The following is a 71,390-nucleotide window of genomic DNA, read 5'->3' on the forward strand; positions in this document are numbered from 1 at the left end:
ATTCCATTCCAGCCATTACAATGAGCCTGTCCGCAGTTGCTAACTACCAGCGCTGTTGTTAACTAGCATAGCAGGTCCCATTGTTGCAAAGAGTTCTGGGATATTAGAATCCTGTTGTCTTAACCTTTGTCATCTTCAACCTAGACCCCGATCAGCAATCCATCCACAAAGCAACCGGCAGACCTACAGAAAACCCTCTCAGTGTCCTTTCATTCCACATTCTTCATCAGGTCATCAGGTCCTATTTACATGGTTACAGTATTCATAGCCATACATAGATGCACTTAGGATAGTGGGTGGGACTCAAGAGGAGGGGGGAGATATCATTGGGAGGTCAGAATGAGGTTTTGACAGCCAAGAGAATGATGCAATGTAGAGCAACAGAAAGCGACGCCCATCTAAGTATATCCTCACTGAGTGACAAGAATGAGGACCATTCAACTAAAGCAGGAATAAAACCCACATGAAAATTGAAAAAAATATATGTTGTCATCGACAGATTTTTCACCTTTTCGGCTCGGGTATTCAAACCAACGAGCTTTGGGTTACTGGCCCAACGCTCTAACCTCTAGGCTCTCTACCACCCTTATTATTACAATCCCTCCAACTAACACCATCAAAATACCTGTGTGAATATAGATTTCACATGTGGTCCATTCATTTAGTCATCATTTTGAGGTGTATGATCAGAATTTCTATACAATTTATTCAATTACAACAGCTTTCTCTTTTTTAACGATGGTCTGTGCTACGGTACAGAAAGTAAATTCTCAAATGCCAGAGAGCTCAACTTAGTTTCCTCTGGGGCATTCCGAAGATCCCATGGTTGGGATTTTGGATTGGAGGAGCCAGGCATATTAATAGATCCTATTGGCCACTGCCGCGTACTGTAAAATAACACTGACTCCAGAACAGTGACCTGATCTGGGTCGGAAAGGCAGCATGCCGCACATCACAAGGTGACAGAGAGACTGGGTCCCCCCCAACGGTGCCACTGGCGCTTATTGCATCATTTTGGAGAAATCTAACCTAACTGTCCATGGCAACTGGCCAAAAAGAATAATTTAATCATATATATACACAACACTGAGTGTACAAAACATTAAGAACACCTGCTCTTTCCATGACATAGACTGACCAGGTGAATCCAGGTGAAAGCTATGATCCCTTATTGATGTCCCTTGTTAAAGCCACTTCAATCAGTGTAGATGAAGGGGAGGAGACAGGTTAAATAAGTATTTTAAAGCCTTGAGACAATTGAGACATGGATTGTGTATGTGTGCCATTCAGAGGGTGAATGGGCAAGACAAAAGTGCCTTTGCACAGGGTATGGTAGTAGGCGCCAGGCGCACCGGTTTGAGTGTGTCAAGAACTACAACGCTGCTGGGTTTTTCACGCTCAACAGTTTCCAGTGTGTATCAAGAATGGTCCACCACCCAAAGGACATCCAGCCAACTTGACATTGGAGTCAGCATGGGCCAGCACCCCTGTGGAACGCTGTTCTGAGGGCAACTCAATAGCAGAAAGGCATTCCTAATGTTGTGTACACTCAGTGTATATGCCATTTAGTAGACACTTTTATCCAAAGCAACTTACACTCATGTGTGCTTACATTTAACGTATGGATCATCCCGGGAACCGAACCAATTATCCTGGCATTGCAAGAGCCATGCTCTACCGACTGAGCTAAATGAAACGACTAAGTGGTGTCAGGATTCTTAGTGAATCCTAAAAGAATGTACAGACTGATGGAAGGAGTGATAGAGGAGAAGAAGAGAGAGAGGAAAGGAAAGGAATGGTATAAATGATTAAAATGTAAATGAAAGAGAGGATAGATACTGATGTTATAGATTAAGTGGAAGACATACAGATGTGGGATCTTAATTTGATCACCCTGTTGCAGGATAACTTTCCTGCGATGCAGGACATTTAAAACGTGTAGTGGATTTGAGGTTTGAAAAATGCTTCTGAAGTTTGTAATTTCCACTTTGAAATTTCATACTTGAGTTTCCCTTACGAAGAATGTATCAATCCCTACAAAAATGTACATGAATTATTACAATAATTCACATTTCCTGTTGCTGAAGGATTATTTTCCTGCTGTAGCAAACTGGCTCAAATTAACATCCTACATCTGTGCAGAACAAGTGTGCAAGTGACACATCCTTAAAAAGAGAGCGAGAGAGTAGAACATCAAGAAAATGAAAAAAGAAGTATGGGCAGCAGCAGACAGCTTTGCCATATGGAAGCAGATAAGAATAACCTCTAGGGGCCATACATCATAACACCAACACTCTCCCAACCCCAATAAATCTATCTGCCCCGCGTCAGGAGGAGAGAGAGAGGGAGAGGAAGAAGCCTCTGCCTCACAGTCACAGTATACATGTAGGTAGACCTTCCACTGGCACCAGGGGACAGTCAATCGTTGGCCGGCTGTTGACATGGGTGACAGGTTAGATCCGAAAACACACTTAGGAAGTCATGGTGCCTGCTTTGTAAAATGGCCGCGACCCACTCGAGCCTCATTCACTGTCTCTGACTGCCACAACAGCACACAAACCTACAGTTCTGTTATGCGCTGGGCACTAGCCCTTCGGGAAACAAATGTTTTAGCATGGGAACAACTATGGAAAACCATACAGTTGAAGTCGGAAGTTTACATACACTTAGGTTGGAGTCATTAAAACTCGTTTTTCAACCACTCCACACATTTCTTGTTAACAAACTATAGTTTTGGCAAGTCGGTTAGGACATGTACTTCGTGCATGACACAAGTAATTTTTCCAACAATTGTTTACAGACAGATTATTTCACTTGTAATTCACTGTATCACAATTCCAGTGGCTAATTGACATCATTTGAGTCAATTGGAGGTGTACCAGTGGATGTATTTCAAGGCATACCTTCAAACTCAGTGCCTCTTTGCTTGACATCATGGGAAAATCAAAAGAAATCAGCCAAGACCTCAGAAAAAAAATTGTAGACCTCCACATGTCTGGTTCATCCTTGGGAGCAATTTCCAAACGCCTGACAGTACCACGTTCATCTGTGCAAACAATAGTACACAAGTATAAACACCATGGGACCACGCAGCCGTCATACAGCTCAGGAAGGAGACACGTTCTGTCTCCTAGAGATGAACGTACTTTGGTGCAAAAAGTGCAAATCAATCCCAGAACAACAGCAAAGGACCTTGTGAAGATGCTGGAGAAAACAGGTACAAAAGTATCTATATCCACAGTAAAACTAGTCCTATATCGACATAACCTGAAAGGCCGCTCAGCAAGGAAGAAGCCACTGCTCCAAAACCGCCATAAAAAAGCTAGACTACGGTTCGCAACTGCACATGGGGACAAAGATTGTACTTTTTGGAGAAATGTCCTCTGGTCTGATGCAACAAAAATAGAACTGTTTGGCCATAATGACCATCGTTATGTTTGGAGGAAAAAGGGGGATGATTGCAAGCCGAAAAACACCATCCCAACCGTGAAGCACGGGGGTGGCAGCATCATGCTGTGGGGGTGCTTTGCTGCAGGAGGAACTGGTGCACTTCACAAAATAGATGGCATCATTGGATTGGCCATCACAAAGCCCTGACCTCAATCCTATAGAAAATGTGTGGGCAGAACTGAAAAAGTGTGTGCGAGCAAGGAGGCCTACAAACCTGACTCAGTTACACCAGCTCTGTCAGGAGGAATGGGCCAAAATGCACCCAACTTATTGTGGGAAGCTTGTGGAAGGCTACCCAAAACATTTGACCCAAGTTAAACAATTTAAAGGCAATGCTACCAAATACTAATTGAGTAAATGTAAACTTCTGACCCACTGGGAATGTGATGAAAGAAATAAAAACTGAAATAAATCATTCTCTCTACTATTATTCTGACATTTCACATTCTTAAAATAAAGTGGTGATCCTAACTGACCTAAGACAGGGTATTGTTACTAGGATTAAATGTCAGGATTTGTGAAAAACTGATTTTAAATGTATTTGGCTAAGGTGTATGTAAACTTCCGACTTCAACTATACATGCTCTCTCTCTGTCTCTCTTTCTCTCTAAAAAATACTATTCCCCTCCTATAAAAAAGTGCAATTCTACCTCTCTGGAACAGAACAGGGGGCTGCAGTGCAGTCAAACTTTCCTATCTGAGTATTGGCTTTGATTTCTGGGGTTTGTGAGTAGGGTCTGTGGGGGACTATGAAAGGGGATACTGCCGGTCCCGGAGCTCTCCCAGTCCCATACACCTGTCTACTAGGGTTCCCACTTCACTTCCAGGTCTGTCTGTGTGTGTGGCAGGAGACAGGAGTCTTGTAGGCAGGAAGCGCATTCCTTGGTCCCAGGAATGATCACATAACACTATGACCTCTGCCACTGGTCTACTATCATTCCCCATGCAACAGGAGCCTGGAGTGAAAGGTGAAGCTACCAGATTATAAAACCGAGAATGATTCAACTCTATTCAACAGAGGGAGGCTATTTTCAAAATACAACCAATTAGCATTACTTCTAGATACAGTTATCATTACTATTTTGTAAATGTACATTTTTATCATTGCTATTGCTATGAAAACTAAAACGGCGCGACCTCCTCTTGCATAACACATTAACCTTGGCAGAGTTTGCCTGGAAGCTAATATTCACTATCTACTTACCAGTCTATCATTTTGTTAGTGAGCGTTCTTTAAAAAATCTGATGTAGACTTCCCATATCTGTTTCCTCACTATCTATCTACCTGAATGAGTTTAAATTGTTATCGTATTGTTGTGCTGATTGGATTGGATTGTTGTGCTGATTGGATTGGATTGTTGTGCTGATTGGATTGTATTGTTGTGCTGATTGTATTGTATTGTTGTGCTGATTGTATTGTATTGTTGTGCTGATTGTATTGGATTGTTGTGCTGATTGGATTGGATTGTTGTGCTGATTGGATTGGATTGTTGTGCTGATTGGATTGGATTGTTGTGCTGATTGGGTTGGATTGTTGTGCTGATTGGATTGGATTGTTGTGACATTGCTGGATGACAGAAGAGGAGTAACCCCAACTGACACACTGAACTTCATTTTTGGGATAGAGCTCAGTGGCTAATAATAATAAGAGTTTATTTTGAAGAGACTATATGGAAATTGAAAAATACATCTAGCCTTTTATGATAGAATGACACTGCCTTTCATCCAAGCACCTTGTCATGAACCTATTATCACACAGGGATAGCCAACAACAACAAAATAAGTGTTGAGGAAACAGTCAAAGGCGGCCATTTTGAGCGAGGCAGAATTCCCTCCCTTCCAGGTCAGGGCTTTGCTGTGTCTTTCGGCAGGATTAGGTGACTGGACAGAGGGCTGATGCTAGATAAATAATCTGTTATCTGTGTAGTGAATGGAATAATACCCCGTCCTCCAAACCCTAAATGTTCTAACCCATAGTGAAGACTCCTCCTTGAGTCCTTTGCTCAACGGAGAGGAAATCTCTACATAGCCATAGGCCTGGAGATGAGGGAGTAGGTCTATACCTCAGCCCACCTCATCCATCAGAGTCCCTCATAATCTCCCCTCAGAACAGAACCAGTGGGCTGGTTGGGTCCTTATGGGCTTCAAGGGGTAAGGTGGTCCCTCATCAAATAATACATTAAGGCTTGAATGAAGGGAACCTGTCTGAGTTTGTCACTTATGATTCAGTCAGTCTGATTATTATTGTATAAAATTGACATAGTATCATTGATAATTGCATCCTAGTTTCTAAACTGCCATTTCCAAAATGCATTTGTAAACTAAACTGCCAATTGTTACTGACTGATGATTTACACCTGAGACATTCCTCCTGCCATCGGATCTCCCTGAAGGGTGGAAAGTTAAACAGGCACTCCACAGGACCTCCCTCTGGGGTCCTGACAGAAACGACAGTCCACTTCAAGACACAAGACTTCCCGCAGTGTGGCCACTGCTGACCCCTTTCTTGAACAATGGAGAGACACTGGGAAGTCATCACTAAACACACACACACACACACACACACACAGGCATGTTATGGCTAGAGCCGCCGCCGCCTCTGTGTCTCTTGACACCTGCTGGGACTGGGGAATGCTTCCTCCCCCCTTCCTCCCCCTTTCCTCCCCCCATCACCACCATCTCCACCATGGAGACTGTAAGTCTATAAAGGTAAGGAGATTGAGTGTGTACCCATCCATCGCATGCAAGACGGTGTACCTTGCATGTGTGTGTAGCTTGACAAGACACTTCTAATCTTTGACACATATACTGGTACAGAAAAGGCAGGTACAGTATGTATTGAAAAGGGAGGATGCATATCGGTCCGCTACACATTGGTATTGGGTGACTGTCTGGAGAGGCTGAGGGCCTTTGTTGCTAGGCAGGGGGACAGTTAAAGGGGCTGAGTTGTAGTTGAAGTGTTTATGATTTGGGAGATTATGTGTGTTTAACAAGTCTGTCCCACTTAGAAAGCTATGGGATGCGTCCCAAATGGCACCCAATTCTCTATATAGTGCACTACTTTTCAAAAGTGCTGTAATATATAGGGAATAGGGTGCCATTTGGGACGCAACCAGGGAGTCTGGTACACTACATGCATATGCCTGGCAGGTATTCTAATCCATTTAAAAGGGTGCTAATAACTGTAGCCCTTTCCTACAGTCAAATGACCTAGTGGCTTCATGGGTGGAATGTTATTCATATTTTTCAAACTTTCATAATTAATTAACTTTTTTTTAAACACTGAAAATCCGGTGTTTCTATGTCAAACAGTTTTGTTATAATTCAGTCTACTGTGATGTATATAAAGTGTAATATTGGGATGCAAACTCAATATGTAATACATTTCAACTCTATATCTGACATGGTACAGGTGTCTTCTTTTTTTAAAGCCCATAACCATGTCTGTAGCTCAGCTGGTAGAGCACGGCGCTTGTAACGCCAAGGTAGTGGGTTCGATCCCAGGGACCACCCATACACAAAAAAAAATGTATGCACGCATGACTGTAAGTCGCTTTGGATAAAAGCGTCTGCTAAATATTATATTATTATTATATTATATGCTTTTGTTTCAAAGTAGATTTGTTTCAGACTACCAAGAATCACTCTGTGTGACCCTGATTTATCCCATTGCAGTAAAAGGTTAAAGACAGCTGCAACTTTAGCCCACTGCAGTAAAAGGTTAAAGACAGCTGCAACTATCAATGTATCTGCAGGTCTATTTCCTCATTGGAAACATGTTAATCTGAATGATGAAAGGATTCAACTCAGTAATGACACTTCCGTATTCATTTTGGTGTGCAGCTAGAAAGTGTAAAAGGTGTGGTACCACATAGAGTAAAAGGCAAACAGTATCTGAACCCCCTCTCTCCCTCTCTCCAAAACAACCAGGACCAGAGCCACCGCCACCCTGCCTGGACCCAGTTCACCCTGCCTGGACCCAGTTCACCCTGCCTGGACCCAGTTCAGCCTGCCTGGACCCAGTTCAGCCTGCCTGGACCCAGTTCAGCCTGCCTGGACCCAGTTCACCCTGCCTGGACCCAAATCACCCTGCCTGGACCCAGTTCACCCTGCTTGGACCCAGTTCACCCTGCCTGGACCCAGTTCACCCTGCCTGGACCCAGTTCAGCCTGCCTGGCTCTCCTTGTCAGAGCCCCAATCAACAGATGGGCCCACTGGCTCCTGGAAGGCCTGGCCAACTGTAGTGTAGCCAGGGTGACACCGCGCCAGCACAGAGGTATGCTAACGCCACTTCACACATAAAGGTTATGCTAATGTTATGCTACGCTATGTATCACTACATTCCCCTCAAGGTGAGGGACGAGGGGAGAGCTTCATTCAAAGGAATTCAGTCGGGGTCTCAACTTATTATTGAGAGTAAGAATAGTAGAATACACAAGGTGCAATTTCGACATTTGGTTGTGCATCAGCAGTTTTTTCTCGTTATGTCAGTCACTGACAGTCACTCAATTAGCCCATGTCAGCTAACAATTTTTAGATTGGTAAGTTAGTCTAGTCAGCTATCTAAACTTGTAGTAATCATGGTCGAATAATGGCAAAATGTGTAGAATTGCAGGAAATTAACTTGAAAACTAAAATGTGTCTCTACACTCTGGCTTAGGGTCCCAAGAAGGCAAGGGCCGGCCAACACCCACTCCTACACTCTGGCTTAGGGCCCCCAAAAGGCAAGGGCCGGCCAACACCCACTCCTACACTCTGGCTTAGGGCCCCCAAAAGGCAATGGCCGGCCAACACCTACTCCTGACCAACACCCAGGGGAAATACCCTGACCTCTCTCTCTTTCAATTCAATTCAATTCAAGGGGCTTTCTTGGCATGGGAAACATATGTTTACATTGACAAAGCAAGTGAAATAGATAATAAACAAAAGTGAAATAAACAATAAATATTAACAGTAAACATTACACTCACAAAAGTTCCAAAATAATAAAGACATTTCAAATGTCATATTATGTCTATATACAGTGTTGTAATGATGTGCAAATACATTTAGTTAAAGTAAAAAACAGGAAAATAAATAAACATGAACATCTTTCTCTTCTTACCCATAATACATTATTTATGACATGTTGTTTCAATACAGCAATACAACTCTACAGGGAGACAATGCTGCCAATTTGACTCTATTTTCTAGGTGAATTACACACAATTGTAAAATCAATTTTACATGCTTAGGGTGTAAATAGTATTAGTTTTAAGGTATTGTTCATGGTCACTTCTGCTGCAGACATTTATTCTATAGAATCTAGAACGTCCAGCTGTGTTTCTCACGCGCATAAAAAACTCACAAAACTTTTATGTTCAGATTCGCTGACCAACAGAATGCTGTGTCAACTTGTTCCTACATGTCAGTGACAGACTTACGACTCAGGCAATTGTTGCCTTTTCATGCCTTTATTTGATCTTACTCGGGTGTGTGTGTGTGTGTGTGTGTGTGTGTGTGTGTCCTACCAGCCCTGACTCAGTGCTCTGCACATGTGAACCGTAGTCAGACAGAAACAAAGTCTCATTCGACAGATGGCAGAGAGGTATAGAGCCAACCCTGCACCTGGTTCAGATGTGCTGGCTGGAATCTCAAACAGAACAGTGGGACAGACTACACTACAAACACAGGGGATTGTGGAGCTAATTGAAGCCCTTGTGTCCCCTTCCTGTTGTAGCCAGACCCTCAATTACAGACAGCCCTGAGATAGAAAGCCCTATTCTCCATTAAGGCTATACTGTCTGAGAGCGACACTGTCTGGAATTCAGCATGTTCTGCTTTAGCAGAGTAAGATGAAGTGTCCTCCACCAAAACATAAGGAAACTTTGGGAATAAACCTGCATTCAAAAATATATATAATTAAGAAGATAAGTCTCAGTATTTCAGTATGTGTGGATCGAGACAGTATGGGAAAATAATTCCTTGAAGCTCAATACCTTCAGAAACTAGTTAACAACCTTTCTCCCACTCCATTCTCACAGCCAGTTCTCTGTCCTAACAGGAGAGGTAATTACTGGGAGTGAAGGCTAACATGAAGATGAAAGGGTTAACTTAGGAGGGGTTAAACTTGGTGAAAACCACAAGAGGAATTTACCAAAAGGCCATGACACCTAAACCCTCCCTGGCCAACAACCATGGTGATGATGATGATGATATTGCGCTAGCTAGCTAGTCCTCAATCTGGCATAATTATAGCCCAAACTTTTCTTACAGTGTGTCATGGAGGGATGCATTTCAAAACCTCAGAATGTGTTTAGAATTTACAGCTGATGTTAAAATAGCAAAGCATCCGCCCATCCCCACCTGCTATATTTTGTTACTTTGCTTTTGCATTCGCTATATATATCCGTGATGCAGTTAAAGTAGGTCCATCATGGTACGTTGGACGAAGCGAACCATAACAAAACGAAAATCCAACAATCGATCTGTTTCAAAACTCTACAGTCTGTGTGTGATACACAAATGTGTAGAATATGTAGAATATACACATACTGAATTATACCTTGAAACCAAAATCCTATTTTATGATATACATGCTTTACTCAAATAGTTTAAATCTACTGACAATACAATAGAAAAGCTACTATATATAAACACTAACATCATAATCACTAACATCATAGAAAAGCTACGTTATATAAACACTAACATCATAATCATGCATATTAATTACTGTATACTGAAAACACCAACAGGATTGTCACGATAGAAATGCAACCTGTGTGGATAATTATGAAATCCAATAAGGTATGGTTCATATGACATCGGACCAAAAGTGAATTTTCAGGGGAATATAAATACACACAGCTACTGAAATCCAAAGCCTCCCAAGCAAAGGATCCCTAGAGAAGGTAAGGAATGGATCTGGCAGCAAAACGCAGAAGTCCATATCGGATGGTGATGACAAGTCAAACAGAAAATAGAATCCAAAAAATAGAAGCAATTAAAACAATTCTCCCTCCATGAGTATTTTGGATTGTGAAGAGAAACTTGCTAACTTCACTATGAAATAGTTATGTGTGTCTCAGAAGCCACACATTTCTGTTCCACTAACCTAGAGAAGCAATGAAGCAGGTCAGGACCTTAACAGTCACCTTGATCCTTACAAAACTGGTATTACAAATTAGTAGTTTCCTCTACACACAGGGTCAAAGGTTAATGCTATTCTCACTTATCTAGGATCGATTTCCATAAAAACTGACATATGGCTTGATGAATACTTGGAATGCCTTGGAGGCATTGAAGGTGGCGAATTTGGTTTCATGCTATCACTTCAAACACTGAAGGAAACCCAGGACAAAAACCACAAAGGAAAACACCCCATTGTCCATGATACAATAAAGTTCGGAGCTTTTTTAATTGCCGGGCGTTCCATCTCTTTCGCTCCTAACACACCCAGGGACACTGTTTGGCCCGTGTCCCCACTGACCTCTTCCACCCCTTCTTTAAACCTCCTTTAAACCTGCCACCCTCAGCAGTGAGGCGAGGAGAGACAAGGGGCTCTGTGCTAGCTGTCAGTCATGGCGACTGCCTTTAAGTCTTTGTGATGCAAACACTTTGGAGATTGACAGAGAGCAGGAAGATTCAATCTCAGAGAGACATTCAATTAAAAGAAGGCTGAAGCCTAAAGGAATGCCTACAGGCCACGTAGTAATGAGACACTACAACGTCAATGAGCATGAGGTTCAAAGATGAATAAAGAGGGTCTTACCGTTATCTTCTACGGTGAAGTAGAAGATATCACTTGTGGCGTTGCTACCATCAAGCAGCACGTAGCAAATCTTCATTTCGTCGATATCAGCTGATGACATGAAAGGGTGAATAGGAGAATCTCTACATTCTTTTGAACATCTGAGATGATTTCTCCACTTTTTACTGAAGGTTACTTAGAGCCCTCAGGCATCACTTTAGATGATGTCAAAGACAAAGGCATTACAATACTGATTCTGACAGGAGTGTGAATCCTGGGCTTACTGATATTGTAAACATAATTTTCCCAAAGTACAGAACTTAAATCAATTTAGAATAAAATGAATAAAAGTATGTTTGTCAGATTTTAATTGTTTTGATTGTTCGTTCACTTTTTCCAAATTTTTATATATATGTAATAGTAAATGCTAGTCTTACCTTGTGTGAAGGCCTTGATGCTGTCATTGCCCAGCGCGTTGTTCATGATGAAGCCGTGCAGTGGGGCCTCGGCCACGGAGTACTTGAGGACTTTGTGAGGGCTGTCTCGATCCTCGGACTTCAGGGCCTTGCTGGTGATCAGGAAGCCAAGGTGGCCGGTATGCAGAACCCTTAGCGAGGGGGCAGCCTTGTTGACCACAATCTGGGGGACCCCGTTGTCAATAGTGCTGATGTGAATGGTCATCATCTGAGGCTTACGTGTCTCGTACACGGTATCAGGGAATACGTAGAAGTCGTTGTGTGTGCCGTCGGTGACGGTGAACGAGAAGCTGTCCTCATTGGACTCGGTGCCATCGTGCTTGTAGGTGATGAGGTTCTCATTCAGGTCCTGCTTGGTGAAGGTGTTGATTGGCTGGGTGCCATTGAACAGCAACTGGCCATGAACCGGAACCTGGGTGACCACAAAGCGCAGCAGGTTGTCTGGGGTGTCACGGTCCTCCACGGTCAACTCGAATGGGGTGATGAGCTTGTTCTCGCCCTCTCCCAACAGCAGCTTGTGGACGCTCAGGACAGGTTTCTTGTTGTCCACGTCCGTGATGGATACTCTGAAGGTGCGGAAGACGGGGTTGTAGCCGTCCGTCACCTCGAACTCAAAGCTGTCCATCTTCATCTCATCGTCAGATGTGTGGATGTAGTAGATCTTGTTGCCGGCCAGCTGCAGCTGGGTGAAGGTGGAGATGGGCACACCTGGGAGGTCAGTGCATTCAAGATGGCCTCTGCTAGGGGCACGTGTGATGCTAAAGCTGAGGAACTCATCTGGGCTGTTGATGTCAGTGGTGCTGAGCAGGTCAGTGGTGAGGGTCACTTTGCCCCCTTCTTTTAGAGTCACACCTTTGTTGATGACATCGGGGAAGACCATGTCGATGCTTCCGATGTTGATGTAGAAGTATCGGTCGATAAGGGGGTTAATGCCGTCGGTAACGTCAAACTTCAACAGGTCGCGTACACCCTCCTGGCCCGTATGCACATACTGGATCAGGTTTTTGTCGACTTCGTCTTGGGTGAAGTTCATGTCGAGGGTGATGTTGCCCACAACGTGTCCAAACTTGGTGATACGCTGGAGATAGCCTTGGCTTGGGCCATAGCGCACAACGTAGATGAGCTCTTTGTCTTCCGAGTCCAGATCAGTAGCCTTCATGACCCTGTTGTTGATTATTTTGGTTTCTCCGATCTCAACCTCCAGTCCGTCATTGATGGCCATTCTCGGTGTCTCGTCATTGACAGGAATCACCATGATGAGAATCTTTTTCTCCACTGTGTGTTTCCCGTCTGTGAGCCTAACGTCGAAGCTGTCTTCTTTGGTCTCTGAGTCGTCGTGTTCATAGACGATGTTGGAGGCCTCATTGATCTGTTCCAGGGAGAACTTGACAACAGGGACTGTGCCCGTTGAAAGCTGCTGAACTATCTTGCCATGCTTGGGGTTCTTTATGATCTCAAACTCCAGTTCGTCCCCTGGAATGTCTGCATCAGCCGCGTTCAGGATGGGTGTGTCAATGACCAGACTCATGCCCTCCATCACGACAAACTCACGGATGAAGATCTCTGGTTTCTCATCATTGGCAGGGATGATGACGATGGGGAAGAAGTGGCGATCAGAGAAGTTGATGCCGTCAGAGCAACGGAAGGTGAACCTGTCTTCCACAGGCTCCACACCTTTGTGGATGCTCTGGACGTAGTAGATATGACCGAGGAAGACATCTTTGAAGCTAAAGGCGGTGATGGCGGTGCCTGCTCTGGACTTCTCAGAACCTGGAGCTGGGGAGATATTCTCCACGTACCCGGATGTTGATTGGACGATGATGGTGCACAGGATGTCGTCATTTTCTGTGTCCATATCCTCAGCCATAATGTGATCCAGAGTAATGACGTTCTTCTCCCCTTCTATCACCACAAACTGCTCCCCAACGCTGACGATAGGTGGGATGCTGTCGACGGGCAGGATAGTGACGAGCACCCGGACTCCTTGGACCTTGTTGCCCCCGACAACCCATTCATCGGACATGTCGGAGATGGTGAGGTTGAAGGAGTCATGCTCTTTGAAGGATCCGATCTCACCACTAGTGTGGGCATATACCACCATACCGTTGATGATGTCCTGTTGGGTGAACCTCTCGGCGCGGGCACCGCTCACTAGGATCTCACCGAGCCTGGGGGGCTCCTCAACGATGAAGGTCAGCATGAGGTCGTCAGTGTCTTCATCGCGGCCCTGGATGACGTTGCTGGTGATTTCAGTTGCCCCGTTCTCCAGGACATCGATGGATGCCCCTAGGAGGCCGGCAGGGAGCATGATGGTGGGGGTCTCGTCATCAACTGGGTTAATGGAGATCTTGATGATGATAGGTACCTCATGGAAGCCGTCGCTGACGTCACACTTGATAACGTCGCTGAGGCTTTCCTCCCCGCCGTGGATGTAGGCAATACGGCCATTTTCGATGTCCTCCAGGACGAATGTCTCACTGTTCGACATATCGATCCCTAAATACTGCAGCTGCCCATAGCGGGGAATCTGGGTCACAGTGAATATGATATTTTCATCTTCTGTGTCCTGGTCGGTGGCATCGAGCTCGTTCTTAGTGATGATGTACGTGCTTCTCTCCTGACAAGTGAAACCAGTGTTGGTGATAAAGGGGGGCTTGTTGTCAACGGGCTGTAAGAAAATAGTGAATAGTCCATCTACTGAATTCCCAGCAGTGTCCTCCACAATGAATGTGAACTGAAGGACTTTTGGAGTGATGCCCAGTTCCTGGTCTGGGGGCTTGTAGGCCACTTTGTGGTGGTTGACCTGGGCCTGTGTGAACTCACTGATCACTGAGTCGGGACTGTCAGTCAGAACAATATCACCCAGGGGGGCCGGGTTGTTCTCATCTGTGTCAGTGGGGGGCTTGGTGACGGTGTATTTCAGATCCCTGTCATCCGAGTCCAGATCTGTGTAACGCAAAAACGTCTTCTTGAAGTGGGTCAGCTCATACTCTTGCACTGTCATGTGAAGCGTGGTCTCTGGGTAGAGCTCTGGTGGGAGGTCATCCACCGGGTGGATTTTAATGGTGAAGGTATGCTCACCGGACTGGTTTGGTGGGTTATTGTCGTCTTGGACGCGGAACACAAACTGATCCATCACAGTGGTGGTGCTGTGAGGCCCAATGTGGCGGTAGAAGAGCTTCCCATCTAGAATGTCCTGCTGGAAACATTCGGTCACCACCTGTTCAAACATCTCATCTGTCTCACTGAACTTCCAGAGAGAGGGGTCAGAGGGAGGCTCCACCTGTCTGAGGAGAAGCTCCCCCACAGTGGAGTATGGGGCCTCAAGGATGAATTTAATGGTAGAGTCCTCTGAGTCTATGTCTGTGGCGCTCAGAATGAAGGGGGAAATCTGCATGATTTCATTCTTGAAAAGCACCAGGCCGGTGTTTGCATTGATAATAGGGGGTTCGTCGTCGGTGGGGGCTATAGTGATAGGGAACAGAAACTCAACCTCATTGCTGCCATCAGTCATTCTAAAAATGATGTTGTCGCTGTAGGTGTCACTGCCGTCGTGCTGGTAAACCACGATGCCGGCATCTAAATCAGCAGGTGTGAAGAATTTCCTGCGCGAGCCGAGCACCGTCAGCTCGCCATGCTTCAAGCCGTCCACCACTGTGATTTTCACATCGTCCAGGTTATCTTCATCACTGATCTCTAAGTTGTGAGAGCTGGAAAGAGATCTGGACTGGCCCTCAAACAAAAGCTGCCCTGTGTTCTTGGTTGCTACGGGAGCCAGAGTATTCATAGGCTTCACCACAATCATAAAGGCAAATGTATCAGAGACGGCACCCTCTGTATCTACAATTTCAAACTCGAGCTGGAAAATCCTCTCTACTTCTGAATCCTCGGATGGAGGCTTATAGGCTATCTTCAAATCTTTCATGTCTCTCTGGTAGAACGAGGTGATGGGGAGGTTCTGATCATCTGTACTGATGATGTAGCCTTGCTGATGGCCCAGGGGGGACGTAATGTTAAAGATTAAGTCGTCTGGATCAGATTCAACGTCCTCGGCAGCCAACATATCACTGGTGATAGCTGTCATCACAAACTGATCAATCTCCATCATCATCATAGCAACAAAACTAGGCTTAGGAGAGGTGTTCTCTGTGCCCTCTCTGATTCTAACCATGATCTGGAAATGCTCCTGCATGATGGTGTTTCCCTCATTATCCTGCAGCTCTACCAACATGGGGATATAGTCTCTGTTAGGAGAGTTGGTGGTGGATGTGTGCTTGTAGCGAATGCCTTGCTTAAGAAACTCACCACAATCCATCATCTGGCCATTAGTGGAATTATTTAAAAGGGTGCCATACCTGGGGAGACCGCCGGCGCCGACCAGCGTGGCAACCTTGCACTGAGTGACGCCGTCCTCAAAGGAAAACTCCAGGCCCTTTTTGTCGATGGGGTTGCTGTTGCCGTTGAGCTTGTCCACAGCCAGGGGCATGTTCCTGGTGAGGACCTCCAGCTGCTGGAAGACCACCTCCACCTCCAGCATGAAGGGGATGACCACCGTGTCCGTCTGGGAGTCGTAGCGCAGCTGCAGCTTCACCCTGTCTTTACTGGGGCTCCGGGAACCAAAATGAGTGTATTTCACCTCATCATCGCCAAACGCACAGGGAAACTTCTTAGGGCTAAGCATTCCGGGTTTTTGGGCCAGTGGATCATTCTCCAGGACCGTGATGGAGCAGCGGTCTCCGGGCTGCACCTCGGTCACCAGGTCATTGACAGGGTCCAGGTACACAGACCTCCCGAAGGGAACACGGAGGCCATTGTTGGCCACGATGATGCTGTCAGCATTAGGTCCTTGTCGTTGTCGATAGAGGAAAGCCGGGTCGAATTGGTGGGGCTCCGCGTCCACAGAGGAAAAGCAGAAGCCCAGAGTGAAAAGCACAAAGAGGCATCTCAACAAACGTGCCTGCCCTTTACAAAGTCCTGTCCTTTGCAGACAACCAGCCATGTCAGCTGCCAGTTGCCCTGCAACTTTTTATAACTCAGGATAAATAAATGTCCTTCAGATCAAATCTCTCCAGAGAAGAAAAAATATTTGAAAAAGTAAACCCCAATCTGGTAGTTGAAAAGTTGAAGCTTGGGTCTCTTGTTCTCTCTCTCTCTGCTCCCTCTTTCTCTCTCTCTGTCCACACACACACTCACACAGGACAAGTGTAGTTGATCTTATGGTGCAGGTAATACTGAAGCAGTAGACAGTGACAGCGCCCCCAGACTCCTCCCTCTGACAACCCGGAGAGAATGCCTCCTGCCTCCAACAGCTAATTTAAGAAAGCACATTGGACAGCCCCTCCAGTACCCCTGCCCATCCCCTCCCCTCCCTCCCTCTTTCCTCCTGCCTATCCCCTCCCTCCCCTCTCTCGTCCTCCTGCCTATCCCCTCCCCTCTCTCTCCCCCCTGCCTACCCCCTCCCTCCCCTCTCTCTCCCCCTGCCTATCCCCTCTCTCACTCTCTCCCCCTCCCTCCCCTCTCTCTCCCCCCTGCCTATCCCCTCCCCTCCCTCTCTCTCTCCCCCCTGCCTATCCCCTCCCTCCCCTCTCTCTCCCCCCTGCCTATCCCCTCCCCTATCTCTCTCTCTCCCCCCTGCCTATCCCCTCCCTCCCCTCTCTCTCCCCCCTGCCTATCCCCTCCCTCCCCATTCTCTCCCCCCTGCCTATCCCCTCCCTCCCCTCTCTCTCCCCCTGCCTATCCCCTCCCTCCCCTCTCTCTCCCCCTGCCTATCCCCTCCCCTCCCTCTCTCTCTCCCCCCTGCCTATCCCCTCCCTCCCTCCCTCTCTCCCCCCTGCCTATCCCCTCCCTCTCTCTCTCCCCCCTGCCTATCCCCTCCCTCCCCTCTCTCTCCCCCCTGCCTATCCCCTCCCCTCCCTCTCTCTCTCCCCCCTGCCTACCCCCTCCCTCCCCTCTCTCTCCCCCTGCCTATCCCCTCCCTCCCCTCTCTCCCCCCTGCCTATCCCCTCCCCTCCCTCTCCCCCCCCTGCCTATCCCCCCCTCCCTCTCTCCCCCCTGCCTATCCCCCCCTCCCTCTCTCCCCCCTGCCTATCCCCTCCCTCCCCTCTCTATTCAAATAAAATAAAATAAAATTGCATTTGTCACATGCGCTGAATACAACAGGTGTAGACCTTACAGTGAAATGCTTACTTACAAGCCCTTACCAACAATGCAATTTTAAGAAAGAATACCCAAAAAATAAAAAAAATACATAAAAAATATAAAAATGCCTATCCCCTCCCAGCCTTCCCTCCTCCTCTATACCCCCCCAGCCTTCCCTGTCTCAGCCCCCATCCTCCTCTGCCCCACAACAAACTACCTTACCCAACTCCCCCTCTCCAAAAGAAACCTAAATCATCAGTTGAAGACCTCCCAAAATGCTGTGTCCAGGTTTTCAAGACAACACATGCAGAATTGGCTTTAATGTGCCTATTTGACAAAGCCTTAAACATAATACAGACTCATCATTGCATCTTTTAGGTTACGGCTCTAAGACTGTAGAAAATGTTGCAGCATGTTTCACAATAATTTCTTAGGGTTTGTTTCTCTTGCATGACTTTGTTTAATACTGCTGTTCATTATTGTCTACAGTCTAAACCAGTTATTTTTTTTATTAAACTATGGGTCGGGACCCAAAGTGGGCCCTGGGCATGTATGTGAGAGGTGGGTCGCGGGTTATGAAAATACATCTATAATCACACACTATTTCTTCTTAATTTGGGTCGTTGGAGGACGATTTGGGTCACGGGAGGAACGTCAATTTCTCATTTGGGTCTCGCGCTGAAAGAGTTTAAGAACCCCTGGTCTAAACATATTGTTATTAGACCTCTTTACATAAAGACAGTTTGATTAATGCATGTTTACTTTGAATGAGACTTAGATTAAGGAGGATATGATGTGATGATTGTGTGAGATTAAGGAGGATATGATGTGATGATTGTGTGAGATTAAGGAGGATATGATGTGATGATTGTGTGGAGTATTATGTTAAATATTTCAGATTCAAACACCAGTGCTGATTTAGAGGTTTGCTTTCATTGTGCATTAAGCATGATCAAACACTGAACAGGAGCTTTTAAAGTGCAAGGTCATGGCACTATGGAACACTGACGATAGTGCCCTCTATAGGGTAACCTGATGCAGGTTACAAGAACTACGGATATTGAACTAAATTCCAACCAAAAGATAACCAAAATAGAAAACAAAAATTCACGTTTAGTCAGTTAACATTATCAGTTAAATATGAAATGCAAAAAACAAAGTAATAAGAGTTTTAAAATATCACATACACAAAGTTTCCCTCAGGGTATTAGTATTATAAAACATAAACAATGTGTATTTCATGGTCAGATACTATGTGCTATAGGTACGCAGGTAACCTGTCCCATTAGTTTCAGAGACACTTTGAAGTCAACTCGGTGCTCTGATAGGCTATATCATCAGCGATCGCCATGGTAATTTCACATTGTGCTTCACGTGAACAGTGGGGTCTTTCAGAAGGGCCAGGCGAATGCTAATGAACCATGACATCTCTCTTATCATACTGCGGCCTGACAGACAGGGAATACCCAAAGCCAAGGTCAGTAACGTAACATCCTGTTCCTCCCCTCCACTCTGTTCTTGTGTTCAGGGGCCCTGGTGTATCTCCACACCACAACCCCTCATACCTTGGAGTTAACAAGCTTTTATTCTATTTTTCGCTGCATGGGATGATATTTGATAAGGTTTAGAATATCATCATACAAATAATTCATGTTTAACGCAGCAGAAAACACTCGACAACATATGCACAAGAAAAACCTTTGTGTTGTTCCCAAGACATCCTATACAGTGCATTCGGAAAGTATTCAGACCCCTTGACTTTTTCCACATTCAATTGTTTTTTCCCCTCATCAATCTACACACAATACCCCATAATGACAAAGCAAAAACAGTTGTACAGATTTTTTTGGAAATGTATTAAAAATAAAAAACGGAAATACAAGTATTCAGACCCTTCACTCAGTACTTTGTTGAAGCACCTTTGGCAGCGATTACAGCCTCGATTCTTCTTGGGTATGACGCTACAAGCATTTGGGGAGTTTCTCCCATTCTTCTCTGCAGATCCTCTCAAGCTCTGTCAGGTTGGATGGGGAGCGTCGCTGCACAGCTATTTTCAGGTCTCTCCAGAGATGTTCGATCGGGTTCAAGTCCGGGCTCTGGCTGGGCCACTCAAGGACATTCAGAGACTTGTCCAGAAGCCACTCCTGCGTTGTCTTGGCGGTGTGCTTAGGGTCGTTGTCCTGTTGGAAGGTGAACCTTCGCCCCAGTCTGAGGTCCTGAGTGCTCTGGAGCAGGTTTTCATCAAGGATCTCTCTGTACTTTGCTCAGTTCATCTTTCCTGACAAGTCTCCCAGTCCCTGCCGCTGATAAACATCCCTACAGCATGATGCTGCCACCACCATGCTTCACCATATGGAGGGTGCCAGGTTTCCTCCAGACGTGACACTTGGCATTCAGGCCAAAGAGTTCAATCTTGGTTTCATCAGACCAGAGAATCTTATTTCTCATGGTCTGAGAGTCTTTAGGTGCCTTTTGTCAAACTCTAAGTGGGCTGTCATGTGCATTTTACTGAGGAGTGGCTTCCGTCTGGCCACTCTACCATAAAGGCCTGATTGGTGGAGTGCTGCACAGATGGTTGTCCTTCTGGAAGGTTCTCCCATCTCCACAGAAGAACTCTGGAGCTCTGTCAGAGTGACCATCAGGTTCTTGGTCACCTTCCTGACCAAGGCCCTTCTCCCCCGATTGCTCAGTTTGGTCGGGCAGCCAGCTCTAGGAAGAGTCTTGGTGGTCCAAACTTCTTCTGTTTAAGAATGATGGAGGCCACTGTGTTCTTGGGGACCTTCAATGTTGCAGAAATGTTTTGGTACCCTTTCCCAGATCTGCGCCTTGACACAATCCTGTCTCGGAGCTCTACGGACAATTCCTTCGACCTCATGGCTTGGTTTTTGCTCTGACATGCACTGTCAACTGTGGGACCTTATATAGACAGGTGTGTGCCTTTCCAAATAATGTCCAATCAATTGAATTTACCACAGGTGGACTCCAATCAAGTTGTAGAAACATCTCAAGGATGTTCAATGGAAACAGAATGCACCTGAGCTCAATTTCGAGTTTCATAGCAAAGGGTCTGAATACTTATTATTAATTTTTTTATAAATTTGCTTTCGCTTTGTCATTATGGGGTATTGTGTGTAGATTGATGAGGAAAAACATTTATCTGATCCATTTTAGAATAAGGCTGTAATGTAACAAAATGTGGAAAAAGGGAAGGGGTCTGAATTCTTTCCGAATGCACTGTATGTAGTCCTCCATATGACCCCTGTGTAATAAATGAATTAAGGGAGAGGTTTTTATTCGTAACATGAGCCATTTCTTTACTATATCCTTCATCACTGGGAAATAGAAATGGACAACAGTAAAGATGGATCAGTTTAAAAAATGGATGTTCAGCCCCTCAGTCCACTCAAACAGTACACATTGGCCTAACTCAACATTAACACTCAGTTCAACAAAATACATTTTCAAACTGCAACTGTCAACAGCAAAACAAAATGGCACCAGGTATACAGGCCTGCAGGACAAATATTGAAAGCCTCAATAAATTAAACAATGTGACGTGTGTGACCTGGTCATGTGGCGGTTTATGGTCTGTTCACGGGGTTGGTGCCCTTTAGGGTCAGGTCTCTGGGACACCCCGGCACCAAACTCCCCTCGATCACACACTGAGAACCACCCAGCACCTGGCATCAGCTGGCCTAGCAGGACAGGGGGGTGACAGTGACACTGAGACACTGGTCTCATCCCCTAACAAACCCCTTCCCTTAATGACACTAGACTAGAGACAGCTTATGTTACAATCAGACACATACAGTAATCAAAAATACATTTCAATCAATCAATCAATCTATAAATGATATTATAAACTGGGTGGTTCGAGCCCTGAATGCTGATTGGCTGAAAGCCGTGGTATATCAGACCGTGTACAACGGGTATGACAAAACATTTATTTTACTGCTCTAATTACGTTGGTAACCAGTTTATAATAGCAATGAGGCACCTCGGGTGTTTGTGGTATATTGCCAATATACCACGGCTAAGGGCTGTATCCAGACACTCTGCGTTGCATCGTGCATAAGAACAGCCCTTAGCCATGGTATGTTGGCCATATACCACACCCCCTAGGGCCTTACTGCTTAATTACAATCACCAGTCCTAGACCCCAAAGTCCAAGAAGAAGCAGAAACAAAGTGTTCAGGAAAAACTCCCAAGTATGAAGAAACCTAGAGAGGAACCAGGCTTTCCATATGTTTATGAGTAAATATCATATTTATGATTCTTGTCATTATCGGTGATAGCTAGGCTATATTACTGATGATTGAAAGTGACCTGCAGAACTCGATAGACCACGTCCCTCCTGTAGTTATAAAAGCACCGGATGACCTTTCCTATGAATTATTCATAGAAAGTCCAAATATATCCTTTGCGGTGGGCTGTCACTGGCATCAGATTTAAAGCCATGCAATGATGGAAACCCCCTCCGAGCCCTCTCCTCCCTTGATATGGAGAGATGGTAATGACTTTATCTCATCTCATGACGCCACACATGATCTAGGCATCTACATTCTCACGTCATCGTCTTAAATATTTTGTATGATTATTATATTTATCATCTAAACTACGATTGGACGACAGTAAGCATGAGGGTTCGCTGGGTTCTCATGACGGCGGGTCACGATGACACAGCATGACACAGAGAGACATGTAGCGGTCAGATTGGGGATCCAGGGAGAATGTGAGAATGCAGCCTCGGTATGGCGCGGCGCAAGGTCACGGTAAGATAAAAATACTTAGTGACCTTTTATAGAGTAATGTGTATGATAGACATTAAGCTATAACGGTGATGACGTGGGTCCACAACTTCAATGTAAAAAAACGCAAGTCTTCTATATGTTTTTCTCTTTCATCAGGATTACCAAGTATTTTCAAGGAGAATAAGGAATTATTATTGGAGAAACACAAACTTACTGTTCTAGAAACTTTAGTGTAGCTATAATTTCTCATTCATTCAATCAATGGACTGTTCAGTCTTATACAATCTACCACAGCTGGTGCAAATGAAATACAGTATCACTTTGGCAGTTTCAAGTGATGAATATAGCTGTTCTGTCACTGAATCACTTTCTGATGAAATGGGCTCAATCTATAAATCTCTTTAATACGGATAGGAAGTGCCGGACATAAATATTTTGTATCATACGGGAGAAGATTTTTATAAGTGGGGGTGGGTGAGCTGCTGAACTTACTCTGTTTTATAACGCCGATAAATATAAAAGGCCGTACAGTTTTTGGAGATGCTGACGCGTTTTGGACAACACTGCATGGCACTTAGCAACCCCCTCCCGTGACAAACGCCCCTTAACGTGTGCCGAATACCCAGCATGGCATGCATTCTACATCTAGGTCCTTACATCTCCTAAATAAGTCCTACAGTACCCCCCACTCGTCCGGACAGTTATAGGAATGGAACGGTGGGTGTGTCCAAATTATGTAACTATAGAAACAAACAAACCAAGCTTTTTATATAACTGTACAACCCCAATGGTTATTTACTTTATTTCTACGGTTTAAGAAGCTATTTGTGTTTCGCTCCTAGCAGGATAGGATTTCCTCTATGGCTAAAGTTGTCATCCAACCCAGGCAGCACTGTAGTTCATTCTGGACCATTAGATTGTTCCAGGGGTTAAATGCTAAGTAGAAAATGCTAGCAGTGACTGCCAAAAGAGTGGCGCTGAGTGTATGTGCCGCCTGTGGATGCTGCTAATAAGGGTCATTAGCCTAGGATTAGCCTAACATTAGCACTAGCCTAGCATTAGCCTAGTGTTAGCATTAGCCATAGCTGTTGAGTCACAGTACAGTAACAGTATATAACACATGGCATTGTGCTGAATGACTCATTAGCTTGACTGTACTGTATCCATGGCCTAGTTGTGTGAGATTTACCTTCCCTGTTCCCTTGGGGCCATGCTCTTAATGATGGCCTTGGGTAAACAGAGAAAGGTTGGGCAGGGGCCAGGGCATTCAGCTCCTGCTGCTGCCCAGTCTCACCTCACCATCCTGGGGACCGGCACACGATGACAGACCCTTAATGACCCATGATGGATGGAGAACAAAGCCGAAGTGTATTCTTAAATCCCCCTCTTCCCTCCCGAGAAGAAATTGGGAATTCCTACTGTCTAGGTCATGCTTGACTTTTGCAGCAGTTGTTCGTCCCACCAAAGTTAAGTCACATTGAGGTCCAGGCAGAAGCTTACATTACTCATGCTTTCCGGTAATGTATTTTTTCCCCATCTTCCACATTTTCCCATTACAACCATAGAGAGTTTAGGACTATAAGGTTCTATCTGCATTTTTGTCAAAATTGAGTTATTGACATAGAGAATATTGAACAAAACAAGGCTATCTACAGTACCAGTCGAAAGTTTGGACACACCTACTCATTCAAGAGTTTTTCTTTATTTGTACTTTTTTCTACATTGTAGAATAATATTGAAGACATCAAAACTATGAAATAACACATATGAAATCATGTAGTAACCAAAAATGTGTTAAACAAATCAAAATATATTTTATATTTGAGATTCTTCAAATAGTCACCCTTTGCCTTGATGACAGCTTTGCACACTCTTGGCATTCTCTCAACCAGCTTCACCTGGAATACTTTTCCAACAGTCTTGAAGGAGTTCCCACATATGCTGAGCACTTGTTGGCTGCTTTTCCTTCACTCTGCCGTCCGACTCATCCCAAACCATCTCAATTGGGTTGAGGTCAGGGGATTGTGGAGGCCAGGTCATCTGATGCAGCACTCCATCACTCTCCTTCTTGGTCAAATAGCCCTTACACAGCCTGGAGGTGTGTTGGGTCATTGTCCTGTTGAAAAACAAACGATAGTCCCACTAAGCTCAAACCAGATGGGATGGCGTATCGCTGCAGAATGCTGTGGTAGCCTTGCTGGTTAAGTATGCCTTGAATGCTAAATAAATCACAGACAGTGTCACCAGCAAAGCACCCCCACACCATAACACCTCCTCCTCCTTGCTTTACGGTGGGAACTTCACATGCAGAGATAATCCGTTCACCCACACCGCGTCAGACAAAGACACGGCGGTTGGAACCAAAAATCTCCAGTTTGGACTCCAGATCAAAGGACACATTTCCACCTGTCTAATGTCCATTGCTCATGTTTCTTGGCCCAAGCAAGTCTCTTCTTCTTATTGGTGTCCTTTAGTAGTGGTTTCTTTGCAGCAATTCGACCATGAAGGCCTGATTCACAGTCCCCTCTGAACAGTTGATGTTGAGATGTGTCTGTGACTTGAACTCTGTGAAGCATTTATTTGGGCTGCAATCTCTGAGGCTGGTAACTGTAATGAACTTATCCTCTGCAGCAGAGGTAACTCTGGGTCTTCCATTCCTGTGGCGGTCCTCATGAGAGCCAGTTTCATCATAGCGCTTGATGGTTTTTGCGACTGCACTTGAAGAAACTTTAAAAGTTCTTGACATTTTCCGTATTGACTGACCTTCATGTCTTAAAGTAATGATGGACTGTTGTTTCTCTTTGCTTATTTGAGCTGTTCTTGCCATAATATGGACTTGGTCTTTTACCAAATGGGGCTACCTCATGAAGCTGGTTGAGAGAATGCCAAGAGTGTGCAAAGCTGTCATCAAGGAAAAGGGTGGCTATTTGATTACTACTTGATTCCATATGTGTTATTTCATAGTTTTGATGTCTTCACTATTATTCTACAGTGTAAAAAATAGCAAAAATAAAGAAAAACCCTTGAATGAGTAGGTGTCCAAACTTTTGACTGGTTGTGTATATAGTACTCTAAATACCCCAATTCATGTTGTTAACTTCCAAAGAATACAAGATAAAAATCACTGACACCATTCAAACCAATGAGGGTTCGGAACTTTAAAGCCAATTATCTCAGAATCATCTTTCTGCAGATAGAACCTTATAGTCCCAAGCTCTCACAATGTTTTATTTATCTTCCATGGATTTGATTTACAGAAGTCCCTAACAGATGATTAGTCATGCATATAAATTACATTGTCAAACATCTATCATGTACATTGAATATACCAAACATTAGGAACACCTTCCTAATATTGAGTTGGACTCCCCCTTTGGCCCTCATAACAGCCTCAATTCGTCGGGGCATGGACTCTACAAGGTGTCGAAAGCGTTCCACAGGGATGCTGGCCCATGTTGACTCCAAAGATTCCCACAGTTGGGACAAGTTGGCTGGATGTCTTTGGGTTGTGGACCATTCTTGATGCACATGGTATCTGTTGAGCGTGAAAAACACAGCAGTTTTGCAGTTCTTGACACAAAACGGTGCGCCTGGCACCTACTACCATACCCTGTTCAAAGGCACTTACGTTTTTTCTCTTCCCATTCACCCTCTGAATGGCACACACACAATCCATGTCTCAAGACTTAAAAATCCTTCTTTAACCCGTCTCCTCCTCTTCATCTGGATTTAAAAAGTGACATCAATAAGGGATCATAGCTTTCACCTGGTCAGTCTATGTCATGGAAAGAGCAGGTGTTCTTAATGTTTTGTATACTCAGTGTATGAATACTCACCTGTGTGTCCAGGGCAGCAATTAACCACAAATCTGAATGACCCAAATATAGGACTTTCTCCACTTTATAATCAAATTAATGCATTAACAAAGTTATTATTAGGTAACATTTATGTTAAGAGTAACCTTGTAAAAAATATAAAGCAAAATCATTAAATTATGGCATCTACACTTAGAAAAAAAGGTGCTATCTGGAACCTAAAGGGTTCTCCGGCTGTCCCCATAGGAGAACCCTTTGAAGAACCCTTTTTGGTTACAGGTAGAACCCTTTTGGGTTCCATGTAGAACCCTTTCCACAGAGGGTTCTACATGGAACCCAAAAAGGTTCTACCTGGAACCAAAAAGGGTTATCCTACGGTTACAGCCAAAGAACCCTTTTGGAACCCTTTTTTCTAAGAGTGTAGACTACCATATAAAGACATATTTTTTTTACTTTAGCGTTATATATATGTCTGTAAATTCCTAACCATGTCCATGACACCACTTCCTGCTGCGTACTGCTGTGTACTGTAACACCTCGTTGTGTAGGTTGTCTGGTGATATCTGTCACACTGTGTTCACGCCGTGTTTAAAAACATTCTTGGCATTCTCAACAAGTCCGTAAAGTTTATCGCTCTTGAACATCTCATAACCTCTACATCATGGTGTTGATGAATGGCTAGGTCCAGCTGCATGGGACAGTTGTGGACATGCATCCCTGTAGGCCAATGTCAGTAGTAAGGGGGAGTAACGTTAATGGTAGAGGACATACCGTTATCTTACTAGGCCACTCAGTGTTCACCTATGCACCATCAAAGCTACCGTGCTAACAGACGACAAATTATAGTGTCCATACACTCTGGCTAGTCATGACTGGGCTGCGTTTACACAGGCAGCCCAATTCTGATTTTTTTTTCACTAATAGGATTTTGACCAATCAGATCAGCTCTGAAAAACATCTGATGTGAAAAGATCTGATGTGATTGGTCAAAAGACCAATTAGTGGAAGATTATCAGAATTCGGCTGCCTGTGTAAACGCAGCCCTAATCACCCACAGTTTTGCGCTCAAGTGAGCAAGATTTGTCAGGACTGTTGATAAGTGTGAAGCAGAAGCTGAGGCGGAGGATCGGACAGTGAGGAGACAGACAGGATGTTCTGGTGCTCACCACTTTTATTTACAATATTAACAGGTGCATAACGAATTGGCCAATATACGTTGTACAGAAAATAACAAACAGGACGTTAACATAGAGACTTGAATAAATCCAAGATATTCTCAGTAAAAACTATTCAGGCAACAACTCTTTGCCGATAACAAAACTCAGATATGGCTCTACTCTAGCCAGCCTGCTCTCTCCCAGGCAAAGGCCAACTGAACACCTAAGAACTCTTTCCCGGAACTCCTTTCTGCTAGGAATGTTCCAAAATGATAGCCCATAATACATTTCTACCATAAATGCATAATTTCACATGTACATCCCAACACATCATAAACAACGGTTTTACATAATTTCACATGGACACACGAGGGGTGTTCTACTAAGCTAACATATGGAATTGTTTTAAGATGGTCATACCATGGATCATTTAGCTATTTGATTTGGAATTTTAGGTCCCTTGTAGCTATAAAAAACAACATTAAAACATGATTTGATAATAATACATTGCAGTGACACAATGAATAAAGAGTCTTTCTCAAACCAATAATTTGTTTCAGTGTCATTGTCTAGAAGTCACAGACATGTGCTCCGTGACAATAAGGCAATGGCAAATATTCAGCACCTGCCTATAAATTCAGTCACTTCATTCTTGGATCTTGTCATAGAAAATCCTACTTCAGTGAACCTATGGGCCCTAGCACTTTTAGTGGAAAACCTGGAACTGTAGGCTACATGAGGGTAAAACCCTGCAATGTAAACACACTCTAGGGATGAACAGACACTCCCGAACTGATGCCTGAGGTATCTTGGGGGAAGAGGGAAGGGGATAGTACAGTTGCAGTGGGGTGGAATGTTTTCTTAGTTGTGGATGGAGTGTCCTACATAGCAGAGCTGGGTCTGCAGCTGCTGACCAGGCAAAAGCCCTGCACCCTGCCGGGACGCTGTCTGCCACAGTTACAGTATATTACATAGGAATGTTACATTGCACTGTACTGTATCATTGAATGACCAGACTAGCCCACTTGTCCATGCTGTCCCCATTCTGTCAGGTATAACGTTACTTTAACCACTTACACTCGTGGAAATTGTTATATGGATAGGGCTAAATTGTACTGTTTCTTACAGAAGAAATATGGAAAGCGTATGCATAACCATGGTAGCAATCAAAAGGGAACAGTTTGGAGATTATGGGAAAATTATTAGACTAAAGGTGAGGACAAAACAGTCAATCTGACACAAGACTGAATCCAAACATGACATTGTTGATTTTATGTGTATATTACATTTACTGTACTTTTCGCCAGATTTGTTGATAACAACATCTGAAAATACTCTGGATACATTCAGTAACATAAGAATATTCATGGTAAATTTGGGGTAGGTACAACATAAGACAAAAAAAATGACAAGGGTTTGAGTGAGAGGACTAATTGGTTTCTCCAAGTGGCCACACACCTCTCCAAAGTGTGCACAGTTCCTAAGTAATTTCAATGCACTTTTATGACTCAAATAAGAGTCTTCAACTATAAGGTACTTTTTGAGCTCTCCTAGCTGTGCTGTTGAGGAACTAGAGCAAGCAGACTTGTAGTAGTTTTGAACACAGCCCTGTATCCCCGGCATCACACACTTACTGTTGTTTACCCATTCCAAAAAGGTTCATTATCAATCGCAATCTGGTGGGCATCACTTGAAAGCCTGTTATATTGCCAACAGGGCTAGCTAAGTTACAAAATACGATCTTAGTCATACTTTTTTTTGTAGTGCTCCAACTCCTTTTTTATCTGGAATTAGTCCTTTTGGAAGTGTTTCTTGGTAAGCCATTCTTACGATCTTACAGTGTTAGGCTTTCACAAGGCAATTCAGAGAAGCAGATCGTAATTTTGGTGTGCATAGAATAGTCACGAGTGCATGCTTGTTCCACGCCGAATTTCTTCACAATATGACAAACAGGCACATTCTGTTCAGAACAACCCGGGGTATGACGCCATGTCATCTTCTAACTGTACATCAAGCATAGTGATCATAAACATTGACATGACATTTTATGATGGAAATGTGAAGTGTACATTTGGACTAACGGGTGTTTGGCTTGTATGACATCATCGCGGTATATTTATTATAATCCTAATCATCTTGTCTTTCAAAATACATCTAGTCCTCTTTCTTTACAGCATTTCCCTCACTCAGACAACAAAAGATGTTGCACAACAATTTTTTGTTGCGTGCGGTGTTCAAGTTCAGAACCGCTGTCAGTCAAAACCAATACTGCACTGTGAAGTGGAGACCTTGAGCTCTGACGTCATGTATTCCATGTTACTGTACAGCCGCTGCGTTAAAATTTAGGTGCTTATCAATGTCCAAATCTGCTATTTTGTACCCGTAACTGGTATGAGCGTAAAGAGGTACCTTTGGAGAAATGTTGCATAATTTGTCGCTGGGTGACACTCCTTCAAATTAGTGGATTCAGCTATTTCAGCCACAACCGTTGCTGACAGGTGTATAAAATCGAGCACACAGCCATGCAATCTCCATAGACAAACATTGGCAGTAGAATGACCTTAATGAAGAGATCAGTGACTTTCAACGTGGCACCATCATAGGATGCCACCTTTCCAACAAGTCAGTTTGTGACATTTCTACCCTGCTAAAGCTGTCCCAGTCAACTGTAAGTGTTGTTATTGTGAAGTGGAAACGTCTAGGAACAACAGCGGTTCAGCCGCGAATGGTAGGCTACACAAGCTCACAGAATGGGACCGCCGAGTGCTGAAGCGTGTAGCGCGTAAAAATCGTCTGTCCTCGGTTGCAACACTCACTACCGAGTTCCAAACTGGCTCTGGATGCAACATCAGCACAAGAACTGTTCATCGGGAGCTTCATGAAAATGGGTTTCCATGGCCGAGCAGCCACACACAAGCCTAAGATCACCGATCACCATGCGCAATGCCAAGCGTCAGCTGGAGTGGTGTAAAGCTCACCGCCATTGGACACTGGAGCAGTGGAAACGCATTCTCTGGAGTGATGAATCACGCTTCACCATCAGGCAGTCCAACGGACAAATCTGGGCTTGGCGGATGCCAGGAGAACGGTACCTGCCTGAATGTATAGTGCCAACTGTAATGTTTGGTGGAGGCGGAATAATGGTCTGGGGCTGTTTTTCATGGTTCGGCCTAGGCCCCTTAGTTCCAGAGAAGGGGCATTTTAATGCTACAGCATACAATGACATTCTAGACGATTCTGTGCTTCCAACTTTGTGGCAACAGTTTGGGGAAGGCCCTTTCCTGTTTCAGCATGACAATGCCCCATGCACAAAGCAAGGTCCATACTGAAATATGTCGAGATTGGTGTGGAAGAACTTGACTGGCCTGCACAGAGCCCTGACATCAACCCCATCGAACACCTTTGGGATGAATTGGAATGCCGACTGCGAGCAAGGCCTAATCGCCCAACATCAGTGCCCGACCTCACTAATGCTCTTGTGGCTGAATGGAAGCAAGTCCCCGCAGCAATGTTCCAACATCTAGGGGAAAGCCTTCCCAGAAGAGTGGAGGCTGTTATAGCAGCAAAGGGGGGACCAACTCAATATTAATGCCCATGATTTTGGAATGAGATATTCGACGAGCAGGTGTCCACATACTGTTGGTCATGTAGTGTATGTTTAGAAGGTCCAATTTACCAGGTTCTGAACATGCAGAAGTTCTAGAGGCCACATTCTTGCCCTGATCACCTCTGATAACCCCCCTCCACATCCTCAGAATAGCACCCAGAAAGAGGGTTCACCATAACCACTTTCTCTTTGCTTTCACACTTTGACGCTAGCATCCTAATCATCCGGCCCGCCTGTAAAAATACACAGCGTATAAATAGGGGATACCAAGAAGGATCCTAATACATTTGGATCCGGTTCAGTTCAGGGAGAGGATGGGAGGAGGAGGGTAGTATTCTGCCTCCTTTAGCTGGTTGGCGCGAGGCCCCCATGACTGTGGTCAGGTTTGAAGGGTATGAGCCTCCATTCCAGTGCCTCTCCTGCCGTCACTACCTCACCACAAGGCCCCACGCAGCATTTCAGCTCTTAATGGTGGATTAAGATGTAAAAACCACCCGATTGGTCCGCTGGTGTTATCACCTGGCGTTATCACTAGGCAGAACAGGACAGAAGCCCTGGAGACAAGCTTCATATAGCACCTGGAACAGGCCCAAAAACTAGGCACTAGATGGGTGGTACTATAACTACATTATATAAGATTTAAAAAATTATTTATGATCACGATACAGTCATTTATGGTCATAAGGTAAGCATTAATGCACAACAGACTGCATTGTCAGGGAATAACCGTACACCTCCAGCGGTGTGAGAAGGCATACGGCCGAAGGAGTTCACACTGAAGGAGTTTAGATGGAGTGCTAGATAGTCTACAAACACAATGTCATCGTCAATCCATGTTCCAAGGCTATATTCAAGGTCTAATTAGCGGTGATAATGAGCTAGCTATTGAACGCCAGACCAGCTAAAAGAGCCCTGCTAGAGACTTGAAGGAGTGCTGCACTGCAGTCCCAGGAATGTGTGTGGCACAGTGTCAGGGAATTCCTGTCTTTTAACGCTGTCATTTTGAAGCGAATGCATTTTCACCTGTAGCCCGTGTTTACACTTACCATAATATGACCGGCTGGACCGGAGGCGGGCAGCTGGACAGTTGGCCAGTCAGCAAGAAGAAATTACATGTTTGAGACTAGGGGCACTTCGTTACAATGACGGCTATTTTGAAAGGTTTGCTGACAAAAAAAAAATCCCCCTGAAAAATCTGTGAGAAGGAAGTGCTGTCTCCACCTTTTAGAAATACAACAACTAAATGCTGCCAATGTTTTTGATATATTTATTTAAATGTACAAACATGAGAAACAGGTATTCTACACAGAGCATTAAAGGAATTATTTATGGAAACATCTTCTAGACTACTTTGCTTTTTACATGTTTTCTTTGGGTCAAGATTTGAGACTTGATGCATGAAAAAAAGGAGGTATAATATGAAACACTACATTGGGATGTTTGTGAATGAGTGTGTAGAAAGAGGATCAACTATCCTGTAAAGGAAACAGTTTGTATCCCACCTCTCCCAGCTGTTATCACGGTATCTAGCCCTGGCGGACCTTTCCTTTTATTTGTCCTGTTTTACTGGATGTAAATTATAGCATATCTGCTATTATTAGCATTAGCATTCTCCACAGCAATCCACCCATAAGCCTTTTAGGATTTCTTCTTGGATGGAGATGCAGTGGATTGGCCCGATAGCCTGGTTTCTCATTCATGAGGGTAATAACAGGTGGCCTCGCAGGGTCCAGTTTACTGTAGGTGGGGACCAGTGCTGCTTTCAGCAGGGCACAACATTGTGAAACGTTCAGATAGAAGTATATTGTGCAGAACAAGCATGCCTCTCTGACATGCGGAATCAGGAATAACGTCAGCTCTAATCATGACATTTCTATCTGCAACGTTGGCCCAGCTCACATGAGGGGTAGAATATTAATAAAACACTCGCTTCAAGCTGAGTAGGACTTTGATGGCCCAATAACAGAAATATTGTGACACATTCACTACATTTATGTAGCGACTGACATCAAAAGAGCCAAAAAGGATGCAATCAAGTCCATGCAAATAAAATGTACAGAACATGACGATGGAAGTATTGCCGGTTTTTCAAAATGACAAATGAATTGACAATATAGATTGAGGGTGAGAGGGAATGTGAAGAATCTGCATAAAGATTTGAAACTGATCTCCCCAAAAAAATTATCTTGGAAACAGAGATATTAACAATTGAAAGTTCATACATGACCTCATATCTCGTATGACTTCATATAAATATATAATGCACGCTCTAGAATGCCCTTCAAGCCAATCAGAAATGAGTATTCAACAATGCCATGGAATAAATCCTAAGTAAATCAGAATAACAACATGAATACATCCTGACAGCTACTCTTCCTTAAAGACATAATACCTATCTAAACTATATACACACAAGATGAATTAATCAAAATTAGGCCTATTCACTCCTAAGGCTATGATGACAAAAATACAGTATAATAAAATGTAAGTACCAGAATATAAAGATAGCATTTGTGAAAGTTAACTTAGCATATCCATAGGTTATCCTGAGATTTAAAAGACAACGATAGTTAACAAATGGTTTATTGACAGAGAAAACATCAACTTAATCAGCTAGCCTATATAATATGAATTGAATGAAATACTTTGTTTTCAGGCGTTTCCGATGAGTTTACCTTTTACTTCACGTTTTTTCTTCAGTCTAAAAAACACAAAGAAAACAACGTGGAAGTCAGCAACAGAAGTCAGTGAGACACTCATGATTCAAATGATTCATTTTGTTGTGCAGAACAGTTACTCATCTGAAACGCACTTAGCTTCAACCTTTGCTAATCTTGCTTTGTAATCGATGGGCCGTCACGATGGGGAGATCTAACTCCCTCTTTATCACTGGGCTACCTTTCTCCATCTATATTTCTACCTGGCTGGATTTTCCTGGAAAGTTGTGTCCTTAGTCATCCTGTGACACCATAATCCTGGCTCTCCTCACCTGTAACCCCCTGCCGTACCTTCTGCTTTGACCATGTTTATGTGGCCTCTGACATGACCCTTGACCCCTGTGCTGAAACAGCTGTTTGAGGGACAGGATACCTGACATGCCCCACCCCCCCTCCCTCCCTCCCCCTCATCAAAAAACTCTATTGAAGTGATTTATGATAACCCTTTTATGGATTCTCCGAACTGGTTTATGCCCCCTAGGTGTGAAGACTGTGGAGTTGAGGTGGTTCAACCCCTTAAAAATTCATAGATGACTTAGCCTAGATTAACTTTTAGATTGACAAAAAGCTGCGTGTACGGATTTCATACATAAAACACCTACATACCCAAATAAGAATTGAAGTAAGCTAACAGGTGTTTATTGGGTATGGATGGAGTGCACTCTATATAGTAAATGCACAAATAAATTAAACCGACCATGCTGTATGAGTATCTCATCCTTACAGTTCTTATATCCTGCCGTTGCACTTTCAAACGTGACCCCCGTTAATCTCAAATGCATGCAATAAAAAGGAGACCAGGTAACAGAGAACAGCTTATGTGATTACTAAGGGTCTGTTTGCATATTGCAGAGCTTATGTGATTACTAAGGGTCTGATTGCATATTGCAGGACAGGTGAGCTCTCGCACAGCTCTGTAGAGTGGCTGGGCTAAACTGAGCTAAAGTTGAGCCATATAGGAACAGATAGGGATCTGTGTGGAGAGGACCCCAGTTAGGCAGTTACTATAGTGAAGGAGAAACCTAGTCACTGAAAGACTTGACATTCCACTGGGGATTTAGTGACTCTGGGGAAAATGCTACTAAGGCTAACTTGAATCCAGCTAGAGACTACCACCTCCTCAATCTGGTCTCTGAACAAAAGAGCTCAAATGCTGGGTCACAAAAGTAGTGATTCCAATTGATTAGATTGCTCACATTGTAGTAAGGTCTATGGGTCAAGTGTTTGCACTGTAGTGGAGGAAGGTTTTCACCAATCATTTTGGTGATGGAAAGTAATACAGCAAAACCTCAACCGGTTTTCAGTCTCATTACCTACAACCTGCATAGACCTGTTTACTGCCTTCACCCCCTCTAAGAATGACAGGTGGAAACTAAGTGAAATCAGAAATACTTTCTGTCCTAAACTGACTATATACCTGTTTTATCATTGCTTTATGATATCACAGAGGGAATGTTTCAAACGTTACAATTTATCATCGCTCTTTCCCTCTCCTCTGGGCTTTTACAGCGTGCAGTAAAGCAGATCTGGCCTTCTGGAAACGACCACTCGTCATCACAACGGTCTGCTCTAAACTTCACACCTGTTCCATGCAGTCAATATTCCTACAAATAGAATATAAATGTAATTGTCCATTTTGTATGAAGACATTACCATAAAGACGTTTTTGGAAAGACTTATTTGATCTCCTGCTGATTTTGTACATTTGCCCACTGACAAAGAAATGATCAGTCTATAATTTTAATGGTAGGTTTATTTGAACAGTGAGAGACAGAATAACAACAAAAAAATCCAGAAAAACGCATGTCAAAAATGTTATTAATTGATTTGCATTTTAACGAGGGAAGTAAGTATTTGACCCCTCTGCAAAACATGACTTAGTACTTGGTGGCAAAACCCTTGTTGGCAATCACAGAGGTCAGACGTTTCTTGAAGTTGGCCACCAGGTTTGCACACATCTCAGGAGGGATTTTGTCCCACTGTGTTTTGGGTCATTGTCATGCTGGAATAACCATCCACGACCCATTTTCAATGCCCTGGCTGAGGGAAGGAGGTTCTCACCCAAGATTTGACGGTACATGGCCCCGTCCATCGTCCCTTTGATGCAGTGATGTTGTCCTGTCCCCTTAGCAGAAAAACACTCCCAAAGCATAATGTTTCTCTTTGGTCTTGGCCATGGTGGAGAGTTTGGAATCTGATAGATTGATTGCTTCTGTGGACAGGTGTCTTTTATACAGGTAACAAACTGAGATTAGGAGCACTCCCTTTAAGAGTGTGCTCCTAATCTCAGCTTTTTACCTGTATAAAAGACACCTGGGAGCCAGAAATCTTTCTGATTGAGAGGGGGTCAAATACTTATTTCCCTCATTAAAATGCAAAAATCAATTTATAACACTTTTGACATGTGTTTTTCTGGATTTTTTTGTTGTTATTCTGTCTCTCACTGTTCAAATAAACCTACCATTAAAATTATAGACTGATCGTTTCTTTGTCAGTGGGCAAACGTACAAAATCAGTAGGGGATCAAATACTTTTTTTCCCTCACTGTACCTATTAATATGGGCATGTAAAAACAGCAAAATAACACATAGGAGAAAATAACTGGGGAAGCAAAAACCTGTTTGATCTGATGGATTAACAACTGAAAGGTTAAGTGCTAAAAAGTTTAATAGCTATTCGTAATAGCTATTAGGTCAAAGCAACACAGCGATTTACTACAGATTTAGTATGCGGTTGTAAATATCAATGTGAAAGCTCACTGAGGACAAACACAACCACAAGTTCATTTTAAGGTAAGGTGTTTCTTCTAATGGGTTTATGTGCAATATAACCATAATACATTACATTTACAACAACAAAAGCCAAATTCATCATAGTCATGAATATGCACAGCCCTTCATCAACTTGTATTACTATTTCTCAACTAGTAATATTTCACTATCGAACATCTGGTAAAACATCTCAATTTTAAAATCACCATACACACACTTCAAAGTGTATCAATAGTAGCCGCAGTGTAACATTCTTAAAGCTTTCATTTAAAGTAAACTGTTCTTACACCTGGAGAGTGGGGAGAAAAGTTCCCCAACTGTGATGACTAACACACTGAAAGACACAGGCATATTAAGCAGTGGTGTGACTCGTCAGTTTGGGCCTGAGGAAGGAATGTTGGAGGTTGGAGCTGATGCCTGAGGCGATACCAGCAGGTGAATGTCCATCTTTCACCAAGTCTCTGATCACAGTAGCCCCGCCAGGCCCGGAGAGCAGGTCAGACCCAGGAGGAGTGGACAGGAATGCTAAAACAACCAAACATGTTGGATGGGGACACCGGCAGAAAATACACCAAGCAGAGGATGGTGACAGGTCTATCCCTTACATGCTACTGAAGTCACAGACTGTAACACATTGTGGGGTTGGACATAAAGCTGATATGGCTGCTGCTCCTCCCAAACAGTGAGCCACCAGCACAGAATCTGATCACATGGGGACTGTCAATGAGATCAGAATGACGACTGGTTTGGTACTATGACGTCAGTCCATCCAGAGATAGTAAGATAGTTGGAAATACCATGCTCTCTCTTGACTGACGTAGAGATTTGGTTATGGCTCATGAGAATAGAAATACCTTGTCAGGAACTAAGACTAAATCCATCCACAGTACCTATTGCTTTGTACATAGAAAGGTGACAGTATTTGTGAATGGGTGACATTCCTGACAGCTCACACACACGATGTGGAGAAGGCATCACCAGGGCCCAGTTTTTCAAAAGTTGTCTGAATTTCGCCTATCGGATAGGATTAAATGCATAGAAATAGAATGAATAAAACGGATGAATGATTGAGTTGAATGGGGACTCACATTCTATTCATTATATTTCTATGCATTTAATCGTATCCGATTGCCAAAATCCGGATAGATAACTTTTGAAAAACTGAGCCCAGGGGCTCTAGAGGAGCTGAAAGGATCGGCCACTTCCCTAATCCTGCGTTTGGCGGGCGGACTCCATTCCTCTGAGTTTATCTGGATAATCCTGCCCCAGGGGAATTCTGTTCCGTAAACAAAGCCTGACATTAGTTCTGCCGACTGCTAGAGACGTTCGACTAACTGCACCTCCCAACTCCCCACAAATGATTTTCTGAACTCTTAGTAGGTTCTCAAAGCACTGACTGTTTGCAAGACAACTGGAAGTGACAGAGGGTGTTTATCAGAGAAACTGTAAGGGTTTTGTTCAATGACTGGATCATTGTCCTTCATTGCTAGTCTAGGAGACTTGATTTAAACTTCAGAGTTTAGGTACAGATGTAGGATCTTAATTTGATCGCCCTGTTGCAGGAGGACATTTAAAACTCGTGGTCTATTTGAGGTTCAAAATGGCTTCTGAAGTTAGTCATTTTCCACGTTGAAATTTCAGACTTGATTTTCCCTTACGAAAAATGTATCTACCCCTACAAAAACGTTGATGAATTATAATCCACATAATAATTCACATTTCCTGTTGCAAACTGGCTCAAATTAAGATCTGCAATAGACTGCCTTTAGGCCTGGTCTCCTTTGTAAAGCTCAATGGAACATCCGGATGCAATAATAGAATAGAGTAGTAGCCTCTATCCCTAGGAATAGTGTCTGGGCAAAGTGGGCATCACATCATAGCACGCTACCAGATCACACACACAGTGTCCAGGGCTGCTGCTACCCGCAACGAAGATAGATGCTATCTGGAAAGCCCGTGTTGAACAACTGACCCCTATTTAGACAAGCTAAGCTACCAAGGTGTAAATACCATTTCCGTATAGCATATCAAACCTATAGCCATATTATTTTATTGCCATTGCCTTTCTATCATCTGCTTCCTTTGTTGACAGACAGGTATTATTATTATTATTATTCCATAGCGTGTAGCGGCTAAAGCGAAGTCGATAACGGTGTGTGTGTCACAGCACTTGGCAACCAGCTGTCTGCTGGCATAGCATGGCGGGAATACTAGAGAGAGAAGAAGGGCAAATGTGACCGCTACGGTGGAACTCTTGTGAAGAGTCTAAAACATAAACACTCAAAAGTTCAGAGGTCACCGTCCTCTGACGTCCATCAAATATGGGCTAGGTAGAGGGTATGGTGAACAGTGAAATTGTAAAAGGAAGCTCTTAAGAATTCTCTTCCTTTACCTGGTGTGTGTGTGTGTGTGGCATCTGTATGTTTATAGGTGCAGTATGCAGAAATCGCTCCGCCATTTCCTTGTTGCTAAAATTCTAATAGTTTGCCTAATTTCAGTTTATCTGACCAATCAAGCAAGAGAATCATTGTACCATTTAAACCGCTGTGAAATATCTTATAATTAACCAAAAATATGTTGCTGTTTGAAGCTGGTGTAATAAACTGAAACGTAAGAACGGGAAGCATAGAAATAACGCACCTAGAACAGATCTACCGCTTCTTAGACTTGAGAATGGCACATTTCTATGTGAATTTGGTCGGGTCGCCCAAAAAGTTACATATTGCAGCTTTAAGTGTGTGCAGGTCTAGATGTTCCTTGAGGACAATTCCCTCTACCTCAACCTCTGCATGGACCCGTCTCAGTGACCACTAAAGAATGTGGGTGTGTCTCCTAGGACACAGGGAGTACAGCACTCTCCTCCTTGTGGTCAGTGTATACCCTTTAATTAGGTTCCGCTGACCTCTGACCTTTTCACTTAGCTCCCATCGCGAAGGGTCACTGAAGGTCAAGGAACCCAAGCAGGAAGTTGGACCGACCCCACCTAGCGGTTTTGTGATGTGGAGACAAGTTCAGGAAGTGAACACGTGAGATGTGTGTGTGGTATTACACAAACGAGATCTGATCTCTGGACCAGATAGCAGTGGTAAACGCACTGCCGATATGACTAATGGGTTGTCGCATGGTTTCAGGTCACATAAAGGAGAGATACTTCCTTTCATAAAGAGGCACGGTATAGTGTGTAAAAATATCAGGGATCAGGGCTAGCAATACATACACAAATCAATGTCTCAATTATACTCCCTTGTATCCTACAGAAAGCTAATGAACAAGGCTAATCAGCTTACTACGCAACAAGAGTTTGATAGCAAGAAGAGGCTATATTTTAGGCGACTATATGACTATGGGAGAGAGAGAGAGAGAGAGAGAGAGAGAGAGAGAGAGAGGTTGGAGTTCCTTATTGGTTATAGATAGCTCTCAAGCATCTGTTGCCTTGACCCCATTTGTCAAGGTTTCGGCGTCTTCTATAAAGGCAAGCCATGACCGCATAATGGGGCTTGCTTTCAAAACAAGCTGCCTCTAAATTGTTTGGAAAGCAATCTAGGTTTCAACTAGCCTTGTCCTCTAGCACAGGCTACAAATGAAGGTTGTCGTGGGGTGAACAATGGTGGAGATCCAGAATAGTCAACGAGCCAAATGGTATCTAAACTAGCTAAGGGTTATCTCAATTTTGTCATTGATTAACTTGTATACTTAAGGTCGTTATAGCAAACAACTGCCACTAAATCAACTGGTTGAACTAGTAAATGTATTTCTCACTCAGTTATTGGATTTTTCACGAGTTGAATTTGACACCCAGGTTGCTCTGACCTCTGCCACAGGAAGTGATAAAGTGTTTCCATAGCGAGCAGCTAGCCAGCTACATTAGCTACATTCCACCCACACCAGTAGCTGTGTACTGTACTGTGAGATAGGGCTGCATACTAACGTTTAAATATAGTCATGGCTAAATATACTAATGTTTTAACTGAGTGTTTGTAAAAAAAAAAAAAAAAAAGAATAAAAGAAACAGGAAAAGGGAAAAAGGCTACGACAAGGTCACGACAGATGCAAAGCTAACAGGAAGCCTCGGGTGAATGTTTATAATGGATTAATTAACACATGTAAGTGACCCTCTTGTAAATTCACCTCTTGCGTTCTAAACACATTTAGATTGTCCGAAGTACACGACCTCGTCGCTTTATAAAAAGCCAAAAGGAAAAGACAGCTGGGTTGCGGTTGTAGGAAGTGCTTCTGTTTCTGCCTACCAACCAGAAGTGAATATACTCCCACGTGGAATATACATGTATATGTCAATAGCTCCACTGCTAGACCTATCCCGTTACAATCCAGCCTGGGTTAGCAGTACAAATAGAGGTAAACAAAGAAGGCGTGAGGATTTACAGAGAAATCCACCATCTGTGATGGATGTAGCACAGCAAATTCAACCAGTGGAGGCTGCTGAGGGGAGGACGGCTCAAAATAATGTCTGGAATGGAGTCAAAGGAATGGTATCAAACATGTGGTTTCCATGTGGTTTATAACATTCCAATGACTCAATTCCAGCCATATTATGAGCCGTCCTCCCCTCAGCAGCCTCCACTGACTTCAATGTAGGAGGGGACCCAGGCCAGTGTGTGTGCGTGCGTGCGTGAGCGCGTGCGTGCTGAGCCCAGCCAGCATAGGGCGTCTGAAGACCTTCTAACTCTTTATCTGAGCATCAAAGGGAACCTTTACTCTGCATCTCTCAACACACTGGCTGGGTAGAAACAAGGAGACAGGGAGGAAATTCAAGACCTTCTGTATGGGGCTGCTTTAAAGAAGTAGGGCACAAGGGATTAAAGAAGGGGTGTATGCAATGTTTAGGGTAATGTGTTTACAAAATTAGATGTGGGGTGTCGTTTGACAATGTCGTGTGATAAACAATGACTATCAACATTATCATTATGTGGTCTTTCAGTCAGTAATGGAATTTAGGGATTAAAAGTTGACATCATGTCAAACAAGATGCATACATTTCATTATCAAAGAAATGTCTTTTGACAGAACAACAGTGGCTAACAGTAGCATCCAGAGCCTGTATATAACAGTATCACATTAAAAAGCTAGACGCCAGAGACGCCATTTTGTCATAGGGCATTTGGGACCCTCAGACAGTTAGTACTATCAACACTGAAACCTGACTCCACCTTCAAACTTCGGTCACAAACAGCAGTCAGCCACCAACACAAACGTGTGTGTTTTAATCTAATTTAAAATACAAGTGTTTAATCTCATGGCTATATACTGTAATGACTAATAATTGTCAGGATAGAGGACTACTCATGCTATGTGAGCCACATAATACTAATCTAACATTATAAATATCAGTCTGTAGATAAATGCAGCTGTTGTCATATTACACGACCTGAGCTGAAAATAGATTATTGGTCTATTGTTTAATGATTCTCAGTGTGGAGCCCTGCACAATGTCTAACTCAGTTGGTGAGCCAGGGCGGAGGGTACACTGCTTATGTAATGGAGATGGTTTGGGGAATCAAACTTGTCTAATGAGTAACTTCCTGAGTCCTGAAGACTTATGTTAGCTCCCCAAGCGAATGCTTAGGCTTTTAGCTCAGTGGGCTAACATTGTTGTGTTGCGCAGGACACAAGAGGCAGATTTTAGATCAGCTGACACCAGCTGTTTCTGTCCTGGTTGTGTGTGTGTGTGTGTGTGTGTGTGTGTGTATGTATGTGTGTGTGTGTGTGTGTGTGTGTGTGTGTGTGTGTATGTGTATATGCCTTTCCACCAATCCCTCCCTGTGATAAACCATAAACCCAGTCAGGTGACATGACAGAGCCCTGTCATCTCAGTCACTACATCAAAACCCATACATGCAGGAAACACCACCCAGCAGCACCCAGCCACTGTTATTACTGAGCCCAGGCCCCCTCTCACACCCAGCCACTGTTATTACTGCGCCCAGGCCCCCTCTCACACCCAGCCACTGTTATTACTGAGCCCAGGCCCCCTCTCACACCCAGCCACTGTTATTACTGAGCCCAGGCCCCCTCTCACACCCAGCCACTGTTATTACTGAGCCCAGGCCCCCTCTCACACCCAGCCACTGTTATTACTGAGCCCAGGCCCCCTCTCACACCCAGCCACTGTTATTACTGAGCCCCCCTCTCACACCCAGCCACTGTTATTACTGAGCCCAGGCCCCCTCTCACACCTACGCCACTGTTATTACTGAGCCCAGGCCCCCTCTCACACCCAGCCACTGTTATTACTGAGCCCAGGCCCTCTCTCACACCCAGCCACTGTTATTACTGAGCCCAGGCCCCCTCTCACACCCAGCCACTGTTATTACTGAGCCCAGGCCCCCTCTCACACCTACGCCACTGTTATTACTGAGCCCAGGCCCCCTCTCACACCCAGCCACTGTTATTACTGAGCCCAGGCCCTCTCTCACACCCAGCCACTGTTATTACTGAGCCCAGGCCCCCTCTCACACCCAGCCACTGTTATTACTGAGCCCAGGCCCCCTCTCACACCCAGCCACTGTTATTACTGAGCCCAGGCCCCCTCTCACACCCAGCCACTGTTATTACTGAGCCCAGGCCCCCTCTCACACCCAGCCACTGTTATTACTGAGCCCAGGCCCCCTCTCACACCCAGCCACTGTTATTACTGAGCCCCCCTCTCACACCCAGCCACTGTTATTACTGAGCCCAGGCCCCCTCTCACACCTACGCCACTGTTATCCTGCCATAGATCCATTGGGACGTCCAAAATGGTAGTCTCAAACCCCAAAATTGAGATCTGGTTTCTTTTTTATTACTGGGGACAGCAATGCCACTACATAAACAAGAAAATGATTTATTTTGGGGTAGATGAATGACAAATATATCTAAGCACAATGAGATAAGATAATCTGACCCTTGACCTCTGACTCTACACAGCCTTGCCCTGTCTTTGAACCTGTGTGTCCAATCACATCGAACGAAAGCCCCTATCGGCCAATAAAATAGCCCACACTAATTACTAGCTAGGCTTGTCCACATTCTCTCCCCTCTCTTTGGACCGGCGGGCTATTCCAGAGTCAAATTTATGATAACCCCCGTTCCCCCCGACAGCAGTGGAAATGTTTTCCTCCAACGTGGGCTGACGGACATGAAAGAAAACCCCTGATTGGAAAATAACACAGCCGGCCTAACCAGCTAATTATGCTGTTTTATGAGCTGTCAGGTCATATCCATTATCTCCCCTGGATGGGGGAGGCAAGAGGCCTTTCAACTTCAGCTTGCTCATCACTACCTAAACCAGGTGGAAGGAAGAAAGGAGTGGTTGTTTCTAGCTTTTCTCTTTCTTTCTTGGCTCCTTTTTTACAAGGTCGATTCAGTCTGTTTTCTCTGTATGTAAAGCACAGAATAGACAGCTTTTCTTATTGTGTATGAGCAAGGCCGACCTTGCCTTCCAAGAAGGGCCTTTTTTCCTCATGCTGAATGTGAAATCCACAGCTGAATCTACTGTATTATCGATCCTCTTTTCCACTGTATTTAGAATAAAGAGTTAATAACTACAATTCAACAGTGAGAATAATAGGCTATCGTCTTAGAAAACAAGGTGCTATCTAGAACCTTAAAGGGTTCTTCGGATGTCCCCATAGGACAGGGGTGTCAAACTCATTCCATGGAGGGCCTAGTGTCTGCTGGTTTTTGGTTTTTCCTTTCAGTTAAGACCTAGACAACCAGGTGAGGGGAGTTCCTTACTAATCAGTGACCTTAATTCATCAATCAAGGACAAGGGAGGAGTGAAAACCCGCAGACACTCGGCCCTCCGTGGAATGAGTTTGACACGTGCCATAGGAGAACCCTTTGAAGAACCCTTTTTGGTTCCAGGTATAATCCTTTTGTGTTCCATGTAAAACCTTACATGGAACCCAAAAGGGTTCTACCTAAAACCAAAAAGGGTGCTCCTATGGGGACAGCCGAAGAACCCTTTTGGAACCCTTTTTTCTAAGAGTGTAACTACCAAGCCTATCAATGGGAATACTTGCTTTCCTATGCTGACATCTAAATAATGTTGCTGTAGTTACCGTGATCAAATATCACTCCCCCAGTGTGAAACTCTACACCATATCAATAACCTGCTGCTAGAAGGTAGCCCTGGTAGACTCAGCTCTCACTGTTTGTGTAAGTCATACAAAAGTTCTGGAAGGCAATGGTATAGGAGCAATTACGTAGCACAATCTCCAGGAACTATAATGTTACACGGTGTGTATATGTGATTATAAATGATTGTGACATAGGTAAATAGAAACTAGCATAAAACATGTCATTTTAACACTTGTATTTTGCTACATTACACATGTAGGATTATTAACGTCATCATATATTATCTATGGTTAGTTATTCTCCATCTACATGGTCTACTCTGTCTCCAACGATCCTGTTAAATACATCTGTAAATAAATCACGTGTCAAATGGATCCAACCTCCCGAGTGGCGCAGTGGTCTAAGGCACTGCATCGCAGTGCTAGCTGTGCCACTAGAGATCCTGGTTTGAATCCAGGCTCTGCTGTAGCCGGCCGCAACCGGGAGACCAATGGGGCGGCGCACAATTGGCCCAGCGTCGTCCAGGGTAGGGGAGGGAATGGCCGGCAGGGAGGTAGCTCAGTTGGTAGAGCATGGCGTTTGCAACGCCAGGGTTGTGGGTTCGATTCCCACGGGGGGCCAGTATGAAAATAAAAAAGAATAATGTATGCACTAACTGTAAGTTGCTCTGGATAAGAGCGTCTGCTAAATGACGTAAATGTAAATGTAATGTAGGTGGTATGGGGCCTCCTGTACTGTAAAAGACTCTGGACCAAGGTAGTCATTTCTTCAGAGAGTGGCTCTGTCTGGACCAAGTATCCAATCCTCTAATGAACTAATTATGGCGGTCTGAAGACGACGATTGTAATTACATACACAGCCACAGCATAGCCACCTTATTTGAAGCTAGCAAGACTTTCTCTGATGTTTTCACCCACCTTAAAGATGGAGATTGGAGACACGTCAGTCATCTTTAAGAATGACTATGGTTACACTGTGCATATTTGTGTACATACGTAGTGTATACATGCATACCTGCATTATAAAAAACGGTGTTCATTAAAATGTATCCATTAGTCCACAGTCTCTCCTCTCCTCCTACTGACCCGCATCGGGCTGCCTTACAAATCCCCAGCCCTCTGATCCAGCCTTTCCTTAATACCAGACAGGACAGGTTTGTCAGGGGTGCTAGGCAGTAGCCTTCACTTCTAACTGCACTCTCCTACATGACCTAATTCATTATTCTATCAATTCAGTTTTATAAGACCTAATTCATTCTGTGGTAAATGTAGTTTTATAAGAGCTAATTCAAATCAAATCAAATCAAATTTTATTGGTCACATGCGCCGAATACAACAGGTGCAGACATTACAGTGAAATGCTTACTTACAGCCCTTAACCAACAGTGCATTTATTTTAAACAAAAAAAGTAAAAAAAAAATAAAAAAATAATAAAATAAAAAAGTGTTGAGAAAAAAAAAAGAGCAGAAGTAAAATAAAGTGACAGTAGGGAGGCTATATATACAGGGGGGTACCGTTGCAGAGTCAATGTGCGGGGGCACCGGCTAGTTGTAAATGTAGTTTTGTAAGACATAATTCATGATGCTGTAAATGCAGTTTTGTAAGACCTAATTCATGATGCTGTAAATATAGTTTTATAAGACCTAATTCATGATGCTGTGGTAAATGTAGTTTTATAAGAGCTAATTCATGATGCTGTAAATGTAGTTTTGTAAGACCTAATTCATGATGCTCTAAATGCAGGTTTGTAAGACCTAATTAATTCTGCTGTAAATGTAGTTTTATAAGACCTAATTCATTCTGCTGTAAATGTAGTTTTATAAGGGATGGTCACTAGACATCTTTCTACATTATGTGATTCTACTATACAGTATGAGGAAATGTCAACACTACAGGTCATCTTAAGGGTCACACAAAAAAGCGTGCCAAGCAAAACTACTGACAGAGCGATAGAGAAAGGGGGGAGGACGGACGAGAGGGGTGCGAACAAGTGAGGGATTGACAACCCAAGATGGACCTGAGATGCCAGGGATTTCTGGGGGGACTGCTTTTTTGTGATAAGGGACACAATCCGTGACTGTTAACACGATGCGTCTCGGCGGCAGGGCCTAAGATCTGGGCCTATCATCGTCTGTTAAGAGCGGGGTGGATTCCTCAGGTCTTCAAGGTCCAGGCCCTGGGCTGCAGCACTACACTGGCGGCAGGCTTCAGAGAGAAGAGGAACACAGGTGCAGTGGGCTATATTTATAACTTCCTGTCTGACTGACTGAGAGGACCCAAACTGCTGGGGTCTGTCTGAGGAATCTATCTAGAATGCCTGATCGAAATGAGATAAGAAGCAGAGGTATGAGCAGAAAAGGTATATGAGAGAGTATGAGTGGAAATCGGAAATGCATTGTTTTGCGGCAAGTGGGCAAGGAGATATTTTAGATGGTTGGGAGCTGTTTGGTAGATTGTGGAAGATATTTGATGCGCAAGTTGTGGTCGTTTCCATCTAACAGTACGACTTGTTCTTGTAGAGGCTAAATGACATCTGTCCAATAACTAAGTTAGAAAATTGCAGAGGTATAACAAATACGCCTACATATGTCCCCCTCACTCAACCAGGAGCCTATATAAATCCTCCCTACACAAGTAATTAAACTTTGATATATGCTGCAATATCTTATGACTGCCAATGGAGAATTGAGTCCAGATGCATCGACAACCACAAACATCCCTTCAAGGAATATATATATAAATCAATGTGGATTAGCCTCGTCAAGAAGATTTCGAAGATGGGAACCCATAATCTAATGCAGATAGATAACGACATGTTAATAACCAGCAGTACCGGTAGATTGGTGGTTATGACGTCCTATTTATACTGCAATGTTCATTCAGGGAGACCGGTTCAGTAACACTTCTGGCACTTCCAGCAAAAGTCGTTTGCGGCCTGCTGACCTGGCTGGGGCTGATCCGTTTACTAACACCTGAGCTGGGGAAGTGGTTCAGCAGCTGCAGGGGGAGGTTGGGGGGTGATTGGGGATCTAGGGGTTACGGTGGGGGTCCGATGGGGGCTGTCTGGGGGTCTGTTGGGGGCTAACTGGGGGTCCGATGTGGGCTTACCGTGGTTGTGAAGGGGCTGCAGATAAAGGAGGATCTCTTTTAGGCTGGGTTGTCCAGAGGAACCTCAGAGAAGCTGCTGGTAATGGCCCATCCTGAGACAGTGTGTGTGTGTGAGAGTAAGAGTGAGATAGAGTGAGAGTGAGAGACGAGAGAGAGAGAGAGAGAGAGAGAGAGAGAGAGAGAGAGAGAGAGAGAGAGAGAGAGAGAGAGAGAGAGAGAAGAGCAGAGAAACAACATAATGAGGAGACAGGACATAGATGAAGTGATGAACATGGGGAGTGTTAACCCTAGACCTATAGCTACATTTCACCATGGTTACAAAAGGATGCATGCTGATATAAGATACTTGTATCCCTGCACTCATACATTCCAGAAAATATTTGAGTAATGGCAGCAGACCTAAAGTCAGGATCCCTGCCAAAGTAGAACATTCATCCCTGCCAAAGTAGAACATTCAATACCGATGTGATGTGATGGGTAGAACATGTGTTCTGAATCATACACTGTAGAACCATCCGATAGTAGTGGGACTAAACAATGGAATATGTGTCCTATAGTCATACTTACGAGTGACCGTATAGCCACAGTTTACAAACATTCCATGCATTTTTGGACCTCTGAAAGACTGAAAGGCCAACTGGAGTTCTCTCTCGGATTGAGCTCTAGGACATCTCTTAGTAAAGGGGAAAGGTCAAATACACACATCTGCTGCTAACCATTGCCTGTCACTTGCAATGGCTTGACCATATAGTGATGCTTTTCACAAGACATTTAAAACTCACTCAAGCGTCCCAAGTGTGCATGAACCTATTTTCCACTGCTATGAGGAACGCCACAACTATTAACTGTCTTTTGCTTTAAACAACGACAGCTTGAACTAAATGTCCTGTTGAGTTGTTGGTTCAGTCTTCACCACACAATTATAGAAGAATTCTTCGCCCTAAGATATGGACATAGTCTGGGAGCTGTGGAGCTATCACCATCCTGTGTTAATTACATTCTCCCCAGGGGAGGCATGTTCAAGATATAGTAGAACATTTCTGTTCAACATTGTATCCCTGAGTCAATTACAGAGAAAGAGGAAGTGGATAAACCAATCTGTCTCGTTGTATTTTCAAACTACGCAAAGAAGCGAAGAGAGGTGTGGTTTGTTTAGCCCACTTTTTTTGAACGGCGAGGAACAACATGACATCAATAGCCATAGATACCATGACGTTAGAAGAAGATGTATAGAAATGTTCAACAGAAATGTGACTTCTCTTTTATCCCAACCCGTCAGAACGACACACACAGAGGATGGAGAGGTTGTAGCAGATATTGAACTATACAAACCTCTTGGTGTTGTTGTAGCGATCCTGGCTGTGGTGATGGTGTTGTTGTTGTTCTTGTTCTCGTTGGCCTCCACTGACTCCACTGAGGTCTTGTTGGAGACAGTGTTCTCGTCGTCAGTCTCCCCCACTGGGGCCTCAGGGGCCACAACTCCAGGGGCCCCAGCGGCCACAACTCCCGGGGCCCCAGCGGCCACAACTCCAGGGGCCCCAGCGGCCACATCTCCAGGGGCCACAGCATCAGGTTTGTCCACAGGGCTGGCAGGTGGAGGGTGGTCAGAGCTTTTCTCACTATCTGCTGCGGAGGGAGTACAGAGCTAATCATGTCAGTGTCTAACATATTGGAAGATATCAAGTCCATCCATGCTCAGTTAGGCATTCAGATGATTCATCACATGATTTTTGGACAAAAAGATGTGTAATGTATATATTGTACAAGAATTGCAGCCTAGGTAAACAAATCCAGTCAAATTATACACACAATATGTCAGAATAGCTTGACACAGCACATTTCAACACCACACAATTGCATATACCTGTAGTTAACACATTTTATTTATTATTATTATGAGTCATTTAGCAGACGCTCTTATCCAGAGCGACTTACAGGAGCAATTAGGGTTAAGTGCCTTGCTCAAGGGCACATCAGCAGATTTTTCACCTAGTCGGCTCGGGGATTAGAACCAGCGACCTTTCGGATACTGGCACAACGCTCTTAACCACTAAGCTACCTGCCACCCCCATTTTCACCCAATTCCCACCTAAGAAAGGCATATTTACCTTGCTCTGCAACACTGTGCTTTGTCATTACCCCTAAGCATTACTATAATGACAGCATTTCCTATCTGAGTCTCCTGCCCTGCAGTGTTTCTCTTTCTGTTCCTACAAGACTGTTTTCTGCCCAATTTGACTGTTGGGGGATTTCTCCTCTACTAAACCAGCTGATCCAGGCCAGAGCCAGGCCTCTGGTTGGTCGCCTAACGAGGTCCTGATTACTGACCAGGCCTGGCTGGGAGAGCAGCGCCACACAGCTGGTTAAGAGCTGTGGGAAAGTATGGCCGCCTCATTATTATCTTACCCAAGGTGATGGGGGGGCTGAGGGGGCAAGTAGGCTAGGAGGCTTGGGGGGGGGGTGGGGGTAACACCACTGCTGTTCTGGACAGGACATATCTGTAAACCGCTATCTGTTAACCACTATTGCTACCTCTGGCTACTGTGTGTGTGTGTACACGTTTTCCTACCTTATCAGGACCACAATGTCCTGACAAGTCATCACAATGTGCTGACAAGGTAGGTAAACAAGACACATTTTGAAAAATCAGGACTTTTTTCATGTCCTGAATTTGTTAAATGTTATTTTTGGCTTAAAGGTTAGGTTTAGAGTTTGGGGTTAAGGTTAGGTTTAGGAAAATAGGGAATACATTTTTACTCCCCAAAATGTCCTGAAAATGCATGAAAACAAAGCTGTGTGTGTGTGTGTCTCTCTGACGGTCAGCCCCCCACCGCACCACTCAGTGTCTGGTTGCTAACGCTAATCCCCATCATTAGTTCAGTTTCTCCCAGGCCCCCCTGACTCACTCAAAGCCAACACGCTATTTTACTGTCCAAGGGAATGTGGGAATGGAGAGTGAGATCTGTAATTAACCTTGATGAGGGCTAATCAGTCTCTGGGACCAGACTCAATAATTGAGAAAAGAAAGTGTCATGGTCGGTCGCCGGAGCAGTTGGTAGAGATTAAGGTTATGTTTCAGGTCAGGACATCCCTCACAGCTGGAGCCAAAGCTAAGAAGGAGAGAGCGACTGGCAGAGGTACAAGTTGAGAGTAGCTGACTAATTAGTGCGGCCAGGGCATTGATCTCTGCGTGCTAGCTAGGATGAATGATAATGTTAGGGTTTTTGGTTAAGGGCTTGTAAGTAAGCATTTCACTGTAAGGTCTACACCTGTTGTATTCGGCGCATGTGACAAATACAATTTGATTTCATTTGATTTCTTACAACATCAAACCAAGTACATATTTACAAAAACATAATCTAACCCTTACATCATGGTACTGAGAAACAATACTACAAAGTCGAAGTCGACCAAATCGATCAGCTGTTGGACATGTAGGACATTTTGGTCAAGCCAAACCACAAAAAGGAACACAAATACATAAACAGAGGACCAACAACAACCCAGATATTTAAAAAGGGCTTTCTCTCCACACCTCTAGTAAAGGAGACTGACTGCACTGCAAGCATCTTGGCACTGACCCATAAAGACCACAGAGGTAATAGAGACCATGTCGAAGTGTGTGGCTGTGGGCCTTTGTGTTTGAGCGCGTTTGGTGTGTGTGTGTGTGTGTGTGTGTGCGTACTTCATTCTAATGGAGTTCTCATTACTCTGCTTCATTCACATGAAGAGTCTTTCCATTTTGTCCATATCAAACCCAGTACTAGTGACAGTTGTCTTATCATTTTTAACAGACTGACTTTAAGTCATGGGGTAGCAGTATGCTGTTACAACAGTGGAATTCACACCTCCCCAGACCATAGTTTTATTTGTTTGACTTGTATCTCTTCTGGAAAGAGCACAGAAAATAGTTAAGTTGAAAGGTTGTGGCCGGAAGAGCTGAAAAAGTAGTAGATGTCTGTTGCCACTGAGGTGTATCAAAACAGCAGTCAAAAATGATGTGCACCTGTAGAATCCTATTACCAGCTTAGCTGTCTGTCTGAGAAGCCATCATTTTGTCAATGCAACGTCTTGAGTTGATGATTTTGAAAAAGGAGAGGATAAAACTATTTGAAGGATAGTAACTTTTAAATGCTGCAATCAAAACTGACCAATTCCACAAAGTATGGCCCAGGGCAGAGAGAGAAAGAAAGACAAGCTCAGACATGACAGTCACAAAGCCTGGGAAGACCCATTCCAATCACTTTCAACCTGAATGAAATGTCAAAGGAAGGACTATCACAGATTGAGAATGAATTAAACAGCTAATGCTACATGACGTTCCCTTCTCCCACTAGAACTGTTGATGTTTTCATTATTTCACAATGTGTGTTTTATTACACAGGTGTCTGAGGCCTGACATCCAGGATTATTTAGCAGGGCTCTACAGTGAGACCATTTTACTCGCACATTTGGCTAAATATTTTCCTGTGCGATCTGGAATTTTAATTTAGGAACACCAGTGCACCTAGAAAAATGTAGGATTCTAGCTTTAATATCTCAAATATGTTTAATTGTGCTCCTAAATGGTCTTGCGGGCGTGCGCCTAGATTTTCAAAAAAAGGTCAGTGTAGAGCCCTATTTAGTACATTAACATGTTTACTTTGCAGATAAAATGGAGTTGAGGACGATACACTTGTTTGACAAGATAGCACTCTTGAAATAGATACGCTCACCCACAGCCAGCTGAGCAGCATATTAGAGCTGTGGGATTTTCTGATTGTATTTATTTTGTTGTTTACCCCTTTTTCGTGGTATCCAATTGGTAGTTACAGTCTTGTCCCATCGCTGCAACTCCCGTACTGAGAGGCGAAAGTCGAAAGTCGTGCGTCATCAGAACCCAGTCAAGCTGCACTGCTTCTTGACACAATGCCCGCTTAACCCGGAAGCCAGCCGCACCAATGTGTCGGAGGAAACACCTGGCGACCGTGTCAGCGTGCACTGCGTCCGGCCAGCCACAGGAGTCGCAAGTGCGCGATAGGACAAGAACATCCCTTCCCGCCAAACCCTCCCATAACCTGGACGACGCTGGGCCAATTGTACGCCGCCCCACGGGTCTCCCGGTCGGCTGCGACAGAGCCTGGACTCGAACCAGGATCTCTAGTGGCACAGCTAGCACTGCGATGCAGTGCCTTAGACCACTGCACCACTCGGGAGGCTGAGGTGTGGATTTTCTGATACAAAACGTGTCACTATTTTGAAACGTCTTCTGTTTAAATCACTGAGAATAATATACCGAAGTATAAAAGGTAATGTCTTATAACACAAGAACATATCAAGGGTAGCCTATACAATAGAAGCTGTAGTTACATATCCATCAAAGCCAATGAACAACTTGCTCTGTGATTTTTACTCTCCTGTTCATTCTCTAGGCTTTTGTTTCCATCCAGTGGCGGACGTTAGTACTGCACCTCACCACAGAGTAGGTTGGGTGCTGTCACTCAATGGAGCAAGATGGGACATTCCATTTTCTAGTGTCTCTAGTATTACATTCAAAATATTGAGCGCACTGGAATGCATGGGCAACTTCATGCTAATCATTTGACGTTTTGTAATAGTCCCAAATGCGTAAACCCTTCCTATCTGACACTCCAGAAAGGCTCAGTCAAACGCTTAACGCGTTGGCAAGAAATCTGATACTGTTTGAACCCAGGTCTGCTGCATCGACGTCAGTCTACTCCTTATATGGAGGTTATCACACTGAGATCAGACTTAAGTCACACACACACGTGTCATACAGTATATTCTCGCATATCAACCTCCACGAGTCATGCGGCTCTGGTTATTCAAAGTATTTCCTATGTATGATCTGACACCTGGCAGAGTTTGCCTGGGGCGTGAGAAAACATTTTACAAATCAAATGTGTTATGAATGGTGACCATGGTGTCGCAAAGGAGTGGGCAATGAGAGCTGACCCACTGGGCAGTTCAACATCTAGTTTGATTTACAGTACATTTGGTTGAGTTGTTAACTAACGGGCATTCAACATGACCAAAAATTTCACCATCTCATTGGATTTAGGCTAAAAAGGTTAAAAAAATAAATTAAAATTCCCTTAAATTTATGACTTTTTTCTAATCAAATCAGTTTTCCAAGTTGATTCTAACAGTTTTTCCACCTGGAAACAATGTTGATTCAACCAGTTTTTGCCCAGTGGGGAAGCTCTTATCTATAATCACAACCAAAATGATTGGCACCCTTGATAAAGATGAGCAAAAAGACTGTATCAAATAAATACATTATGCTGAGCTATATTGTATGCTCAACGTTTTGGGGAAATTATATTATTTTATATTAATACAATTGCTCACAAAAAAAGTATTTTGTTTAACAGGTAATAAATAAAAAGGATAGGTGTCAAAAGTCCGGAGATGAGATGGCTACAGCAAATGTTTCGTTTTGTGGTCAATTAACCATTTCTTTGTGGATTTTGATGTGTGCTTGGGGTCATTTTCTTGCCAGAAGATCCACTTGTGGCAGAAGCAACCAGGTTTTTGACGAAGATGTTCTGTAACTTGGTAGAGTTCGTGATGCCATTGACCTTACCAAGGGCCCCAGGACCAGCAGCCCCACAACATCAAAGATCCACCACCATATCTTACAGTATGTATGAGGGGTTTTTTCTGCATATGCATCCTTCTTTCAAACGCCAAACCCATCACTGGTGTGCATGACCAAAGAGCTCTATTTTTGTCGAATTTGATCATAGCACCCGGTTCCAATCCAAGTGCCAATGCTGTTTAGCAAACACCAGGCGTTTACATTTGTTGGTTGATCAATAAAGGTGTTTTTATAAAGGCTCCTATTGGCATGGAGGTGGCGTCTATTTGTAGATTTGGTGTCTTGGTGACCCCAGGATGCGACCAAGTTCTGTAATTCTCCAACTATGACCCTTGGTCTTTACTTTGCCTCCCGAACCATCTTCCTCACTGTGATTGGGGACAACATACACTTGGGTCCTCTACCAGGCATGTTTACCACTGTTTTATACTTTGTAATTGTTGCCTTAAAAGTGGTAAGCAGTATATTTGTTAGTTTTTTTGCTTTTCCCCATGGTGATGGAGGACAAATGGATTTTACATGCGTGTTACCTTTTTGAACCCCAGTGAAACAGGAAGCCATGAAAAGCCACAATACAGTTCCTTAAATGATGCTTTTTGTGTCATCAGGGGGAGTTGTGATATGCAAAAAAACACATTTCCATGACACATTTGTGTATAACAGGACAAATATATGCACCCCCCCCCCCCCCCCCCCCCCAAAAAAAAAAAAATCATTATTCTTATTGAAAGGCCAATATCTTGAAAACTTGACTGCTGACATGCAAAACATTTTGGGACTGTATCAACAGTGGACTAATGAAAAAAACACTAAAATATAGTTTTTGAATAGAGTTCCCCTTTAAGCTTAGATTTTTTTTTTTTTTACTACAATGTTAAAGCTGATTCAATTTTGTTTGATTTTATTTATAAGAATCATTAGGGATGCTAATCATTTTGATACCATCTTTTTTTAGATTCGTTTTATTACTTGTTAAACAAAATATTTTTCTTTGAGCAATTGTATTAGTAATATAATGTTCCCATACAATACAGCTCAGTATTTGCATTATTTATTTGACACAGTCTTTTTTGCTCATCTTTATCAAGGGTGCCAATCATTTCGGTCGTGACCGTAACTGCAAGCTCTTAGGGACTCTAAACCTCACACAGTGCTCTTATCACTGTTTTTATTCAAGCATCAACTTGAATAAAAACAGTGATATGAGCAAGAGCCGGCAAGAGCAGTGTTATCGCATTATCCCCACACACCTGCCACACAAGATAACATTACGTTTTAAAATGAAGTTGAACATTTTATTATTTCAGCTGGGACTCTGGTCATTTTAAAATGTAGATAACTGTGAATGTACAGTATAGTTAACACACATCGACTTCCTTCTCTCTTCTCTTTAACGGCTGTTGCAAAAGAGGAAATCCACTCTGAACACAAAACCCATTCCAGTAACCAAACAATACATCACACTTGACAGATCACTGTGCAATAACTCAGATAAAAACTAAAACTATTGAGAATTGTGCCTCTTTTGGGGGCACACTGTCATAGGCCCAGCAAACTGACCCTATGAGAGGACAGCACATGTATTTTTCTACTAGCCACTTCAGTCACATCATAATGACTGAGTACCTGAGGAAAGGGGTGCCTCACGCTACGGAAACAGGAGATCCTGCTCCTATGAGCCATTCCGGCTCACCCAAGCCAAGACTCATGCAAGGCTACTTACTTACCTGAGGAAGATGCTCTTGTGTCTGTCTCCCTCTCCTTTACCCCCCCCCCCCTTCTCCACCTCACTGTGTCTATATTCCATTCCTTTACCCCCCCATCTCCCTGTGTCTATCTCCCCCTCCTTTACCCCCCATCTCCCTGTGTATATCTCCCCCTCCTTTACCCCCATCTCCCTGTGTCTATCTCCCCCTCCTTTACCCCCATCTCCCTGTGTCTATCTCCCCCTCCTTTACCCCCATCTCCCTGTGTATATCTCCCCCTCCTTCCCCCCACGTCTATCTCCCCCTCCTTTACCCCCCATCTCCCTGTGTCTATCTCCCCCTCCTTTACCCCCATCTCCCTGTGTATATCTCCCCCTCCTTTACCCCCATCTCCCTGTGTATATCTCCCCCTCCTTCCCCCCACGTCTATCTCCCCCTCCTTTACCCCCCATCTCCCTGTGTCTATCTCCCCCTCCTTTACCCCCATCTCCCTGTGTATATCTCCCCCTCCTTCCCCCCCACGTCTATCTCCCCCTCCTTTACCCCCCCATCTCCCTGTGTATATCTCCCCCTCCTTTACCCCCCCATCTCCCTGTGTATATCTCCCCCTCCTTCCCCCCACGTCTATCTCCCCCTCCTTTACCCCCCATCTCCCTGTGTCTATCTCCCCCTCCTTTATCCCCCATCTCCCTGTGTCTATCTCCCCCTCCTTTACCCCCATCTCCCTGTGTATATCTCCCCCTCCTTCCCCCCCACGTCCATCTCCCCCTCCTTTACCCCCCCATCTCCCTGTGTATATCTCCCCCTCCTTTACCCCCATCTCCCTGTGTATATCTCCCCCTCCTTCCCCCCCACGTCTATCTCCCCCTCCTTTACCCCCCCATCTCCCTGTGTATATCTCCCCCTCCTTTACCCCCCCATCTCCCTGTGTATATCTCCCCCTCCTTCCCCCCACGTCTATCTCCCCCTCCTTTACCCCCCATCTCCCTGTGTCTATCTCCCCCTCCTTTACCCCCCCATCTCCCTGTGTATATCTCCCCCTCCTTTACCCCCCCCATCTCCCCGTGTCTATCTCCCCCACCTTTACCCCCCATCTCCCTGTGTCTATCTTCCCCTCCATTACCCCCCCCCATCTCCCTGTGTCTTTTTCCCACTCCTTTACCCCCCCATCTCCCTGTGTCGATCTCCCCCTCCTTTACCCCCCCCATCTCCCCATCTCCCCGTGTCTACTTCCCCTTCCTTTAACCCCCCCCCCCCCCCCTCCACCTCCCGTGTCTAGCGCCCTCTCTCACTTCAGAGCACTTGTCCATTACTTCATCAGTCTCACCTCTTCCTCCCTCACTTCCCTTAACCAGGACCTCGGTGCTGTTGAGACCCACGGCGGTAAAGGTGTCCATCCCTGGAGAAGTGATCAAAGACAACATGCATTAGTCATGGTTACTACTACAGTCAAACATGTATTATCAGTTTGACCACGAGTTAATGTGCAGTAGCATTAGCTAGATGCTCATTATTACTTATTTATTTTAAATGCTATGGTGGTACAGTTTTTTTTTTTCTCTCTGTATTGTCTAAATTTCCCTAACACTATTAATGTGTAGTAGAGGATCATTGATTATGATAGTGTAAATTAATGTAGAGTGTATCCTCCTCCATACAGATATATAATACATGTTTTATTCTATAAATATGTGATGTAATTCTATGTTGTCACCCTTCTGTGTTGAGGAGTTGTCAAACACGGCGTCATGTTCCGCAGTACTCAGAGGCAGATCCTCATGCCTGTCTCGGAGATCTACGGAGTACCTCTGGAAACACAACAGGGTACAACACACACACACACACTTCAATGGGCTAGAAAACATACAGGCATCGACAGACATAGTTGAACGCTAGCGTTTGGTGTTTGTACAAAGCCAAGTTGAAGCTTTGTTAGACAATGTTAGAATTGATCAAATCACATTGGAATTGAATTTGACAAACAGCATATACATTACTCACCCTTGACCTCTTCTTTGTCAATAAGCATGCTGCTCCAAGCACAAAGGCAGTGATGATGATCACAATCATGATGATCAATCCTATTAAAGAAACAGAAAACAATCCATTTTTGAGCAACAAGATAAAGGCCATGTAAGTCACTCTGGATACGATGACTAAATGACCTAAATGTTCATGTTATTTATAATGTCGGTTACTCTGACAAATGGTTAACCAATTCAGATTTGGTGTCAGAACACACATCGTTGGGCATGTTTGAGACATTTTTAAATGCAATCATGTTACCAATGCGGTTGGACGTTTTTCCCGCAGGGGTTTTTTGTTGAGTAGTTCCCGCCAATCCTTTTAAATAAAGAGAACATACAAGTTGTGTACTGATGGAATCATTTCTAAGTGGATTCACTTCACAGTGGATTCACTTCACAGTGGATTCACTTCACAATGGATTCACTTCACAATAGATTCACTTCACAATGGATTCACTTCACAATGGATTCACTTAACTCTGGTGAGATCAACTCACTTGTATCCTTGGTGGTGCTAGTAGCAGAAGTGCTAGCAGCTGTGCTGCTGGCCTCTGCTGGGGGCTTTTTCGTAGAGATGTCCGGTGGTGAGGACCAGGATGTGGCTCCTGGAGATCCATCTTGAGAAAAATTATTTGTTACTTTACCTCCACCAAAGCAGGTAGGAAATTAGCATCAATCAGAGATGGAGTCAAGACTTAGACCCCTCGAGACCGAGACTGTATTTATCGACTGGTCTCAATACCCAAGACAACGAGATCGAGACTCCATCTCTGGTACCGACCATTGACCATAAACTGACCATAAAGTGAAAGCAGCACCTCCAACATACCTGGACTGGTCTTCAGTGTTGTGGTTTCCGTGGCGTTAGGCCTCCCGGTGGAATTGATTATAGGGATGTTATCAAAAGTTAGATCAGGAACGCCTGAGCTTGGGGTTATGGTGGAAAATGGTAAATCATAGTTGTCTACAGCAGTGGTGTTGTCTCCTGGAGTGGTGTTGTCTCCTGGAGTGGTGTTGTCTCTTGGAGTGGCTGTGTCGATGGCTGGGTTGGAGGCTGAGGTGGGCTGGGGTACAGTGGGATTGACTGGCTGTGTCTGGGCTGTGGTGGTAGAAGTCATGACGAGACCTGGAAAAAGACATGGGTATAGTTTAGAATCAGTGTTGGGGAGTAGTGAATTACATGTAGCTCAACTAGTAATTGAACTACATTTTGCAGTAGCTTGGTGGTAGTTGAACTGAATTCTAATCTTGGTAGTGTTTTCAGTAGATAATAACTTTGTTGCCATGTAACGGTGTAGCTAACTACTGGAACTACACACTACTTTTTTTGCAATAAGAAAAGAAAGTATGGGTGATGTAGGAAATCATTTCCTTGCCTTTTTTCGGTATCAGAGTTTGGGAAACCCTGGTCTATGGCATTTCAGATTTAGCAGAGGAGGCTGGTGGGGGGAGCTATAGGAGGACGGGCTCATTGTAATGGCTGGAATGGAATCATGGAACGGAGTCAAACATGTGGATTCCATGTGTTTGGTACTGTTCCATTAATTCCATTCCAGCCATTACAACGAGCCCGTCCTCCTATAGCTCCTCCCACCAGCCTCCACTGAGATTTAGATATGATCATTTTCACAAAGTAGCTTGGATGTAGTGAACTACTTTTTTAAAGTAGCTTTAGTTAAGTAAACTATACTTCCCTTAAGGCAGGGCTCTACAGTGCGACCATTTTACTCGTATATGCGCCTAAATATTTTGCTGTGCGACCTGGAATAGAAAAATGAAGGATGTAATATCTCAGATATTTTTCATTGTGCTCCTAAATATATTTGTGTGCGCCTGCATTTTTCAACTTAGGCGCACACATGCTCCTTGTTAAAAAGGTCAGCATAGTATGCTTTAGTGTAGCTTATCTTTTTCCAATGTAAAGTAATTGGTAGTTTGGTAAACTATGATTTCAGAGTAGCTTCCCCAACACTGTTTAGAATATATAGAGAAGAATCCATTGCATAGATAGAGCATTGATTACATCTGCAGCTTTTTGGCAGATAAAATGAATTGACAAAACCAGTTGAGAAAACAATCTTGTATTTGTATAATAACCTGCACCAAATAATCAATGACTTGATCTTAACTAAACAAAAACAAGCAAAGTACATCAAAGTAACGTTATACTAGATCAAATTCAACAAGTAACCTAGTGGTTAAGAGCATTTGGCCAGCCCCCCAAAATAAAATAAAATAAATATATTTTTTAAAGATAAAAAATTGCTTTTGGCCAGTAACCGAAAGGTCGCTGGTTCTAATCACCGAGCCGACTAGGTCGATGTGCTCTTGCACAAGGGCACATCAACATGGCTCCTGTAAGTCGCCCTGGATAAGAGCGTCTGCTAAATGACTAAAATGTAAACATACTGTAAATGTCGCAAAAACTGAGAAAGGCAGAGAGGCAGCTTACCCAAAAGGACAATGAGACAGGGAAAAGTAAATGGTATTTTGTCCATTTTGAGTAACCCTTGTGTGTAGTTAACTTTCCCTGGTACTCTGGTAGCCTGCTATAGGCTGTGTCACTAACAGAATGAGGGAGAGCAGTGCAGTCTAGTGCATCCCTCTCATGATGCTGGGCCATGACGCCACAGAGACGATCCAGCACCACAGGATGTATAGAGAAATAGCGTTGCTCAAAGAAGTACCAGGGGAAATTACGCACTTTTATACAAAACTACTTCCCTTCGGGTTCAGAATTCAGCCACATTCTCTCAAAAGCAGAGGAGTAATGATTTTCTATCATCTAGAATTCTGCCCATACCCAACCCCAGACATTTATTGTTTGGAAATAGGTTTTGATTCCATCATTAAAAGAGGACACTGAATTTGGACTCCTGATGCTTGTGTGTGTGGTACACTTACAACGCCCAACACCCTTATCTTACCTCATCTTATGACTGCATTGGGTCATGTCTATCTTTCTCAGGTTGCCACGGATACTTGTTGTTGATTTTGCTGTATTTATGTCTTCCTTGTAACCTCTCAGTTCTTTCCTTAGAAGGCAACAGACAGCAGGCACGTACAGTCGTGGTCAAACGTTTTGAGAATGACACAAGTATTGGTCTTCACAAAGTTTGCTGCTTCAGAGTTATGAGATATTTTTGTCAGATGTTACTATGGTATACTGAAGTATAATTACAAGTATTCCATAAGTGTCAAAGGCTTTTATTGACAATTACATTAAGTTTATGCAAAGAGTCAATATTTGCAGTGTTGACCCTTCTTTTTCAAGACCTCTGCAATCCGGCATGCTGTCAATTAACTTCTGGGCCACATCCTGACTGATGGCAGCCCATTCTTGCATAATCAATTCTTGGAGTTTGTCAGAATTTGTGGGTTTTTGTTTGTCCACCCGCCTCTTGAGGATCTCAAGTTCTCAATGGGATTAAGGTCTGGGGAGTTTCCTGGCCATGGACCCAACATTTCGATTTTTTGTTCCCCGAGCCACTTAGTTATCACTTTTGCCTTAAGGCAAGGTGCTCCATCATGCTGGAAAAGGCATTGGTCGTCACCAAACTGTTCTTGGATGGTTGGGTGAAGTTGCTCTCGGAGGATGTGTTGGTACCATTCTTTATTCATGGCTTTGTTCTTAGGCAAAATTGTGAGTGAGCCCACTCCCTTGGCTGAGAAGCAACCCCACACATGAATGGTCTCAGGATGCTTTACTGTTGGCATGACACAGGACTGATGGTAGCGCTCACCTTGTCTTCTCCGGACAAGGTGTTTTCCGGATGCCCCAAACAATCGGAAAGGGGATTCATCAGAGAAAATGACTTTACCCCAGTCCTCAGCAGTCCAATCCCTGTACCTTTTTCAGAATACCAGCCTGTCCCTGATGTTTTTCCTGGAGAGAAGTGGCTTCTTTGCTGCCCTTCTTGACACCAGGCCATCCTCCAAAAGTCTTCGCCTCACTGTGCGTGCAGATGCACTCACACCTGCCTGCTGCCATTCCTGAGCAAGCTCTGCACTGGTGGTGCCCCGATCCCACAGCTGAATCAACTTTAGGAGACGGTCCTGGCACTTGCTGGACTTTCTTGGGCGCCCTGACGCCTTCTTCACAACAATTAAACCTCTCTCCTTGAAGTTCTTGATGATCCGATAAATGGTTGATTTAGGTGCAATCTTACTAGCAGCAATATCCTTGCCTGTGAAGCCCTTTTTGTGCAAAGCAATGATGACGGCACGTGTTTCCTTGCAGGTAACCATGGTTAACAGAGGAAGAACAATGATTTCAAGCACCACCCTCCTTTTAAAGCTTCCAGTCTGTTATTCTAACTCAATCAGCATGACAGAGTGATCTCCAGCCTTGTCCTCGTCAACACTCTCACCTGTGTTAACGAGAGAATCACTGACATGATGGCAGCTGGTCCTTTTGTGGCAGGGCTGAAATGCAGTGGAAAAGTTTTTTGGGGATTAAGTTCATTTTCATGGCAAAGAGGGACTTTGCAATTAATTGCAATTCATCTGATCACTCTTCATGACATTCTGGAGTATATGCAAATTGCCATCATCAAATCTGAGGCAGCAGACTTTGTGAAAATTAGTATTTGTGTCATTCTCAAAACCTTTGACCACGACTGTACAGTGATGATGGAGCTCATGCAATCTTTTTATGGACAAATAACTACTTACCATAGCAGTAGTCAGTACACTCTCAGAAAATAAATATGCTATCTGGAACCTAAAAGGTTTCTTTAGCTGTCCCCATAGGAGAACCCATTAATTAACCCTTTTTGGTTCCAGGTAGAACCCGTTTGGTTCCATGTAGAACCCTTTCCACAGAGGGTTCTACCTGGATCCAAAAAGGGCTCGAACTGGAACCAAAAAGGGTTATCCTATGGACACAGCAGAAGAACCCTTATGGAATCCTTTTTTCTAAGAGTGTAGTGTTAGCGGACTTAAAGGCCTCATCCTCTCCAGTTGCCTAATAAATGAGACTTTGATACCAATTATTGGTATACAGTCAAACAAAACACTGCAAAATCATGGACATTTTCCTTACAAGACAGAATGTTGAATACAACTTACTCTACCCGTTGTCTAGCTGTGCGGTTGGTCCTTCAGCTGCTCGAAATTTGAGACCAAATATCCACAGGACATAATTGTTTACCCGACTTTTAGAGCACCAGTACTGAAGTTGAAATTTCTATCACCTGGCACATGTGCAAAACTGCATTCAGTGCGTGCATGTCAGATAAAATCAAATCAAATATTGTTTGTCACATGCACTGATGCACCGAATACAACAGGTGTACTTCCACCTTGTGCACGTGACTCCGGTCATGAGCAAACACATCTTGATTGTTACACACATAGACCCACGTTTTGAAGTCAGTTTAACAATGACCTACCATACCCAAAATAACCCCTACCTAACCCTTAAACATGTCAACTTCAATGGGGGTAGGGATGTCCCAAGGATCCCAGATAGCAAGGACCCAATTGGAGGCATCGCCACCTTTCGTTACCATCTCTCCAGCTACATGGAAACAATGAGCAAGTTCGTTTTGCATGGCCCGTGCCCCGAGTATTTACATTTTTTTACATTTTTAGTCATTTAGCAGACGCTCTTATCCAGAGCGACTTACAGTTAGTGAATACATCTTTTTTTTTTTTTTTTTTTTTTATACTGGCCCCCCGTGGGAATCGAACCCACAACCCTGGCGTTGCAAACGCCATGCTCTATCAACTGAGCTACATCCCTGCCGGCCATTCCCTCCCCTAAATTCGACACTCTTATTGCCCCCCATATAAAAACTCCTCACCTGCTTAATAATTAAGGATCTGCTTAAAGTGGACAGATTTGGGGCAGAGATATGGCTCTCGATTCACCTCCCTTTCTCTGATTATGACCTTCATTGGAGATTGGAATGCCGGTTCTATTTTTTCCACAAGAGGTCAGCATTGTATCATAGGCAAATAAAACCATCATCACAGCTCTCTCCTCTAAATTCAAAACGCTGTGTCAATGGAGCTTTTGAGAGTGTCTTGGCAACATCTGACCCAACAGTGAGACAGACGCTGCTGGTACCTTTGGGCGGAAAGTTGGACTCTGACTCAGTCCTCAAGAAACATTCCATGTCAAATGATTTACACTTTCCCCATTAAAACAAGCCAAAGTTCTGAGAAACCCTTTTAATCTCAAATAATGTGCTAGTAATTCATGTAGCTAAATGTACAGTCAGTGCAGGCCAGTGTTGATGTCTACAGAGCCAAAGTAGACAGAGTTGAGGCCTACAGTAAAATAATATCTAAACCAATTGGTTCATAAGATCTCAACATTGGACCGGAGTGTGAGTGTGGTGCTGTGCGGTTAGGTCGAGGTGAGGTCTGGGGTTGTGGGTTGTTCCTGGGGTTTAGACTTGAGTGGAAGTTGAGGTCCGGTTTGGCCTGGTCTCTGTAGCTTTAGAAATTGGGCAACACTAGTAAACCTTTTAGGGATCATTAAGCCTAGTTTTGTCATGCAAAAATATTTTAAATATAAACAAATATATATGTTTTGATAGGCTTTGATATGATATTTTGATAGGCTAACTACAGTGAGATAAGGCGGAATAAAACAATTGAGAAATGTCAAAATATGTCTGGATATAATAGGTTGCTGTGCCTGTGTATAGAAACGTTTTGATGGGTGGAGGAATACAGTTGGATAAGGGTGTGTAGTGTGAAGGAGTGTGTGTGTGTGTGGCAGGTTGACGTTTTTTGGGATGAGTCTTGTCCTGGAGGCAGAACTGAGCGATATCCGCTAGATAGGCCAGCCGCAAAGTCAAAATTGGCTATATTGTAAAAATTTATATAAACAAAAAGGAGCTTTTTGGTCTTCATTTAAGGTTAAGGTTAGGCATTAAGGTTAACAGTGTGGTTAAGGTTAAGGTTAGGGTTAGGTTTAAAATCAGATTTTATGACTTTGTGGCTGCGCCAGCTAGTGACCACTCTGCAGAGCTGCCTCCAGAACAATATTCATGACAAAAAATGCTAACCTGCGTGTGTGTGCCTCCATGCGTGCCTCCATGCGTGCCTCCATACGTGCATGCATGCGTGTGTACCACAGCGTGGTCAGGTCACGGAGCATGGCTACAGTTAGTCTCCCTGTCTGTGTCGGCCCCTGGGCCCTGGCCCTGTAAGAGCAGGGCAGAGCGCTGGGCTGGCTGGCCGGTGACAGGCCCTTGGCTCCCAGCCTCTCTCATACAGTGATCCCCTCGGGGCAGCCTGCCCAGCGAGCCACCGGCCCTTTCATACATTCCCCCACATCGCCCCCAGCCCAAGGCCTTTACCCACCCGCTGCCAACCAACGCAGAGCCACACAACCGTGTGTGCCACCCACTGCTCCCCAGGCAGACCCAGACACCTGAGCTGGCACAGCAGAGAAGGAGAGGAGGGCTGGATGGAGGGATGGAGGGAGAGCCCAGCCAGACTTTTAGCCAGCCAGCTAGCCAGCGATCCCTGCACCCCGTTGCAGCTGTTCCGTCCCGCTCCACAACGCTCCCACTGTTCCACTTCCAATACAGAAATAATTAAAACTGCGCCCATCTCTGTCCTTGCCAGAACGCCCCCTCCCCTCCACACACACACTCCTCCCCCCTCTACCCTCAACTCCTCCCCCCCTCCTAAACCCACCCCAACAGCTGCCTCCACTGCACAGTTGAATTGAGTTATTGACCAGCCTTTTTGTAAACTAAATTTACTGCTTTCGCCCTTTTCCCCCATTGATTTAATCTTCATGTAATTGATTCCTTCTCTGTGGGCTTCTCTCTGCTCTGCTCCCCCTCTCTACCTCAGGTTCCCCCTATGCCTTTAAAGAGCTGCTTGGGAAGTTAAGCGCAGAGCAGTGGTGCACCCTGCTGCCAGCAAGGCAAATAAATACCAATTGCACCATAATAGTAGGTGATCTTGGCCTAATTAAAACATCTTAGTTATAATCTCAGAGGACAGGAAATACCATATAAGGTCATGCCACCAACTGACACAGTATTATCAGGTGTTCATTACACATCCCTGGTGTTATTGTTTTCCCACGTTGCCAACCTCCAGGTTTGGTGCTCGGAAACCTTCCTGTTACCACAAAATTACACAATAGTGATAGCCTCCTTCTGTAATTTCAAGGCAAATGTGTTGTTCCAGAGGACCAGAAATAGGTTCTAGCTTCTCTCTCTCGCATCCGTCTGCCCCTTAATTGCTGTACAAAAAAAATAATGAAGAGTGTTGGCTTCCAAGAGCAGCAACCCTCCTAGTCTCGGCCACTTCCTTTACCTTGTCCTCACCAGGCATTCCGATATAGATTAGCTGGAAATCTTTCCTGCTCTGCCAGGATAATCCCTTGACCGTGTATTAGGAATGATTTAGGCACACTGTATTCCGGGCAGAGCAGGACATGGCTGGATCTCAGCTTTCATTGCACCCCCCATGATTTGGGTGTTCCGATTGTTTTACATTGTTGAGGGGGGGGGGGGGGGGTATTTTGTGGTTGAAGAGGGGTGCAAGAAAGTGGGCAATTTATACTACTTATGCTGGGAAAACAGAGTTCAAAGTCATCATGTGGATGTGAGTAGAGGAATTAGGGTCACTGGTAAAGGGCAGAGTCTGGGCCCTTGGAGGAGAGTGTGTGTGTTTGTGTGTGTGTGTGTGTGTGTGTGTGTGTGTGTGTGTGTGTGTATGTGTGGTTTGAAACCAGGGGGTCCTGGGAGTGAAGTTATTAAGAGGTTTGAAGTCTGAGGGGTATTTCCACATCTTTCAGCCACACGGACCGACGTTACCCACCACAAAGCTGGGTTACATTCATCCGTCAGGATTATTAGTAATATGAATGAGGATTTCAACAAAAGAGCGATGAATGCCCTAGTGTGGGAGATGGAATAAGTGTACATTGACATGTTTTATTGGAGACAGTAATACATACACAAAAAGGTTCCAAAAGGGTTCTTCAGCTTTCGCCATAGGATAACCCTTGTTGGTTCCAGGTAGAACCCTCTGTGGAAGAAGTTCTACATAGAACACAAAAGGGTTCTACCTGGAACCAAAATTGTTCTACCTGGAACCAAAAGGGTTCTACCTGGAACCAAAAAGGGTTATTCAAAAGGTTCTCCTATGGGGGCATCCAAAAACTATTTTAGGTGTATAGACAGTGTGTATAGACAGTGATACATAACATAGAACATCCAATAGAAATGTGAGCTGGAGGATATAGGCATGATGTCCACAGTCGTTTCTGACAGCACTCTGTCAGGTTCTATATAGTTATCTGAGACTCTATAACCTGTGAAAGAGTGTCATCACACAAGGCTGTGTAATAACGCAGTATATCAAGCCTGCACTACCGCAGATCGAATGTGTGTGTGAGTGTGTGTGTGTGTGTGTGGCGAGCTAAAATCAGGAGCAAATGGTTCTCCAACAAGATTTATAATTTTACGACATGATCTCAAGCTGTGCCGGAGCTCCCTGGAGTGGGCCGGGTCAGCATTTGTCATTTTAATTATTCATTCATGGAAACACACTGTGACTGTGTTGTCTTACTCAGAGTGACTGCCTGGGTGTCGAAGCAGTGGCAGTCCCAGGTCCCAAATGGCACCCTGTTGCCTATATAGTGCATTACTTTTGATAGGGCTTTGGTCAAAAGTAGTGCACTAAATAGAGAATAGGGTGCCATTTGAGATGCGAACCCAGTCCCACACCGGGTACATTATACAGCCATGGAAAATCCCTTCGCTGATGGGCCAGTCCCAGGGGAGAAAAGACTGGCTTATTTCACCTAAAGTGAATAGGACAGTATGTGTAAGACAGGGGTTTTAGTGGTTTTGCAGCTCAGTGCCTGTGTTTGAAAGCATGCTCTTTCAGCAACGTGGGTGGCAAGGTTTCTTCTTACTACCATCTCTCCCCAGTATTGTAGTTGGCTCTTTGCACTTGTCAGAGCCATTGCTCACTTGCTCGGAAAATGTTAATATTGTTTCATAATGAAAGCCGAGAGGGACGTTGTTGAATTCCCCCACACACACAGCACAGCCCGCAGGACGAGAGAGCTTGTTGTCATCGCAGATGTCCAAATTCAATTACCATATTTATTGTTTTCCTATTTCTTTCCTGAGGAGGGCATTCTCTCCACGCAGACGGTCCCAGTGCTGTGTTCCCGTAGCTACTCCTCCATGTGAAATCACAGTGTGTCACGTAAACACAGGACAGAGAACAACAAGCACAAGCAAAAAGAAACTTTCCACTCCTTCCTGATCCTCCTCCTTTCTCTCTCTCTCTCTCTCTCTCTCTCTCTCTCTCTCTCTCTCTCTCTCTCTCTCTCTCTCTCTCTCTCTCTCTCTCTCTCTCTCTCTCTCTCTCTCTCTCTCTCTCTCTCTCTCTCTCTCTCTCCCCCTTCCTCTCCTCCCACTCCTTGTTGTCCTTTATTTGTAGCCTAACACTTGGCATTAAATCTTATTATTTTTTGGTAAATAAACCTGTTTCTGGTAGGAATTACACACAACTTAGTGTGAGGTCCTTTTCATAAAGGGGCCCTGGAACCTTTAATCTAAAAGGTTTTCTATTTGTGCTGCTTTGAAAGAGAGAAAACAGGTTTTCCTCGCACTTCTGGGGGTGAGTTTGGGATTCTGTCTGGGCATTGTGGTGAGAGTTTATTCCAATAGGCTGCATTTCTTCCTGATTTCTCCCCTTTGTTCTCAGCTATGCTGTAAGTAGTTCCAGGTCCCCCCCCCCTCCCCCCACACACACACAAACACACACACACTCATCTGTGTGTGCGTCTGTGTGCGTGTGAGGGGCAACGCGACATGACACCTGCTGTTGGGATGAATGGGGTCAGCGGCAGGGCCCATCCAGCAGCTGCCTCTTCCCACTGCAGCCACAGACACTCACATTGCCAGATAGAGCCCTGCTAGTACAACCACAACCAGAACCAAAGGGACTGGGGCCCCACATAGCACACAACATAGCACCCCCTACCACCACCCACTGTCACTGCAACCTCAGAGAGAGCAGACAGTGCAGGAATGGACATGTCATTATGCTGTCACTGCAGAAAGGGTTGGGGATTAGAGAGGTGCTGAGAAACACGACATTTGGTTTGTTTGGTCTGACCTGTCTGACCTGTCTGTGCTCTCTTGCTGTGTGTGTGTGTTTGTGTGTGTAGAGTGTGTAGCTGCTTGTTTTAGCCTGATTTCCTGCCATGATGGGTTATGAAGTGGGCATGACCATGTTAGTAAGTCAGAAGTATTATTGTGACCAAATATGGATTCAAAGGCAATTGTCGCTCCGGAATCCAAAATCATGAAACGCCTATTATTGACTTCCATTCCCATGTGAAGGGCAAGAGAAGCCACAATACATTACAGAGCCCACACAACATTAATAATAACACACTTTATTGGTTGGTCCCATTCAACAATTATACCTTTATTCCACCACACTTTACATAATCAAACAGCCGATCTCTCAAAATGCCTTAGTTAATTAACATGACTTAACAAATACATGCATTTCAACAGCTTTCTGTTATGTAGCCTATCTATGAACCAATCTATGGAGAAGTCAGGGAGATGCTGCTATCTATGATCCATTTATGGAGAGTCAGGGAGATGCTGCTATCTATGATCCCATTTATGAGAGTCAGGGAGATGCTGCTATCTATGATCCCATCTATGGAGAAGTCAGGGAGATGCTGCTATCTATGATCCCATCTATGGAGAAGTCAGGGTGATGCTGCTATCTATGATACCATCTATGGAGAAGTCAGGGTGATGCTGCTATCTATGATACCATCTATGGAGAAGTCAGAGTGACAAATATCCTCCCTTATCTTTCCACCAGAGGTCAGCCTTTTAATAACAAATAATGGACGTATACACTCCTCTCAAATAATAGTCCCTATGGAAAACAACCTCCAGAATGGAGGTATCGTGTACACCCACTGGCCTGTCAGAAAATTAGCTAATCACTCACTGCATGAAGTCCCTATCAAAATCTCTTATGCTGACAACATGTGTATTGTGAAATTGGTTACGAATGCCAAAGCAGCAGTATGGCAGTGCGTGTGAAACTTGTTCTTACCCATGACCTTTTCCGAGACAATAAGCTGGGAACTTAAACAAAGGAAAATTCCATGTCATCACAGAGCGTTTTGAGTCTGAAGCGCGTCAGGCAGACTACAGAGTGTGGTTCCTTGACGAGTGTATTTGTCAAATGAGTGGCTTCTTTGACTTTGACTGACATCAAACAGTAGACCACTAATGGCGCCGAGTAGCAATCTAGGGTCTTTGTTGACTAACTGAAGAGAGGCAAATGATAGGTTAAAACAGAACGTTACCACACTTTCCAGTTGTGTGAGGAATTCTTAGCATTTCTCGGCTTTTACTATGTTGTGATAGTGACACGCCACCTCAATTTACCCCATTCACCCCCAATCTACCTCATGAATTGTCCATTGAGGCTGCCTTCAACACAAATATATTTTCCTCCTAGAGTTCTCCTGTGCTGCCTCGACACGGCTCGACCCAAAATGGCCGCCAGTAACTACTTCACAACAGTGTTATCAGTCAGAACCAGAGGCACCGTCAGAGCTGCGTTTGTTGCGGTTGTTGTATGGGCCTGGTCCTTTTGGAGAGTTTGTACTGGTAGTACATGGAGGTCTTGGAGTGAGAGGCTCTCCGGGGCCAGCACGTGTGGCCGTCCCCAGAGTAGTCCTCCAGACACTGACAAGTGTAGGAACCAGCGGTGTTGAAACACTGGGAATGACGGCTACACAGATGAGTACTGTCCAGACACTCGTCCTTATCTGGGGAAAGAGAGAAGGATACGATGAAATGATGAGAAAGGGATGATTATCGCACCAGGCAATAAAAGCTAAGAGTATTAACATCAATATATAAGTATTATTTTGTCAGTCCCATCATAACTGAAACAACTATATCTAAAGTATCAACAGATCTGAATTCAAATCAGTAAATCTCCATTGAATCTAACACTGAGACACGTGTGGATGTTTGTAGAATGTTTTCCAGATGTTCTAATCTACAGTACCAGACAGCATCTGTGTCAAAGTCAGCTTTGTGTTTACTTCTCTTCTCTCTCCTCTCTCTCTCTTCTCTCTCTCCTCTCTCTCCTACTCTCTCTCGCTCATCCTCTCTTTTCTCTCTCTCTCGCTCTCCTCTCTCTTCTCTCGCTCTCTCCTCTCTCTCTTCTCTCTCTCCTCTCTCTCTTCTCTCTCTCCTCTCTCTCC

The 71,390-nt window shown here is 44.2% G+C and overlaps 2 protein-coding genes across 3 annotated transcripts; both read right to left on the minus strand.

Annotated features, from left to right (window-relative positions):
• Positions 1 to 11,203: 11,203 nt before the first annotated feature.
• On the minus strand, positions 11,204 to 16,657 carry LOC311119344 (FRAS1-related extracellular matrix protein 2-like; the record flags this gene model as incomplete). Its single annotated transcript, XM_084194065.1, has 2 exons — positions 11,204 to 11,293; positions 11,620 to 16,657. Coding segments are annotated over 2 exons (5,128 nt in total), but the record flags the coding sequence as incomplete, so codon positions are not given.
• A 15,756-nt stretch (positions 16,658 to 32,413) lies between these two features.
• Positions 32,414 to 60,685, minus strand: LOC311119343 (uncharacterized protein). Of its 2 annotated transcripts, none has more exons than XM_084194064.1 (10): positions 60,588 to 60,685; positions 58,965 to 59,261; positions 58,633 to 58,752; positions 58,395 to 58,451; positions 58,110 to 58,189; positions 57,823 to 57,916; positions 57,436 to 57,507; positions 49,134 to 49,424; positions 47,802 to 47,893; positions 32,414 to 33,827 (listed from the first exon to the last, which is right to left on the minus strand). In XM_084194064.1, exons 1-9 carry the CDS (start codon positions 60,631 to 60,633, stop codon positions 47,841 to 47,843), a joined length of 1,110 nt encoding a protein of 369 aa, XP_084050190.1. In that variant the 5' UTR covers positions 60,634 to 60,685; the 3' UTR covers positions 32,414 to 33,827; positions 47,802 to 47,840. The 2 variants fall into 2 exon arrangements, with proteins under 2 accessions (XP_084050190.1, XP_084050189.1); XM_084194063.1 differs by having other exon boundaries at positions 49,134 to 49,427.
• Positions 60,686 to 71,390: the final 10,705 nt, after the last annotated feature.

This window comes from Coregonus lavaretus (assembly GCF_964263955.1).
Source record: "Coregonus lavaretus genome assembly, contig: HAP1_SCAFFOLD_2612, whole genome shotgun sequence".
Taxonomy (NCBI): Eukaryota; Metazoa; Chordata; class Actinopteri; order Salmoniformes; family Salmonidae; genus Coregonus; species Coregonus lavaretus.

Bases quoted from the DNA above. Each gene is read 5' to 3' on its own strand.
- LOC311119343 (XM_084194063.1), bottom strand. From the start codon at position 60,633: ATGGACAAAATACCATTTACTTTTCCCTGTCTCATTGTCCTTTTGG. The intron at 58,753-58,964 runs GTATGTTGGAGG...ATTTTTCTCAAG, and splicing joins AACACTGAAGACCAGTCCAG to ATGGATCTCCAGGAGCCACA. The intron at 57,508-57,822 runs GTGACAACATAG...TCACTTCTCCAG, and splicing joins CAACTCCTCAACACAGAAGG to GGATGGACACCTTTACCGCC.